A 72,089-nucleotide genomic window follows, 5' to 3' on the forward strand; every position below is an offset into this window, starting at 1 on the left:
TATTGGATTTCTGGAATTCGTCTTTGATATAGCTTTCATCCGTCTTTTGTTGTCTTCATCGCGTATTCGTCGTTAATCCATCGTATCTAACCTAGTTAATTGAATTAATTGGTTTGACTCATTAATATTTTTCACTTTTGTCATTAATCCGTCTTAGATTAATTCGTTTAATTCCGTCTCATTCATATTTTACTGTTTTTTATGACCTATTCATGTGTCAAATAACATATTAATCACTTTCATCCGAGTAAATAATTTAATTGATCATTAAAATCACCAATTGACATTAACGGCTTGCAATTACGGCTTCACAGCAAGAACTGAGCCAAGGAACAGACGCAGCGTCTGCTGCGCCTATTCCAAAGGACGCAGCTCTACTGCGCCTGTTCCTGGCTGAGTTCTGTCCCTGAACTCCGTTTCTGCCTTGACATAGTTTAATTAGTTTACGTATTAACTAACTACTATCCGTAATATCACCTTCTGATCTGTTCGTTAGTTTATTTTATTCTTTCTTTCATTCTTTTTCTCAAATTATCTGTTCTAAAGGTATTTTCGACATAAATCGCCTATTCCATTGTAATTATTGTAATTTTCATTAGGATCTTGATAACGAATGCCCCCGGGGCGGTGGATAATATCCATTTTAGCGTTATTACATACATTAAGCTGTAAGGATTTTAGCACTACTAAGATTATAGGTCTCTACCCCGTCCCAATCAACCCCGTCACCGTCCACCAATCCCAGCCACCACCACCACCACCCTCTAGGCCTCCATCCCAACCAGTACCCATCGCCACCAAAATATCACTTCCCTGACAGCCTGTTTCCGACGACAACCACCCCCCTTGCTCTACAACGATACTCATCCCTGGCCACCCAAAACCTCTGGCAAAACCCGAGCCCTACAACTCTTTTCACCCATAAAAAATTACCACAAACACAAATAAACAACCCATTAAATCAAATCGCCACCTTAATACCTGAAAATTTCCGATAAAAGGTTTAGGGTTCGATTTTCCGGCACCGCGTGTGGTGCCGGAAAATCGAACCTTAAACCCTTTTATGGATGACGCCGACGGCTTCGCCGCCGGATCCCGAACAAAAGACACCCTAGGAGGGAAATGGTGAACCCTTTTCGAAAATGGGTTTAAAGAGGAATATGGATGTGGTATAATATTCATTCAAAAAAATGATGGATCAAGATCACAATATAATGAATACTCATAATTAATGCATTACGATTTTGATGGAAGAAACTCAAAATGAAGCAATTTACAATGTTGGGAATATGAAGAGAAAGATTGAAGATAGAAACAAAGTAAGTGGTTAGAGAGAAAAGGGGAACAATAAGTGTATGGAGATAGGATTCTAGAATAAATCTAGGGGCACAATTGGTAAATAATAAAATCAGTTTGTCAGAGATTTTGGTGCTAAACAAACGCCCCCGGGGTGGTTTTTAACTTTTGCCTTTTCATTATTGTAATTTATAATTATTGTATTTCTTTTATTGCTTGTATGTTTTCACATGTAAATGAGCATTAAATCTCTACTTCGACCCAATTGTATGCTAATTACGTGTTTACCGACTTAGTATTAATTCTCACATGCTAGGATTAAAACTTGGATGTTGCATTGCATGCATATAGCCGACGATATATCAAGTACGAATAACTTCCCTAATCATTAGTAGAGGCCGCTATCGAGGCGGGCGGGATTAGGTGTTCGATCAAAAGAGCTTCCTAATACGTACCCTCACCCCTTACTCCAGATCTCCGTGAACACCCGTGTTCATTGGCATCCACGAGAGTCATTCTAGACATAGAATGCTAAGGGTAACGATTGCCTAGTGTTCATGTCTTTACTTTGTGTCTTGACATGACACGAGGTACTCGAACGGTTCCAATTTCCCATAAAAATTGGTGGCGACTCCATACAAAAATGCAAACGCTTGTTTCATTTCACCAAGCGCCCCCGTGGGCGGCCCGCTGTCCACAGTTTGGTGACTCCGCTGGGGATAATACACTTACGTGTAGCCAAGGGTGAAACTTGAACAAGGTTAGGGAATAGTTTGTGCAAGACAATTGTCGGTTTTCATAACTCGGTCTTCCTAGACCGTTTAATTCGGCCTTCCTAGGCCCAACCCAACCCATTCGACCAATCGTCCCGTCTAAACGGTCCTAATTCTTATTTGGGCCTAAGGATGGATAGCGATTGACGTCATCCATACCATGATGCTTACTCTTGTTTGTATCAAGGGCCTTCACTACTTGAGGAAATGGACTAGGAATCGGCCTTACTCTTGTTTGGCACGAGCCTCTCCACAGACTTCGGGTTTGATGGTTCGGTATGGCAACCGACCCTTTAAACCAAAACCCTTCTAAATGCACTCAGCATCCCGTTATAATGCTTGTATAAATGTGTAAACCTTACGTGATCACCATTTCTAAACAAAACCATGACGAATTTTCAAAAATCAAAACCCTTTTTTCAAACAAAATTTCGAAAAATGCTTCCAATTAGCGCAAAATCCGGTCAAAACTCTGTCCGTTTGTCGCGTCAAAATTCGGGCCACAAGCCCATTTAAAAACCTCACTTCGAGTCCACTCCTACAACTACACTACAGTTGGCTAGGACACACATTTTCAAAACTTGTCTTTCTTCAAAGCTCACTCAACACAAGTGGCACACACCCACTTCACGAGTCAAAACTTTTCCTCTTTTAGCAAGTGTGATAGAATGGTCGATCGTGTTTTGATTCGTCGCCGATCTCTTATCCAGTTTCCAAGATGCCCGGATCAAGTGATGAAGCAAACTTCAACCAACTCTAGAATAGTAATGATCGAATCCTAGCCGCGCTAGCCCAAATGCAATATACTCAAGAACAAACCTATGACCGCCTTGAGCTCATCGAAGGCCGTATCTATGCCGTAGAGGGAAGGTTGCCCCCTCTTGAGAGTGAAGTACTATGTAACTCCGATGATGAATCTAGGGATGAGAATCCTCTCATGGGGACGACTGCAGCTGAGAAAACACTCCAATACCTAGAGGAGCAATTGATGTACCTTAAGGGGGATGACATTTATAGGGAGAACAATCGCAAGTATGAAGCCGTCAATTCCAAATTGCCAACTAACTTTAACATGACGGATATCCCTAAGTTCAAGGGACACGAGAACCCTTTGAACCACATCCACGCCTTCAAGGATTACATGTCTATCAAAGGCATCAAACCCGAGATGTTCTTAAGGATCTTTCCTTCATCTCTTGACACCGTCCCGAAGCAATGGTTCTACACTTTAGATCACAAGAAGGTCGCTACTTGGGAAGATGCCGCAATCGAGTTCTCTAAACAATATGCGGATAATGCCAAGATCCAAGTCAACATGCGTACTCTAGAGGTTCTTACCCAAAATGACAAAGAAGGATTCACCGACTTCCTAAGTAGGTGGAGGAAGACTAGCACTCAAATAGTTGAACGCCCGGATGAGGCTACTCTTGTGGAAAAGTTTATGAATAATCTCAAACCCATCTATGCCAATCATTTAAGATATCAAAACATCAAGACTTTCAAGGACTTAACCGTATTAGGGACACGAATTGAAGATGACATCCGTAAAGGACTCTTGTCCAAAACGGTAGGTCGAGGATATCAAGGGTCCACAAGTCGTTCATACGGCTCTACTAGCAAGACCGATGAAGTTAACCTTCTCGAGCCATCCAAGAAAACTACCCCACCAAGGAAATTCACAAACCTTGGGGACACTTACTCCAACGCTCTAAAAAGGTTAATGAAGCAAGGTAAACTCCAACCCATTGAACCTACTACCGAACCCGAGAGGAAGTCCATGTTTTGGGACGAAAATTCATACTGTGAATACCATAGAGGTAAGGGGCACGACACAGAAAAATGCTACAAGTTGAAAAACGTGCTACAAGACATGATTGAAGACGGTCGACTCCCAATACCGCCGGGAGGTAAGCCCAACAACACTCAGAATCCTCTTGGAGTTCTAGTGATCACAAGTGATGAATCTACCTTAGATTGCTCACACCTCATTTCTCCCACCGAAAATGAAATTCATGCAATCGAGAATGAAGGGCTCTACTCTACTATCTCCCCTACCATTTCCGACTTCATCACATGGGCAAGGAGTGTAGATAGACAAGTTTGGGAACTAGAAAGCATGGTAACAACCTTACGCAATCCCAACACAATACCCGAAGAACGTGTACCATTGATCTTCTCTCAAAATGCCACTATGCAAGAAATAATCACCGTGGTTGATAAACTAGTCAACCAAATCATACGACTAGAAGATGATATCATGAGAATGAGGGAACTAGCTGCAGTCAATGGGGTTTGGGCCGATGATGATGAGGATGAATATCTCATTGAAAACTCTTTAGTCAAGGATATAGTCCAAAATGGTGAAGACCAAGATGTGGGTCACCTAACTCGTTCGGGTCGCCCATATCAAAGCACTACTCAAAACGGTCCAACCAACGTCATCACACCAAATGACAACGAAGATGACCCCACTGATCATTTGCTCAAGCAATTACAGAAGACCAAGGCTGATCTTTCAGTCTGGTAATTAATAGCAAGCTCATTTCCACATCGCCAAGCTTTACTGCAAGCTTTGGCCAAGCTAAACGTAGCACATAACTCCACTCTTGAAGATGTAGTCAACTTGGTCTTCCAAGAATCACCTAAGCTAAGTAATCCTATTACTTTCTCAGAAGAAGATTTGCCACCTTTCGGCGCTAGTCACAACCTTGCTCTATACATCACTGTCATTTGTCTAAAGAAGAATGTGCCAATGACCTTGGTGGATGATGGCTCCGCGGTCAACGTCATACCCCTCAAAACGGCATACAAGCTAGGCATGAAAGAGTCGGATTGGACTCCTACCAATCAAGGTGTACGTGCATATGACGGTACACGACGAAAAGTGGTAGGACTTGCTAACCTAACCATAGCCACGGGACCAATCGAACGAAAGGTTAACTTCCAAATAGTAGACATTGAAGCTTCATTCAACATACTTCTGGGAAGGCCTTGGATTCATGCTTCCAAAGCGGTAACATCCACCCTTCACCAAAAGATCAAGATCCCACTAAACGGCAAAGTAGTGACGATCACTTCATCACCCATCAAGGCAATAATCGAAAAACAATCGAACAATCAAGTCCTTGCGGATCCTGTATACGAACTTGGGGGCTTCCAAAGTGTAAGCGTTATAGAAAGTGAGTTGGCACCCTTATACTATAACCCCTATTCCAACTTGGTGGTCAACCACATACTCAAATCCCAGGGATACTTCCCTGGAATGCCTTTGAACCCTATTCGGAAGAATACCTTCTCGCCCTACAAGGAAGGCAACTCAACGATGATACCACTTGGACTAGGATACAAACCTACAAAAGAGGAAGTTCTCGAAATGCTTGCCCAAATCCAAAACCGCAAGCACGTGGGAATCCAAATGAGGCCATATCTCCCTACTTTAAATGGGTACTTTGTTCAAGAAGGAAGTTCAAAGCTCTTTCATGGATTTCCCGAACCTTGGCATTATCTCGAGAGGAAGTTAGCTGGAATCGAGATCTTTCACGATTGCTACTTCATCCCTCCAGAAACGGTTCCTACCGTCAAAACCCGTCAAGCACCTTGCTTAGACGAACAAGTTGTTAGCCTACTGTTTGGAGAAGATCGATTCGTTAGGGCCGCGCAGGATGAGATCATTACTATGATACTTCAAGACGATCGCTTCAACCCCACCGCGTTGATCACGAAACCGACGCGGAAGCGAAGCGGAAAGGATGGAGAAAATCGATCAAATGGACCAACAACCAAGGAAGACTCTTCAAGCTCACCACTGGAGAAGGAGAGATGTTCAAAGGAGAACCAGAAGACGATGAATTCGAGTCGGAGTCGGAGTCAGAGTCGGAGTCTAGAGAAGTCATTAGAGAGTCCACTCCTGTCGTCATCCCCACTCCCTTCGTTACTCCTAGCTTAGTCTCGAGTAGTCACAGTAGTTCGGGAAATGCCCCAACCATCGTCCCTTTACCGCCACCGACCATGGATCGGTGGCTTCTTTGTTTCAACTTTACTCAAATCTTAATATGAATAAATCAGGTTCTGCTTACTCTTTGTGTTATCTTGAGTGCAATTCTGTTTACGATGATACTGAGGATGACCAAGACCCAGACTCAATCGAAATACCTCCCTACGTAGCCAAAGAAATACTACAGGAAGGGGAAGGGGGACCAGTAATAGAGGACACCGAACCCATCAATGTAGGAACCGAACTAGAACCCAAAGAACTTAGGATAGGGACTACCTTGAGCTCTACCGAAAGGGCCGATTTCATATACCTCCTAAATGAATTCAAAGACGTTTTCGCTTGGTCCTACAAAGACATGCCAGGAATCGACAGGGATATTGCCGAATATAGGATTCTGATTAAGCCAGGTTTCAAACCTGTGAAACAGAAACTTCGACGAATGAGAACAGAATGGGCTCTAAAGATTAAGGAAGAAGTGGACAAGCAATTTAAAGCCGGGTTCATCAAAGTTTCCGAGTATTCTGACTGGGTAGCTAACATAGTACCCGTACCCAAAAAGGATGGGAGAATCCGTGTTTGCGTCGACTTTAGGGACTTGAACAAAGCAAGTCCAAAAGATGACTTTCCTCTACCTCACATTGACATATTGGTGGACAATACGGCCGACCACGCATTACTATCCTTCATGGATGGATATGCGGGTTATAACCAGATCAAGATGGCCATGGAGGATATGCATAAGACCGCATTTGTCACCCAATGGGGAACCTATTGCTATACAGTAATGCCGTTCGGATTGATCAACGCCGGAGCTACGTACCAACGCACCGCAACTACACTCCTACATGACATGATGCACAAAGAAGTTGAGGTATACGTAGATGACATGATCGTCAAATCCAAGGAAAGAGAGGGACATATTGCGAACCTTCGCAAGTTCTTCGCAAGGCTACGAAAGTACAACATGAGACTCAATCCTCAGAAATGCACATTTGGGGTAACATCTGGCAAACTCCTAGGATACGTTGTTAGCCAACGGGGTATAGAAATAGATCCTTCCAAAATCAAAGCTCTGATCGAAATGCCACAACCTCAAACAGAAAAAGAAGTCAGAGGATTCCTGGGAAAAGTACAGTACATAAGTCGATTCATATCGAAACTTACGATGATTTGTGAGCCTATCTTCAAGAAACTCAAGAAAACAGACCACACCATGTGGGATGATGATTGTCAAAAGACGTTTGACCGAATCAAAGAAATATTGGCTAAACCACCAGTGCTCATGCCGCCGCAACGAGATCAACCTCTTGGTTTATATCTCACAGTAACTGAAACCGCCATGGGTGCCATGCTAGCTCAAACCGTAGGAAGTGAAGAAAGAGCTATCTAGTATCTTAGCAAGAAGTTCTTGGAGTACGAGTGCAAATACTCACAACTCGAAAAGATATGCCTCGCTCTTGTGTGGGCAACGAAGAAGCTACGCCATTACATGCTTAGCTACTCCGTCAAGATATACTCCAAAATGGATCTAGTCAAATACCTCTTCGAGAAACCCGTCCTCAACGGACGTCTGGCAAGATGGACTCTGATGCTCTCAGAATTCGACCTTAAATACGTACCACTGAAAGTTATAAAAGGTCGCGCCGTCGCCGAATTCTTCGCAGAAAATCCTATCAATGACGCACAAACCATAGATACTTGGTCATTTCCCGACGAGGATATACTCCAAACTGATGTAGACTCTTGGGACCTGTATTTTGATGGAGCATCAAACCTAAGAGGATTCGGAATTGAAGTGTTGTTCATTTCTCCTGAAGGCGAGCATACACCAATTGCTGTCAAACTCGACTTCGAGGTGACAAACAATGCTGCAGAATATGAACCTTGTCTCATTGGACTACAAGCGGCTGTAAGCTTAGGCATTAAAAACCTCCGAGTACATGGGGATTCATCACTGATAATTAACCAAGTTACAGGATCTTGGAAAATCCGAAGCGAAAGCCTCGCACCCTATCAGGCTAGGATAGACCAAGTCGCTCAATTCTTTGTCCACGTAACCTACCTACACCTACCTCGGGAGGAAAATCAATTTGCAAACGCTCTTGCGAAACTTGCATCATTGATTAATATGCCAGATCACATGATGGAAATGCCTTTGTGCATCGAACGACGGTCAGAGCCGGCTTATGTCCACCAAATCACCGATGAAGAGGAAATCACACAGGAGCCCTGGTTCAAGGCAATCCTGAATTTTAAGCTTAATGGTACCTATCCACCGGATATGGACAAGAGGGGACATCGTGCTATACGCCTACTAGCTTCCCAATACATTCTCATGCAAGGAGAATTATACAAAAGAACACCTCTTGGTGTAGTCCTACGTTGCCTTGATCATTCACAGGCACGAAAGGTGATGGAAGAAGTCCACGACGGAGAATGCGGTCCTCACATGAGTGGGCCTATGATGGCAAAGAAAATCACACGTCTGGGATATTATTGGACCACAATGGAATCCGATTGCATCAAATACGTAAGACATTGCCACAATTGTCAAATCTTCGGGAATGTACAACATGTCCCTCCTTCACTGCTCTACACAATGACATCTCCTTGGCCATTTTCTGCATGGGGAATTGACATAATCGGAAAGATAACCCCAGCCGGAACAGGAGGTCACTGTTTCATTCTAGTGGCAATCGACTATTTTACCAAATGGGTAGAAGCGGCTTCCTACACTGGTCTTACGGCTAAAAATGTGGCAAAGTTCATACAAAACAACATCATATGTCGATATGGTTGCCCACATGAGATCATTAGCGATAACGGGTCACACTTCCAAGCTGAAACCGAGCAATTGCTAGCCAAATACAAGATTAAGCATCACCACTCTTCGCCCTATAGACCACAGACTAACGGCGCGGTAGAGGCGGCAAACAAGAATGTTGTCACGATTCTCAAGAAAATGATCGACAACTATAGAGATTGGACAAGCAAGATACCCTTTGCCTTATGGGGGTATTGTACATCTGTCAGGACGCCCACTGGGGCTACTCCTTTCTATTTGACCTACGGCATGGAAGCCGTACAACCAGTCGAGCTAGAAATACCATCCCTGCGTATTCTACTAGAAAGTCAAATCCCGGAGGCCGATTGGAAAAAGGATAGATATGAAGAACTCATCCTCCTGGATGAACGTAGGCTACGCGCCTTACATAATGTCCAAACATATCAAGCACGTATCAAACGAGCTTTTAACAAAAGGGTTAGGCCAAGAAACATCAAAGAAGGAGACTTAGTACTCAAATCGGTTAGAGCTCTTTTACCTGTCGACCCAAGGGGAAAATTCAAACCTAATTGGGCCGGACCATTTCTAGTCAAATCCATACTCCCAGGGGGTGCGGTTAGGATCACAGACCTAGATGGGAATGAGTTTTCAAACCCCACAAACCTTGACCAACTGAAACGGTACTATGCCTAGAATAGGAACAAAAGACGCGCCTCACTTAAACCCACGTGTCGCTTTTGTGGCACTAAATAAACGGCCCCTGGCCCAGCTGAAATATGCTAATGTCACTGTGCTCTTGCATTTTGACAAGTTTGTCATCCTCATATCATCAAATAAACTAAATTCGCACCTCCAAAGTAAGCAAAAGCTCATGCTTATTTTCTATGTTCATTACAAGCTCTTGCTTCGAACAATTATTCTTTTACATTTACTCGAACTACGCGCAAGGGTTTGATTTCGCTTTTCAAGCGAATACGTAGCCAATCCTTCACAGGATTCAACCCATTACATCTAAAATGTAAATAGAAGGACATTTGCATTGCATTTGAAATTCGACAAGAATAATAAGAAAATCTCAACGGTTTCATAACCATTTAACCTTTTTTATTTCATTCATTTCCTAAATAATAATAATACGTTACATAATAAAAATAGAATAGGCTAGAATTCTAAAAATCCATCCTTTTTATTACAACCACAATAATAAATAATAATCAAATAATAAATAAAGGCTCGGGCTATTCCTCCATCTTCCCCTTGCCCTTGTCATTCTTGTCATATTTCTTGTCACGACCTCGAGCCGGACGCTCTTGCACCACTTCAGACCTAATCACCAACGGTCTTTCTCGAGGCCTGGCTCTTCCATTCTTGCCAACCACCATTTCTGCGACAGGAGTAGTCTTTGATTTCTTCGAAGGATGAACAACTTGAAACCCGGCTTCTTCTTCTCCCTCTGTCAGATGCTTCTCCTTCTCTTTCTCTCCCTCGCGCACCTTGTAATCAACAGGCTCGCGTTTCCTCAGTCTCTCGCGCTCTTCCGGAGTAGTAGCCTTTCTCCACCTCAGATAAGAATCCGACACCCACAAAGCATTGGCGGAGAAGCTCAAGAACAACATGTTTCCTTGGGCCCATTTAATAGACCACTCCCTTCGGCTCTCGGTAGTAAGCGCCATAGCGATCAAGGGACGGTGTCAAGCCTCGGGATGGTCTCGCCAACCCAACTTGTCTCATCGGCCTTTCCGAAAGATGCATACCATAAACTCCATCGGAATGCGCACCGACCTAGTGGGATCCAAAGAAGACACTCCAAAGGTGGACTTGAGGTGCCACCACGGTACAACCCACCTAATCAACGGACCATCATCATTCTTCAGCTTGTTCTTCCAATAATCGCAGACCCGGGTAAAGTCCACCATGTACAGCCGCGTCCTCATCGCAATCGAACGAGCATGAACTGGGGGCTCGATCAATCGGAGTCGTTCCATAAGCCAAACCTACCAAAAAGCAGGTATTAGAAAAAAAAAAAAAAATAAAAAAAACGAAAAACGAAAAGAAACAAAAAATGTCTTTACCTGCAAAATGACGGGACTCCCCAAGAACGGCAGATCGCGGTTGGATTTCCTATTATCCAAACCCAAAATAATCTCTCCTAAGCATAAGCAAGCTGGGCTCCTGCGCAGCTCCATTTGCTCAATAAGGCCCAAAAGACGGGGACCACCTCTCAAGTCTTCATCAACATGCCCTTGGAAGACATACACATGCAACAAACAAAAGCCAAATGCCCTCCTCCTAGCAACATGAGAAACAGTAGGGTCGGCCATGTTGATGAATCGGTCTACAAAATCAAACATTCTCACACCTTTTGAGGTAACTAGACGGTCCACCTCAAGCCTAGTCAATCCGAGCAAGTCTCTAAATTTGCTCTTATACCCTTGCGAAGTGGAAGGAATGGCAGGTAAATGTTCGGGGTCCCACCCACCAATAGCAGCAATTTCTTCAGGAAATGGGCAAATGTCGCCTCCTGGGAGCGCGAAAACATGATAATTCGGTTCCCAATAGTCAAGGCAAGCATCCAAGAACGGTTTTACAACCTTGATGAGTTTCAAACTCAACAAAGACCCAAGGTTATAAGTACCCATGTCATGCTTCTCCATATTCGAAAATTCGTTGGTCCATTCCTTCATGCGGATCTCCAAAGTATTCATAATGACAACTTTCTTTTGAAGATTTATTTTGAGATTTTTATGTGAATAGACGAAGAGAAGACGGAAGATTTATGTGCATTAAAGCTCCATCGACGCTTCTATTTATACTATTCTCTGTTTCCAAAAATCCGTCAGAACGGACCAGCTTGGGAACAGGCGCAAAGACACTCTGCGCGCTCTTCAAAGGGACGCAGCTCATGCTGCGCCTCTTCCCCAGTCTCACTTCTGTGATTTCCGCGTTGGATCTTTCCTAATTCTATAACGAATGATTTCCTATTCCTACGGAGTTTTATTTTGGTAAATACGGGAAGATTACCATGTTCCAGGTTTCCTAAATTCGCGGGCACGCATTTCGAGGCGACGTCGACACCTTCGCCATTTCATCACACTTAATTCATTTTCTTTTTTTAGGAAATAACTTTCATCTTAATTCATTTTCTCTTTTAGGAAGTACTTTTCATTTTAATTCATTTTCTTTTTTTGGGAAATAATTTTCATTTGTTTCCATTATTAACAAATTTCAGCATTTTTTATTCACTTCAGTTTCTTAATTTCATTTCTACATTCTCTAACTTATAGATTTATTTTTTCTTTTTTTTTAGGGGGTAACCCTCCCCACCGTCCGGTCATTTCCGGCAAAATTTTTTTTTTTTTTGTGTGTTCTTTTGAGTCTCATTTTGCGCTAATTAAGGCCATATGTATATAAAAATGTATGTTTTGCGTGATTTCTATGTAAATTTCGGCAGCATGACTACGCAAACCGTTATCTACCAAACCTGTTCAGAACTAACCTGCAGATACAAGCAACACAACCCAGCAGCAAAGGCACTCAGGCCATCGTATATACGCCAAACAAAGCAAATGTACAAGCAAACTGGGGGCTTGCGCCCCAAACAGAGTCCAAAAATGTTCAAAATCAAAATGTCCAAATGTACAAGTCTACAAAACTTCACAGAACTACTGCTGGGCGCCCTCCAACTCTGCAACTCTCGCCGCCAGAACGGCGATCTCGGCGTCCCGAACCTCGAGCTCCCTCAACAAGCGAGCTGTCTCCTCCCGAGACTGGGTCAACTCTCGCTCCAGCCCGCGGTCACCCTGTAAACAACAATAAATTGGCTCATGTCAATCGATTCAAGCAAAATTGAAAATAGAAAAATCAAAAATCAAAAAGAGAAATAGGTGTAAGGTTCATACCTGACGACCTCGACCACCGACGAGTGCCTCGACGGCAGTAGCTCGCAGCCGGTTGGCCACCCTCCATAATGCCACGAACCGGGAAGGCGCGACCTGCATTTTCAAAGGAAATTCTCAGCAAATTGAACAAACTCAATCAAATGTGTTCCTACACGAAAGTTATACAAGTTAGAGACTCACCCTCCGAATCGATCTTGCGCCGTCGTCTAGGCCAAGATCCGTCACGCTACGTCAAAGTCACGCAGCTCGGAGATCGTCGTCCTCCCGGTCGCGTCAGTGTACTCGAGGGTCTCAGGGTACTCTGGGGGCTCGATGCCCGCCGCCTCAACCTCCTGCAAAGACAAATAGCTCTCATTAATCGATGATCTTTCGTCGAAATTCTCAAAATCAAATCAAGAAAAAGTAAAAGATACTCACCACTACCGGCCAGTACGCCAACCTCCCGTAGAGGAATGCTGAGTAGTCCTCGCCAAGCAGAAGAAGGTCGTCGCCACTGGCACCAGCCAAGTCCGCCTCCCTCTCAGCCTCAGAAGGTTCCCTAAACATCGTCCTGGGAGGATCGACGGGAACCGTCAACGCGTCCCGAGAGCACTGACGAGCCAAACGCTCGCCCAAGTACCACACAGGACCCATCGACGTCCTCAACAGCAGTCGGTTCGAGCTCCTAGGTCGAAGGACCTCAGCCACGAAAGGAGGCGCTCCAGCGTACTCCGCCCAAGGTCTGGGCACCCACTATGACAAGATAAGGCAAAGATCATTCCTATGATCAATTAAAGGCAAAGTATAAGAAGTATAAATGAATAAAAATGGGATACTCACGCTGCTCAGCTGAAGAGCGTTCACGTCCCGCAGGTAGACGTTGTGAGAAGAATGCTTGCTCTTCGTCCGGCACATCACCCAATCCCTCACCACAGGATAGGCCCTCTCCAGCGGCTCCGTCCTCTTGCGCGCGAGACTCGGGAAGTAAGAGTACACCCACGCCTGTAAAGCAGAATAATCAATGACGATCTTTCGTGATTTGATAAAGAAAGGAATTTACTTTGGTCTAAAGGAAGGTTCATACCTCCAGCAGTAGTCCAGGTCCGACATCACCTGGAGAAGTCCCCTTCTCCATCAACTCCGGACGAACCATGGCCCTCATGAAGCGGGTGAGGACCGCAAAACCAAGATGACCCGGTCCCGGCGTCCTAGGGAACTCGGTCGAAAGGAAGGGAAGAAGCTTCGTCGACGACCTCTCGCCCTTGTCTTCGAGGTAAATCGAAGACAGGAACCACCAAAGCCACGGACGAGCCCTCTGCTCACCAGACAGGGGAGGAGGAGCCGTCTCCCTCCCGTCAATCGTCACCCGGCCACGGGGTCTTCCCCGCAAAGTAGTCTCGAACGTAAGAACTGGTACCAAACCCGAAGATCGCAACAGACCTTCGGCGACAAGTTCCACTCGATCAACCTCCTCGCCTCGGCCGAGTCCGCCCTCATGGCAGTCTCCGGCCACACCACCTCCTCGGTCCCGCACGGCAGACCAGAAATCATGCCGTAATCCTCCAAAGTGACTCCCACCTCACCGAAAGGCAGGTGAAACGTGGAAGTCGTATCCCAGAATCGGTCCAAGAAAGCGCGGACCAGGCTAAGATTAGCCCGCAACTTCCTCTTCACGATATCCCTCCAGACCTGTACCAAAGGACCGAACGCTCCACGCTCGATCATGGCCCTCTCCTCCGCCGACAGCCGCTCGTAGTGCTCCATCGCTGTCGTGTAACCCGAGAACGACCTGATGTTCCCGGCCTCCTATTATGATAAAGCTATCTTTAGTTTTGAATGAAATTTGAAAGAAATTTGGACAAAAGGATGAATAGGGGATGAGTAGTGAGTAGTGAATTCCTATTTACCAAACTCTTCACCGTCTTGTAGGACAGGTGACCCTCTGCAGCCCATACGAGGTGCCTACTCTCCCAGGTCTCAGCCCACGCAGGAGCTCCCCTCAGCTGACGACCTCCTCGCCCGACGTTGGCCCGTCTCGGGATCTCCTCCTCCTCGACGGCCTCCTCCTCGTGAAACTCAGCTGCCATCACCGCAGCGGTGAAGGCCTGCTCTAAAGCCTCCTCAACAGTAGCGGCGTCTATCTCCATGGGAGCTCTCCCAGAAGTAGAAGCCTCATCACCTGCAACGTTAAAGCAAATTCAGGCCGCGTCATATGACGACGAGCCTTTGTTAAGGAGTTTTCGAGCCTTCAAAGCCCTGAAATCGCCCTTTCCTTGCCATCCTTGGCCATATTCCCATCAACCCGATCACTCATGTGATAAATTGGGTCAAGTCAAGTCCAATTCGAAGCCTAGTTCCGGGTTCAAGTCGAAATTTCGGCAGCATTTCGCTATAACGACAATTATGCCCTAGAAAGGTGTCCTGAAAAAGTTGTCACAAACCAAAATTCCGAGATGGTAGAAAGTTTGTCCATCGCCCAGGGATCCCAAATATTAAATTTCTTCGCAAATGGGCAATCCTAAAGCTATTTTCGAAGCAATTTAGGGTTTAGTTGTTAAACCGTCTCAAAATTTCACTCAAAGGCTCAAAACTCGACAAAATTTCGAAACAAATACATGGTTATGTTCCTAACATTACCTACTATCCATTTCTAATGTCAATTCGACAAGGCAAATGTGTTTGGGGGAAAAGCCCCAAATTTTCGATCAAAAGGGTCGAAAACCCTAGATTTTGCGGCTCAAAATTCAAATAATGTTGAGGATTAATGCAAGATTGAGATACATACCTCGATTAGTCATGTTTAATGCAAGCTTTTGAATCAAACCATGGCGGAAATGGTGAAGATTTGAGAGAAAAATGAGTGATTTGTGTTTCGAATAAGAATGAATACAATCCCTCTGATTTTCGCGTTTTTACACAGGAAAGCCAAATTGGGGAATAGACGCAGCAGGCGCTGCGCCTCTTCTAAGAGACGCAGCTCTTGCTGCGCCTCTTCCTTTAGTTCCCTCCATACAGATTTTCAAAAATTCGTTATAAGTTCGTTATTTGTGGGCCCATCTTTGGTGCGCCTTTTCCCCGATGCTATTTTTCTCTTTTGGTCCGTTCGACGATTTTCTTTCATTCCGGCTCGCATTTCCAAGCCAGCAGCAGACTGTTTATTCCTTCCAAGACCCGTTTTTGCTTGTCGCAACGAGCATTTACTTATTCACAAGAATTCGACACACATTCATTATGTCTCAAGCGAGAGTAAGCGGATATACTTAACCTCCATGACAAGAAGAATAATTCCCCATGATGTCTCCAGCGAGAGTAAGCGGACGTACTGTCTCTCTCAAGACGTGAGGATTAACATCTACCCAAGCAGATCTTTCCCTCCAGCAGTTCCCAGCCGTGTCCTGCTACTTGCAATATTTTCCCAAATATTATCCAAACAGTTTTCCCTCCAGCAGTTCCCATCTGTGTCCTGCTACTCGCAATGTTTCGTGTTTCCCGCGGAGTTCGACGAAGGTGTCGTTCTCCAGAAGTATCCAAACCTTAGCTATCCTTAGCCGAACTTACCTTAGGCCTCCTTCCCGTCAATGCTTTCCTTTAGGGCCCCGTACCCTAGCACAATCCTTATATATCTTTTAGGTCTTACCCTTAGCTCCCATGCTCAACCTTAGCTCCTATGCACCTCCGGAAGCATCTCGAGGAAGAAGTCTCAGGTATGGTCTCTTCTTATGGCTGGCGAGCTTCCTTACGTAGTCTAATGGACTTTAAACGACCCTCCCCGATATTCGACAGACTCTAAAATGTTCCCGACGACAGGTCCTTAGTTCAGACTCCTTGAGCCGCCTCGCGTCGCCATAGTCGTCAGGTTGTAATCTTCGATTGACCTGATGGCTATACTTTGACTTTCGCCTTGTCCAAGCCTCAGTCAAAGTGGGGGCTCTGTAGATACCTCATTTCTACACCTCCCTCAAACCACCCGGTGATGATTGGGCTGCATGTTTGATACGCGGAACGATTTGTGACAATTCGTAAGATTATCGTCAAGTGATTGCTCAAATATTAATGTCTACCTCATGGTTGTCATCTGCGTCCCGATACGGTCGTTTTGGCAGTAATTAGAGTACATTCGGAGTCCGGGCCTAAAACCGTCTCCATTTTCTGATAACCGTTAAATCCCGAGTCGGAATGTTCTGGAATGTTCCAGATATTTCTATTCCATATTTCACAAATTTTATCTTTTGGCAAATAAAATCTCGTAATATTCATATAAAATATTAAGGAAGATCGAATTATTTCCGTCCTACCATAACTCAAACGCGGAAATCTTTCTTCGGCAGGAGGAAACCTCCTGGGAATAGACGCAGCAGTCTTTGCGCCTCTTCCCAAGAGACGCAGTGGCTGCTGCGCCTCTTCCCAGGCCCTTTTCTGCGTGTTTTTCGTATCTTTTTCATATCTTTCCGAGATTCACTTCCAAAGAGTCTCCGAAACCCTAATTCCATCGTGTGATTAGTATAAATAGGAGCCTTCGCTCCTCATATTTTTCACGCGAGTGTCCGCCCTTCTCTTCTCCCTTTGCATTCTAGACTTTGTTCTTACCTATTGGCGCCTACGTGCTTGAACTTTCGACCACGTAAGCTCGGATCTTTCCGGGTACCAGCCTCTCTGTTGCATGACCGACCAATTTGACCAACTACACCAATAATCAACTTAATTATTAATCAATCGTTTTCCTCTTTCGAGGGCACTTTCTTTGCATTCGCGTCGAGCATCACTAATTGATATCTTAGTCCTTCTCGTTTCGTCAACATGTAAGTCTGAGGGTGTATAATCTCTCTTTTATTTATTGTATTTATTTATTGTATAATCAAATGTAAGGTTTATGTCGAAAATACCATTAAAACCGATTTCTAAAACCCTTTGTTAAAACCTGTTTTTGCGGATTTCCAGTAGATAACCGTCGAGAAAGGACGCAAAGAATCGCTGCGCGCCTCTTCAAAGGAGCGCAGCCTCTGCCGCACCTCTTCGTGAGGCTGCCGCGGTTCCTGCTTCCTTTCTTCTTCGTTCGTCCTCTGTTATTCGTCCCAAATTCTTTTGTTTGTTTCGTTTTGTCTGTTAATTCTTCATCATCATATCATAATAATTCCACATGTGTTATAATCATCATCATTAGCATGTTTTAATCATCATCATCCGACTTAAATCCCGAATAATCCAATATTTGCGGGTTTTCGTCATTGAAATCAAATCCGGGTTGTAGAAATTCAATTTCATCAATATTGGGTTTCTGGAATTCGTCTTTGATATAGCTTTCATCCGTCTTTTGTTGTGTTCATCGCGTATTCGTCGTTAATCCATCGTATCTAACCTAGTTAATTGAATTAATTGGTTTGACTCATTAATATTTTTCACTTCTGTCATTAATCCGTCTTAGATTAATTCGTTTAATTCCGTCTCATTCATATTTTACTATTTTTTATGACCTATTCATGTGTCAAATAACATATTAATCACTTTCATCCGAGTAAATAATTTAATTGATCATTAAAATCACCAATTGACATTAACGGCTTGCAATTACGGCTTCACAGCAAGAACTGAGCCAAGGAACAGACGCAGCGTCTGCTGCGCCTATTCCAAAGGACGCAGCTCTGCTGCGCCTGTTCCTGGCTGAGTTCTGTCCCTGAACTCCGTTTCTGCCTTGACATAGTTTAATTAGTTTACGTATTAACTAACTACTATCCGTAATATCACCTTCTGATCTGTTCGTTAGTTTATTTTATTCTTTCTTTCATTCTTTTTCTCAAATTATCTGTTCTAAAGGTATTTTCGACATAAATCGTCTATTCCATTGTAATTATTGTAATTTTTATTATTGTAATTTATAATTATTGTATTTCTTTTATTGATTGTATGTTTTCACATGTAAATGAGCATTAAATCTCTACTTCGACCCAATTGTATGCTAATTACGTGTTTACCGACTTAGTATTAATTCTCACATGCTAGGATTAAAACATGGATGTTGCATTGCATGCATATAGCCGACGATATATCAAGTACGAATAACTTCCCTAATCATTAGTAGAGGCCGCTATCGAGGCGGGCGGGATTAGGTGTTCGATCAAAAGAGCTTCCTAATACGTACCCTCACCCCTTACTCCAGATCTCCGTGAACACCCGTGTTCATTGGCATCCACGAGAGTCATTATAGACATAGAATGCTAAGGGTAACGATTGCCTAGTGTTCATGTCTTTACTTTGTGTCTTGACATGACACAAGGTACTCGAACGGTTCCAATTTCCCATAAAAATTGGTGGTGACTCCATACAAAAATGCAAACGCTTGTTTCGTTTTCACCAAGCGCCCTCGTGGGCGGCCCGCTGTCCACAAGTGTGTGATCAAACTGACCCTCTGGTAAGAAGTTGGCATAATACTCAGGGAATTGAATAGACCATTCATGATTAACAAACATTCTGTCCAATCTACTATATACTCTTGTCTCAGGGGGTTGTTTGTTGTTCCAAGTATAAAAGGCTCCTGTAGCAGGCATATCACTCAGATTACAATCCTCTATACACTGTTGAAAAGGCTCTGCTTCAGAGGTACTAACATTGCCTCCCAATATCTCTTGAGCTTGAGACACACAGTTAAAGTCACGCCCAACAATCCATGGGCCTCTAACCTGCCTAACAATCCTTATAAGGCTACTCCACAAAACTTCCCTTTCCTTATCCCCATTAAAAGCATACACTAAAGTATGATGGAAAGTCTTATGAGTATTCTTATCAGTTGCCAAAAAATGTATATATTGGGCATTATATTCTAAGACCAAGATATCCACCATTGTGGGATTCCACAATAACCAGATTCTTCCTCCCTTATGATAATTAGAATTGGTGGTCACACACCAATCCCTAAACACATTATTAACAATTTTATTGTATTTTTGAGGGTTTATTTTAGTTTTTAGGAGACCAAAAAAAACCCAAATTATTTCTATGAAGGAAACTATTTACAAACCTCTGCTTCTCTTCCCTATTCATCCCCCTCACGTTCCAAAAGCCTGACTTTATCATGGGGACAGGTGAAGAGTACCAATACCATTTTTTCCAAGGCCTTCCTTAGGTGAATTTTTACCACTCATCACCTCCTTATAAGTAGGAGACAACTGTTGATCACTATTGATAATTCCTTGCCTTGTTGCCCTTGCTGGTCTGATAGGAGACTTTGCCTCCCCATCCAGACTCTGATTATTTGTAATAGGAGTATGAATTTCAGAATTGCATTGTTCAGTGTGATTTAATTTTTGTGCTGTTGCTTGACCAGGTGTCTTCTCAAGTTGCATAACGATGCTGGCAGTGTTCATATCCTGGTCTGGTTGGGCTCTTTGGACTGGTTTCCAAACTTTCTGGACTTTCTGAGTAGTTGGCTTTGTCTAAACAGGTTTGCTCCTCCTGCACTATTCTTTTTCATCCCCAAGGAGTTTACACCTGGTGCAAACACTAGGTTTCCACTCATACTCATTGTCCAAAGTTAAAAGTTGTTGCTTCTCATCCATAAACTGAATTTTGTTTGGAAACTTTTGACCCAATTTCAACTCCACCATAACTCGTGCAAAACCTAATTTAGTCTTCTGGTCTGTGGCCTTATCACTCTTCACGTATTGGCCCACTAGGTTAGCAATCTTACTCAGACTTTTACCCCCGAATTTTAAGGGTAGCTTATGGATTCTCACCCAAGCTGGCACACTTTTAACTTCTTCCTTAATCAATTCTACATCTGCTGACCAAGATTTAAGAACAATGGGTTTATTATGAATAAAAAAATGTCCACTCCCCAACACTTCTTGCTTCATTTCCTCAGATTGAAAACGAACCAAGAAAATACCATTGGGCATAAAATATATTTTACTAATTGTATACTTACTCATAATTTTTTCAGGAATGCCTCTATAGCTTGCCAAGGAGGGTTTGCACCTACAATGAAACCGTACACTGCATTCTGCCAGTATGCCTTCATCTTAGACGTCCTCCTCAATCAATTGTAACAGATCAGCAGGCTTATCATCTATTAATTGCAATATTTTCCTCCCATGTTTCTGGAACCACACTTCATCATTAGGGCCGTCATCCTCTTCCTCTTCTGTCTCCACCACCACTTCTACATCATTTTCTACCATTAAATCATCATCTTGTAATATTGGAACTCTAGTGATGTCACTGATACTGCTCTGTTTGTGTCCCTCTTCCACATTTGGTCCATGTATTTTGTTGAGTTTTTGAGAACGTATTGCTTGAGAAGTTGTAGAGTGCGATGGATGATGTTGTAAAGTAGATTTCTTGGACGAATCAACAACCATGTTCATCAAATCAGAATCAAAATTTTGCCCTAATCAGACGGCATGATCCCTTTCTCTTTCTATCTCTAGGGTTTTTTTAATAAGATTTTTCATTTTAAAAATAATTTTTATGTGTAGAGATAATATGTGAGACATATGCATGAGAATTATTGTGCAAGAATAAAAATGAGAACTACATTTCATGATGTAGGGTGGGTACCGGTTTTTCCCATGCAATTGGGAAGAACAATTGTATTTTTCAATTACTTTTGTTCTTTCCCATAAAAGGCTAGGTGTAGGTCTAGTTTAGGTGCAATTATATTTTCTAAAGCATCTTATGCTAAGATTAAATAAGACCCTAAACTAACCTTAGCCCAATCGGCCCCTACATAAAATTGGACCTCCATTTTAACTTTGTAATTTGTCAATTGTAATTTGGTAGGTCATGTTACATATAACATATTATTTGATATGTTAATGAACATTTAACTAATTAAATGTCATTTTATATCAAATAAATTACTTTTAACAAAATGACTAGTAATTCATAATTAAATGTAAATAAAATGGGTCACATTAAGTCTAGTTAATATAATCAACAATATTTTGTAATTATAATTAACTAATTATTCTTATCTCAAATTTTTCATAAACATTAATCAATTTTAGTAATTTAACATTTTAATTACTAAAATAAATCTTATTTAATCACATTACAATAAAATATAAAATTCTCTCTTTTTAATAAAATTTGTTCAATTTAAAGAATTAAATAATCTGTATCGATATACAATTAATTAATTTTCTTGTTTAGGAATCGTCCTATGGGTGTGACCTAAAGGGATCAACTGATTACCGCCGTCAAACGACAGTAATGTCAAACTCTAGTTAGCCAATAATTACCAATTAATGTTGATCACTTGACTATATAATGAATCATCCCTTACGTATTTTTATTATGAGATTTAATAATGTGATCGCACTATTGTTGAGGACACTTACTCCAACAATCTCCCACTTGTCTGAGACAAGTGTGCGTCACCAATTCTCTTGTCCTATTACAATCTCCCACTCAATTCAAGGTGTCTTGCAGGTCGTACTTGCATTGATCATATCCAGAGTGGTTTCCTCGATCTGCAGAGTAACTATCTAACCGGAATTATCTACCGTAGATACCTTCCGAGCGTGGCCACGCATTTTTAGTTCACTACTCCACGAGTGGCCTTGAGATTTAATGATAACCTGACAAGGGGTGGACAATTCCTATCGTACTGTTTCCTTCGACTAGCCCAACTCATCATGACCCAAAAGATGCCCATTTGACCTCAGTTAAGAAAGTTGTAGAGCATAAATCAAAGTCACTCATAAACTGTGCCACCTTGGGCGAACAGTCTCTAGTCAAAGAATTGACTCAAAAGAATACTATAGCATCTCTTGCCACGACCAGGCATTATGAATTACACGAACGCTATAAGCGGTCACTGCCCAACAGAGTGTCCCATACAGTCTGCCTATGTGATCGACTAGTCATCCCTTATGACTCTATGGCACTTGAACTTGACATCAATCGACTCACACTCTAGTCACTTCGAGACGTCATATTTGGAAAAACAAAGTATTAAAGAAAATAGTTTTGTATAAAACTCAAACGATGAATGTATTATCACATATATAAAATTGATAAAATATCAATTACTACATAATCTATAATTCATTTTTAATCTTGTATATAGTTGATCATCTCAATTCAATTGAAATGGCATGACTTATCATGCTAAGCCTATAAGAAGGCTTTGGTTAGTAAGTCTTAGCAACACTTTGCACTTTTCTAACCTTACTATATACTTTTTCCCTTTGTTATATTCAATCTTTATTATAAAACTTTTGAGTACATGTCTAGATCCAATCTAGACATAGGCTCTCTTGCCTTATAATAGCTCCCAATGTCCTCACAGTGAGTAGGCATAGGACCTTCGGTTATTGGAACGAACTACCATAGTTCCTCCAATTCATAAAACCGAATCCTAATATCATCCCTTCCTTCTTGCATATCTCATTATTGCAAGGGTACTCAATTTTCGTTGTGTATATCTCATTGATCAACTACCTAGGACGTTTCTAGCTGATATCCTCCTTAAATAATATAGCCAAGATGGTTCTCTAACGATCCTTATGTGTTTAGATTATGGTTTTTGTGTAACTCATTGCACATAAATCCATCTCATTTCTAAATGCGTAGCTTCATATCTTTAGTACTTCCTGAGTACTAACTAATGAACTATGTGGCTATACAGAGTATTCTCTCAAAGATTCGATTTGTAACATCTCGTCATACTCCCAAGTATACGAGGTTTAAGAATTTTAATACATCTTAGCGTAATGAATTAATCCCGTAGCGAAAGCAAATGGATTCAATTTCTTCATGTTCAATACTTTTGAACTTGTCAAGATTCTTATTAACATAAGAATATTAACTTTTTGCTAATATCCATCGAACTTGATATCTTAAAGATGTATTATTCTTCTCCTAATTCTTTCATCATTCAAAATGATCAACATGTCCCTTACATATAAGACTAGTTACACCACATTACTCCCACTAAACTCCATGTATGAACAGAACTACTCGACAATTCGAGAAAAGTTTATCACATGGTCAAAACATACAATTCAACTCCTTTACTTCTACTTAAGACTTGTTCTTATGTTTTGATCCTACCTTAGGATAGTTGCGATTTTCAAAACTCATGCAAGATTATTTTTAAATCCAACTATAAAATCCGAATTTTAATGAAGCTTTGTTATTGCGTGCAAAACCCTTTGCCACCAATCAACCAAGCTAAATAAACATTTTCATGTTTATTCTCATTTCGGACTCTTGTGGAGTTGAGACTAGATAAAGCATCTTAATAAGTTACAGGATTATTACTGACTTACACCAAGATGGAATATTTTCCTACGTCTTATGCTGTCAGTTTGTGGCTCTTTGAACATTTTCTCCCACTCTACCTTTTAGAAATAATCCTCTTTTCTCAAAAGACAGCATCATAAGCCACAAACCCGTTGTTCTCGTGATAGTTGGGTTAGAAAGCCACATGCTTTCTTTCGAAACAAGCTACAACTTAGGTATTTTGCCTAACCATATCTCATATGAATTGTACTTGACTGCTTTAGCTATGTTTTGTTTTTAGTGGAAAAAATTAAATGCTAGACATATTGTGATAGAAACTACCTCCAACTTTATAGTAAAGATTCAATCATATCGCATAGGATTATTTGTAACTTTCTAACACACCTTATCTTGATAGGGTGTGATTATGAAAGTGATCTTGTGATACCATATCACACTCTATATGGTGTAAATTAAAGTCACTACTTTATAGTTCCCAACCTTAACAAAGTACTAATACTTTGATTATATAATCTCTAGGTTTCGATACTTCTTGTAAAGAATTCATTGAACTTATTCAAAGAATTTCTCTTCTTACCTCATTAAGTGGATATCAAGTATCTACCTAATTCGTTGGTAAAAGAGATGAAGAAGTAATAACCTTCTCTGAATGAAATTGTATTCGACCATACACTTGAAAGTGTAAATAGGGCGAATATCTTGCTTTATTTATAATCCTTTTCCAGAAAAAGTCATGAATTAACTTGCTTTGAATACAAGATTCGCACACACCAAAAGATTCCCAATCAAATGGTTTGGGAGACTAGTCAAAACTAGTTTCTAAATGTGATTTTCAATCGAGAATTAGAAATGATTGGGGATACCAACTTGAGTCTTGTATATATGACATTTTATTTCTAGTTTGAATATAATTACCTTGATTTAAATGGTCTCACCATAAACTTAATCGTGGTATGTTAGGGCAGAACGCTTGTTTTAATTGCATAATAGAGAAACCCTTTGCGTTTTATACAAAAACTTGAATTATATTCTTATTTAGACATATTGTACATCATAACAATTATTGAGGTACATTTCTAAACTAAAATGAGTACACTACAACATTCTTGCTAGTCGTCACACGATAATGCCAAATATTATGATGAAATCCACAAATTTGCATCAAATACTCATGATGTGGTATTTGGCAAGAATGCAATGTCAATGTCATAGATTTTCAAGAAGGAATATGTTGGAGTCACACAACCAACTTCCTTGATTTTTACTTATTGGGGTTTGTATCTATTTTAGTGTCTAACACCTTCTCTTTCGAGCCTAGTTCTATCTTTAAGAATTAAGATAGGTACTTACTTGTTATTGCTCCCACTGACTTCAAGAATTTCAACTTGATGAAGACTTATCTTCATATAAATTCCTAGTTAATCATTCACAAGGGTTAACTCTATTGTGGTATTTGGTTAATCAAAATTTCTAACAAATTAATTTAACAATTTAAGATTGTCATGTTCTTAATAACTTAAGTGCTTAATGACAAGTGTTTAGTTTGAGCAATAAGACTTTTGAACCGTGGATGCATAGAAGATATTATCAAAACATATTTTGACTAATCATTACTTCTATTCACACATCTTCACAAGAAATCATACATAGGCATGTTAGGAATTTAAGATGCTAATCTTATATGACATAGGACAACTCCTATAGAGTTCTATGGAATATAACGATTCCTATGGAACTAGTCCCTGCCCTATTTAAACGGTTCATTTGAGGATTTAGAAAGAGATTCTATTTGTCGTTAGTAATAGTGGTTTAGCGGAGACTCGTGTTACATTCGAATTGATATCGTATATTAATAGGAGAAATGAAAAAGAACAACATAAAACAACGAAATAGTGGGAAAAGAAAAATTCGTCGTTAATATATGAAAACATTTTAGCATGTTTTAGCATTTATATAATGACCTCCACCCAATTATCTAAATGATTCCGAGATCCAAATCCATATTAACTCGGGCACGGGAAACCTATACATCCCTCACTAATATAACTTGGTGGGTTAACTCTTTAAATTATTCTACAATTAGAACTCTCGGTCGATGAAATTACGTTAAGTTCATCTCTAGCCCCGGAACATAAGACTAGTCTTCATGTCCCGTTGAGTCCAACCAAATTTCGCGTGTAATAACGTTTTATTACCCCACTTACCCAATCAAAAATGAAAGCACCCCGGGAAAACCGAACCTGTCCCAAATGTCATGGGGATTCATGGGTCCTACTATTTGGTAAGGCTTAATTTCAATTTTTTAATATTAGTGAGGTCGAGTCAATTTATTATATATTAAATTTTAAGTGGACTAAATTGTTGAACTAACGATAATTATAATTGACACGGTCAAATACTCGATATAATATGGATGTTTAGTTTATGGCGATTTGGCAATGCAAGCAAACATATAAAGTAAAAATGCAAAGCAATATATAAATTTCCTAGTATGGCCTTCCTAAAATAGAAAATTTAATATTCTATTTAAAAATTCGGAAACCAACTCCATTGGTCCCTTGAACTTCAAGTGGTACGCTTCCCAAGGACTCCGTCTTAATCGCAACGCCTCTCCGATTGGCACCGTCTTGAAGAACTCCGGAATTACAAATAATAATAAAATTACATAGCATTTATATTATTCATTTGTAAAAATGAATCTAGTAAAAATAAAAGTGATACGAGATCACATTAAAATTACAACCGAATCGGTATTCCCTTTTTTTTTTGTTTTTTTTTTTTGTGTAATGTAAGATTTTATTAATGAATGACAAAGCATAATCAGTGAATACAACGTCTCAACTACAAGCTTTTAGCACTACTTAGCTACTTAAACAAAACTTACATACGAATGCCCAAATTTAGTATCCATCTACGATCTCTATTAGGTATAATAGGTTTAATCTTGTGCAATATACGAGCCCTGATCATGTTCTTCAAATCATTGACAATCTTAGCAGGTAGAGTAAGAGATAAACTCAACCTGCAAGAATTTCTTTCCTGCCAAATGTAATACCAGCAAGCAACATAAGCCATTCTGCAGATTAATTTATGAAGTTTAGAGCAACCAGAGTGAGCTCCTTGTAATCTCAAATGTAGCAAGTGTTCACTGCCATTGATAATCTGAGAACTGTAGGTGCATGACATAAACAGTTGTGTATGAGATTCCACATCCTACTCACATAATACACACTTATCCTGATCACAAACACCCAGATGCATTCATTTCTCTTTGGTATTCAACCCCTTCTACATAACTAACCAACCATTAAAGAAATGTTTAGGCACATTCCATGTATCCCACACAATTTTGTACCACTAGACAAGGGGGTGTGGTCCCTGCAACCAGTGATAACCAGCCCTTATAGAATACCCTTTAGAATCAGGCATTCACTGTCCATTCACATAATCACCACTCAAAGTATCCCTAACTCTGAAAATATTCCTCCAGTTCCAGTTGGAATCAGGAGGAGGTTGATAAGAATTCCAATTTGTACCTTTTAGATACACATGATCAATCCAAAGAACCCAGAGCCTATCAGCTTTAGTATAAATCCAATTGACCAACTTTCCAACAGTTGCAGTGTTCCACACCTGAGCTTCCTTTATATTCAAACCTCCCTCCTTACTACAACAAACTTTTTCCTAAGACACTAAAGGAATTCTGTGATACACAGTATCACCACTCCATAAGCAGTTCCTGCAAATAGTTTCTATCCTTTTGATAACACCTTTAGGGATTAAAAAAATAGAGGCCCAATAATAATGTAGAGTATTAAACACATAAGTAATAAGCACAAGTCTGCCTGCATAGCTAAGCTTCCTTGCACCTATACCTCTCACTCTAGTCACTATTCTTTCCAATAGGATATTACAGTCTTACCTAGTCAATCTCCCTGGCTGAATTGGAATTCCCATGTATTTAAAAGGCAATAATCCCTCCTGGAAGCCAGAAACTTGAATAATATCCTATTTCAGTTCATTAGAGACTCCATTGAATACCACCTCAGATTTAGAGGAATTAACCTTCAAACCTGAAGCAGCAGAGAAGGTAGACAGAGCTCTTAAGACCAACATAATGGATCTAGTATCACCTTTACAAAACATGAGGAGGTCATCAGCAAACAACAGATGGGTCAACTTCAAACTTTTACACAAGGAGTGATATCTGAAAAACCACTTATCAATAGAAAACTCCATTATCCTTGACAAATACTTCATGCAGATACAGAAAATGAGTGGTGAAATAGGATCACCCTGCCTCAATCCTCTCTTCCCCTTAAAGAAACCAAACTGAGCTCTATTCAAGTTAAGAGTATTAGTAGTAGAAGTGACACAAACCATAATCAGGTGCCTAAATTTCTCAGCGAAATTTAGAGCCATCAACATGTGGTTCACAAAAGACCATTCTATAAAATCATAGGCCTTCTACAGGTCTAATTTAAACATACACCTAGGGGATGACATCCCCCTATTATAGAGCCTAATTAGATCCTGACAGATTAGAATATTCTCAAGTATACACCTGCCCTTCACAAATGCCCCATGATTTCTACTGATGATATCTGGTAAAACCAAAGCCAACGTAGTGCACATGATCTTAGATATAGCTTTGTAGAGAACATTACAATATGAGATAGGTCTAAAATGCTTCACACTAGTTGTTCTGTCCACTTTTGGGATCAAAGTAATAATTGTAGCATTTATCTGAGTCAATAGTTTACCAGTATCAAAAAAATTAACCACAGCCCCACATATTTCATCACCTATAGTATCCCAAGCATCCCTGTTGAACTGACTGGTGTATCCATCAGGTCCAGGTGACTTCCCCTTTGGAATACTGAAGATGCTCTTTTTAACCTCATCAACTGTAACAGGCTGAGACAAGATCTCCCAATGAGCTTTAGTACAACAAGGACCTCTACCAACTACATGATTTTGCACTGCAATAACCTTAGTGCGAGTTCCCAGGAGACCCTGATAATACCTTAGAAAGGCATTTTGAATAGCATCTCCTTCAGTACATAATTCTCCATCCTGATCATCAATCTGGAACACCTTATTAAGCATCAATTTCTTCTTAATAGCATGATGAAAATAAGAAGTATTTAAGTCCCCTTCAATAGGCCACCACACTTTAGGCTTCTGTGACAAAAAACTATCTCGGACAGTAATAAGTTCCTTCAGATTTTTAGCCAAATCCATTTCCTGTTGGATAGCTCTATATTCCCAGGGTTACCCATCAATTCTTGCTGAATATGTTCTAAAGCAATACTAGCAATGTTAGTATTATTTTCTATATCAGAGAAGTAATGTTTATTTAGAGCCTTAAGAACAGGTTTAAGAGCTTTCATCTTTTTAACCACTCTAAACATCCTAGTGCCATGATGGACTTCATTCTAAACACTCTCAACACAATCCTTGAAACTATCAGCTGTCCCCCCACATATTAAAATACTTAAAACTCTTTTTACCACCAATTTCAAGCCTTCTATCCACCAGAGTACAGGGACAGTGATCAAACAACCCCTCAGGGTGAAAATGAGCAATGTAATCCACAAATATTTCCATCCATTCCAAGTTCCCCATAGGTTTATCAAGTCTGCTATAGACCCTATCAGTTGCCTCTTGTTTGTTAGACCAAGTAAATAAGGCACCAGTAGCTGTAATATCTTCCATACAACATAAAGATACACACTCTTGAAAATGTTTCATCTCAGCTTCAGTTGTATGTCCTCCAAGTCTTTCCACAGGAGATAAAATAGTATTAAAATCCCTAAGCCAAAGCCAAGGATCAGAACAGTGATTTGCCACCTCCTTCATAAAATTCCATAACTCAACTATTTCATGGAGACCATTAAATTCATATATCATAGTTAAATAAAATCTCTACCCATCAGTTTTAGAATGAACCAGCATATGAATAAATTGAGCACCATATGCTAAAAATTGAACATCATAACATTGAGTTCTCCAAAAAATCCAAATTCTACCTCCTTTATGCCAACTGTAGTTAGTGGTCACACTCCAACCATCACAAATAGAAGTCTCTCTCTTGAGCAAAGTACTAGGTTTTAGTTTTGTTTCTAGTAACCCAAAAAGACCAACTTCATGATTGTGCATAAACCATTTAACCATCTTCTACTTATTCAGGTCATTAAGACCCCTAACATTCCAAAAACGAAAGATATGCATTGACACGGGTATCAGGAGGATCTTTCCCACTCTTCACTACTCCTCCTCCAGGAGTAGCTGTGTTCTTTAATGCATCCACAAAGGTATACTGACTAAATCTTCCAGACAATCTGACTCCCACCATTCCACCTTGTCTATTCAATTTCATGATGTGCTTATCAGGTGTAGATTTAACTACTGGAGTAGTTCTAACCTTGTCAAGAGGGGGAAATAGATCAGGTGTAAAAATAGAAGGAGATAGTTCAACTGAAGGCTGGGTTTTTTTTAACAGGTTTCTAAACTTGTTTGGGTTTAGGTTGAGATTTTACCAATTGGCTTTGTCTGTTACCCCTAGCAAGTTTAGGCTTAGGTTTCCTGCATTGAGAGGCCTCATGTCCTATACCATTACAGCTAGTACAAAAAATGGGTCACCATTCGTATTTCACAATCACAGTAATCTTCATACCCTTCTCATCCAAGAACTGTACCTTGTCTGGTAGTTTTTGGTCCATTTGAAGATCCACCAATACTTTAGCATTACTCAGCCTGACCTTATCAGCTGTTGCCCCATCCATTAGGACATACTCGCCAACATGGTCAGCAATTCTAGGTAAACAATTACCCCATAATTTAAGAGGTATATCAGCCAATCTAACCCAGACTGGTACCACAACAACCTTTTCCTTCACCAAATCCATATCAACATGCCATGGTTTAATAATAACCGGTTTTTTATCAAACAAATAGTACCCAGATTTCAAAAGTGCGTCTCTATCCGCAGACTTAGTAAATCTTACAATGAATATGCCATTATCGAGAAAAGAAACTCTATCAATACCATACACATCCCAAACACGATAGACATAACTCTCAATAACATCCCAAGTTGGGTTTGCACCCAAGATATAACAGAAAAAAGAGTTATTCCAAAAGGCTACCTCTAGTTTGATATCCTCAGGAGTAAACTGGAGAAGGTCTATCGGCTTCTCATCCTCATCGATGGTATCCATCAATGGTATGTTCTTTCCACCATGCCTCAGTGTCCAACCTCCACCAGGAAGTACATCCTCTACTTCTTCTACAAGGTCGAGAACTAGTATACCATTCAAGTCATGAAGGGATCTCGTCCTCCTCGAATCCTCCTCTGTAGGACCTATAAAGTTTGTAACTATAGCTCCAGATGTTGAGCTAGAAGCTTTATCTGAAGCATTAATGGAGTTTTTAGCTGCTTTTGTTGTATTTTTTTGTGAAGAAAACAGGGGAGAAAAACGGTTATGGCTGGCCTTTACTGCTGTCATTATTAGTTTTCTGAAATTCAGAGCTTTTCTCTCTCTAGTTTATCTCTTCTCATTTTCTCAATTTTGCTTTTTAGTCTACTTTATCGGTATCCCCTTACATTACGGGTAATATCGATTAAAACTAAGGTCATACTAAGATAAATTTACATAATTCAAAATTACATAAATAAAATATGACATTTATAAATAAAATAGGCAGCATAAATATATGTGTCTAACATGCCAAATTAATGTGCCAAATCGCCCTACTTAAACCTTATATCTTATATAATCCGGTTTTATGGAAATGCGTGATAATAACTTATTAAAATCACAAATCAATACTTAAATCCAATTTAAGCCCAAGTTAATTATCCTAACCTTCTTAGGACTCAAAAATTAGTCTTCACTAAACATTTGACAATGATTCAACTTGGTTTTGTATTATTTCTTATTTAAACTTCTTTTAATCACAATAATTAGGAAATAATTCCCAATAAATCATAAAAATTTGAAATAAATTCGAAATCACTTTTTTGCATATACTGGAATATTACCAAGATTCCAAAAACTCAATAAAATTTGCCCACAAAATATTTATAATTAACTTCATTAATAAATCGTATAAATCATAACTTTTACCATTTAATTCAAATTAAACTTAAAAATTATGAAAAAAAATCAAAATCAAAATTTTGAACATTCTTAAATAATTTCTAGAACCTAAAAATGGCTAAATTTCAACCAAAAATTTCGAATTAATTTTTATGACTAATAAAGTTGCCCTTTTATCGATTTTATCATATAAAAATCAATAAATATATTAAATCAATCAAAATTAATCATGCAACTTTAGATCTGTTGTCCATTTCATATATACAATATTAGAGAAAAATTTCATGCCATAAAATTCATTTTAGCTTTTTGCTAAAAATAGTCACTATTTATATGATTTTAACCATTAAAATTATAAATCACGCACAATAAATTATATTTATCTCAAACTTTACATACAATCTGTAAAATATGCATGTGAAATAATATTAAAATTTCATGGCCTGTTTCAAAGTTTAACTATTTTTAGTCATTTAACCTCCATTTATAGCATTTTTATCATATAAAAATCATAAATCATGCAATATTAATCACATTAATACGAAATTTTGCACACAATAAGTAAAATATGCATGTGAGGTCATTCTAAAATTTCATGGTCAGTTTCAAAGTTTAACTATTTTTAGTAAATAAAAGTTCATTTTACTCATTAAAATGTAATTATTTCTCTAAAAATCATTAAATTAAGCAATAATCATCCATAAATCATCAAAATGACCTAAAAATATTTTAGAACCAGAACTTATAACATGCATGTAAATTTGGTGGCCTATCTTATATGTCACAAATTTCTAGTTTTTATTTTGTTATCAAACAACTCATAAAAAACCATAAAATGATATGCATGCAACCCCAAAGCTCTTGATGCCAATTGTTAGGATCATATACCTATTATTAGACTCTTCTAATATAGATCTATTTAACTTGTTAATAATAAATCTCATGGATCTAGTTGCATGCATGATAAAATAACAAAAATAAGGAGAAAATCAATTTCCTTACATTGTATAGACCGAAATTTTGGGCACTAAGTTAGGAGTCCTTCCTAACTTGGATCTTGAGCTTAATATGTTAGGATGATTTTCCAAAAATATTCAAGTTCCAAGTGTAGGAACATTGCAATCGGTTGCACCCAAGACATTCTCATAACACTAATTCATATACTAACTAGGTATTATGAATTAGTAACCTTAAATTTGGATTTAATATAATTTTATTACTACTATAATAACTTTTTGGTCTTATTAGATCTAGAACAAATATTATGCATAAAACAATTTTTATGTGTAGAGAGAATATGTAAGACATATGCATGAGAATTAGTGTACAAGAATAAAAATGAGAACTACATCTCATGATGTAGGGTGGGTGCCGATTTTTCCCATTCCCATGCAATTGAGCAGAACAATTGTATTTTTCAATTGCTTTTGTTCTTTCCCATAAAAAGGCTAGGTATAGGTCTAGTTTAGGTGCAATTATATTTTCTAAAGCATCTTATGCTAAGATTAAATAAGACCCTAAACTAACCTTAGCCCAACCGGCCCCTACATAAAATTGGACCTCCATTTTAACTTTGTAATTTGTCAATTGTAATTTGGTAGGTCATGTTACATACAACATATTATTTGATATGTTAATGCACATTTAACTAATTAAATGTCATTTTATATCAAATAAATTACTTTTAACAAAATGACTAGTAATTCATAATTACATGTAAATAAAATGGGTCACATTAAGTCTAGTTAATATAATCTACAACATTTTGTAATTATAATTAACTAATTATTCTTATCTCAAATGTTTCATAAACATTAATCAATTTTAGTAATTTAACATTTTAATTACTAAAATAAATCTTATTTAATCACATTACAATAAGATATAAAATTCTCTCTTTTAAATAAAATTTGTTCATTTTAAAGAATTAAATAATCTGTATCGGTATACAATTAATTAACTTTCTTGTTTGGGAATCGTCCAATAGGTGTGACCTAAAGGGATCAACTTATCACCACCGTTAAACGACAGTAATGTCAAACTCTAGTTAACCAATCATTACCGATTAATTTTGATCAGTTGACTATATAATGAATCATCCCTTATGTATTCTTATTATGAGATTTAATAATGTGATCGCACTATTGTTGAGAACACTTACTCCAACACTCGTCAACCAGATCCGTCCTGTATTCGGGTTAACCGAAGTCGGGGTCGTCCTAGACGAGTGTTGAAAAGGAAACAGGAGCAGCATCAGGCAGCCTATTAAGGCGCGAGCTATGAGGCGATGCAAGGGAGCCTGTCCTGCTTTAAGATGAAGAAAGCAGGAGCTGCCTTGGGGCGGGAGCCGTTTGGCGACGTATGGGGCCTCTCCTGGTTGTTTAAAAGATGTTTATGAAATCATTTGTAAAAGGGTGTCAAAACCCGTTTTGTTGAAATGGTCGTTAAGACTGCTTTTGTGCTAATATGAGGAACGGGACTCGGAATAACTATCATTATGTTGATAATATTCGATGTTGGGTTCGGTTTTGCAAGCTTGACATGGATAGTTTTGTAAAAATCACTGTAAAAAATGTTTGTTATGAACTAATTATGTTAAGTTCATTGCGTTGTAAATAAAGGGTAAGTAGATGCTTCATATGAACTAATTATATTATGTTCATTGCTTTGTAATTAGTCAAAGTTCATCATCGTACTCGGATTAAAGCGACATGGTATCTAGAACAAAGGATGACTATTTTTGTATGATTAATATGGCTTTTGCAAATGTAAATAAATGAATAAAAGGCTTTAAAATACCCTTTAAAATGTAATTAACCAAATATTATCACCGGGTCACGGATTAAACCGTCATGGTGTTAGAATACACTAATTCCATTACTTAACATATTCATATATGTGACATTTTAATTTAATCATAAAATTAAAACTAGATCTTATGCATGCAAACTAAATAACAAGAGATGAGAAAATCGTTTTCTCACCATCAAAAATTCGGCCAAATGGGCACAAATGAAGGTCTCCTACCTTCATTTGTTCTTGAGCTAGAAAATACATTAGGATGATCATCCAAGTATTCAAAGTAGAATACCTCCAACAAGTAGCACCCAAGACTATCCCATAATACCGATATAATTATTAACTAGATAATTATATAAGTTACCTTAAAATAATCTAATATTTAAGACTATTACTACACTAGTAATATGTAATATTTATTAGATTTTAAGAACAAATTTTATATATAAACATCTTTATATTTTAGAGAAAAAATGAAACTTATTTTTACTTGAAAAATAAGTGAGTTATGGAATGAGAATAATAGAGAAAATCTCATCTCCTTTTTCCTCCCAAAAACCGGTGGGAATAAGGGAGTGTAATATTATTATTATTTTTTTTTGCTTTTTGTCTTCACAAGACAATTTTGCTTTTTGCTTTTTGTCTTCACAAGACAAATTGTGTAAGCCTTTTTCCATAGTCATGTCACTATCAAGCATTTTAGACAAATGAATAAGACAAAGACTTCTCACACTACCCTCAATATTTTGGTCAAGATGTATAACATGGAGTCTATTTTAACTTTGTAATTTTGTCAATTGTATAACATGTGACAAGTGACATGTGACATCTCATATGTCATATGTAATTTAAATGCACATTTAACTAATTAAATGTCATTTTTATAATGGCTAAATCACATTTAACAAATTGACTAGTAATTCTAAATTACTTTTACATAAAATGGTCATTTTAATATAACTAACTTATCATTCTCATCTCGCGTGTTTCGCAAACACCGATATATTTTAGTAATATAACTTCTTGAATTACTAAATAAAATCTTATTTAATCATATTTTATTAAGATGTCAGTTTCTCACTTGTTCAATTTTAAGGAATTAATTAATTTGTATTGACATACAATTAATTAACCTTTTTCAATTAAGGGAATCGTCCTTTAGGTGTGACCTCAAGGGATCACCTGACCACCACCGTCAAACGACAGTAATGTCAAACCCTAGCTAGCCAATCATTACCGATTAATGTTGGTCAGTTGACTATATAATTGAATCATCTCTTACGTATTCTTAAAATGAGATTTAAACATGTGATCATCATGATCGACAATTGTGATCGCATTATTGCCGGGGACACTCCAACAATCTCCCACTTGTCCTCGACAAGTGTGCATCACCAATTCTCTTGTCCTATTACTATCTCCCACTCAATGCAAGGTGTCTTTCAGGTCGTACTTGCAAGTGATCACATCGAGAGTGGTTTCCTCGATATGGAGAATAACTGATTGACCGGAATTATCTACCATAGATACCTTCCGAGCGTGGCCAGGCATTTCCAGTTCATTACTCCTCGAGTGGCCCTGAGATATTGTTTTAACCCTGACAAGGGGGTGGACAATTCCTATCGCACTATTCCCTTTGACTAGCCACAACCATCATAACCAAAAATATGCCCATTTGACCCCATTTACGAAGGTCGTAGTAACATAAATGAAAGCTAATCTGAAACTGTGCCATCTTAGGCGAACAGTCTTTAGTCAAAAGAATCGACTCATTAGAATATTATAGTAGCTCTCGCCACGACCAGGCAATAAAAATTTGCCAGAACTCTATAAGTGGTCACTGCCCGACAAAGTGTTCCTAACAGTCTGCCTATGTGATCGACTAGTCATCTCATATGACTGTATGGCACTGAACTTGCCATCAATCGCATCACACTCTAGTCAATTCGAGATGTCACCTCATAGAAGTGACTATGGGCGAATACTTTGTTAATCCGGGTTCACTTTAACGGGGTTCAATATCGTTATACAACCCGTTCGGATATAACAACGTATAATAAAAGAGTTTTAAAGTAAAACTCGAACGACAAATGCGATTATCACATATAAATAGTCAATGCCTGATTATTATTTCATAATAATCTAATTTAATCTTGTATGTAGTTGTTCATCTCAATCCAATTGAAATGACATGACTCATCATGTTAAGCCTATGAATAGGCATTGTCAGTAGGTCTTAGCAACTCCCTGCTCAACCTTGCTACATACTTGTTTTCCTTTCGTAATGTATACATTTGCATTAAAAAAATTTCTGAGTACGTGTCTAGATCCAATCTAGACATAGGCTTTCTTTCCTTAAAATAGCTCCCACTGTTTTCACAGTGTGCGGGACTCATCCCTCTTGCACATCCCATGATTGCAAGTATACTCAATTTCCATTGTAAATATTTTTTTTTTGGTAGAATGTGAGCTTTTGTTTTATAATAATAAAACGATTACATCATAATCATTCTACAAGAAACCAACCTCCATCTATGCTAAGTACAAAATGGACATCTAATATTAATTGTACTTAGCCAACTACACTCACTAGGCATAGTACAATTCCTTAGTTTCTCCACTAGTCTCCCATGCACTTGATTTTGAACCTGTTGAATCAATTTTTCAGGCCTGCAAATAGACAACTCCAGGCGAGCAGAGTTCCTCTCCATCCAGATAGCATACAAAACAGCCATCTTGACAACCCTGCAAACTCTTTTTTGCAACTTGGAATAAGAAGCAGATTGGTCATTGAGCTTCAGCTGCAACCAGTTTTCTAATCCTGCAATAATTTTTGAGGCGTAGGCACAATCCCAGAATAGGTGATCATGTGTCTCCTCCCCCATCTCACAAACGACACAATTAGCAGTAGAACTCAGGCCTAGCTTACACAGCTTTGATCTTGTATTTGGAGCATTCCTATGAATAAGCCAACCAATAAAAGCTTGCTTGGGGAGAACCCAAGTATACCATACGTCATGATACAACGGGACAGGTGGGTGTAGAGCCTGTAGACAATGGTATCCAGCACTAATAGAGTAACCACCAGTAGATGCAACCCAACAGTTACCCTGATAACCTCCAGCTAAACAATCCTTGACCTTGCAAATGTTCCTCCAATTCCAGTTAGAATCAGGAGGAGGATGATATGTTTCCCAATCAGCACCTTTCATATAGACATGATCAATCCAAAGAACCCATAATCTGTCAGCCTTTGTATAGATCCAGTTCACTAGTTTACCCACACTAGCTATATTCCACACCCCAGCTTCTTTTATACCCAGGCCACCTTCCTTTTTACTGCAACACACATTCTGCCATGCCACCAAAGGTGCCCTGTTATAGTTTGATCCCCCACACCATAGAAAATTTCTGCAAATACTCTTAAGTCTCTTGATAACTCCCTTAGGAATTAAAAAGATGGAAGCCCAGTAATTATGTAACGTATTCAGAACTGAGTTTATAAGGACTAGTCTACCAGCATAGCTCAGTTTTCTAGCCCCTATACCTCTAATCCTTGAAATAATATTCTCGAGAAGAATATTACAGTCAGCTCTAGTTAATCTGCCATGTTGAATTGGAATACCAAGGTATTTAAAAGGAAGCTTACCCTCTTGAAATCCAGAAACCTGAGCTATATCATGCTTTAAAGAATCAGAAACCCAATTGTAAACCACTTCTGAATTAGAAGCATTGACCTTGAGTCCAGAGGAACCAGAAAAGGTAGCCAGCACCCTGAGGATAAGCATGATAGACTTAACATCCCCTTTGCTGAACATGAGGAGGTCATCAGCAAAGAGTAAAATGAGTAAGTTTCAAGCTCTTACACATAGGATGATATCTGAAATACCACTTCCTAGTAGCATACTCCATAATTCTTGACAAATATTCCATGCAAATGCAAAAGATAAGAAGAGAGATAGGATCTCCTTGCCTAAGCCCTCTCCTACCATGAAAATAACCAAATTGAGCACCATTAAGATTAAGTGTGTAGGTAGGAGTAGTTATACAAAGCATAATCATCCTTCTAAACTTTTCAGGTAAATGAAGGGCCTCTAACATCTGGTCAACAAAAGCCCACTCAATTGAATCATAAGCTTTTTGGAGATCAAGCTTAAAGAGACAACGAGGGGAAGCTTTCCCTCTGCTATACTGCCTAATAAGATCTTGGCAAATCAAAATATTTTCCAGAATGCTTCTCCCTTTAACAAAAGCACCCTGTGTCTTGCTAATCAAATCAGGAAGAACAAGAGCCATCCTAGAGCAAAGTAACATGGAAATAACTTTGTAAAGCACATTACAGCAAGATATAGGTCTATAATGCTTCACACTAGCAGGTCTGTCAATTTTAGGGATCAAAGTGATAACAGTGGCATTTATTTGTGTTAATAACTTGCCAGTGTCAAAAAAGTTAATAACTGCCTCACAAATTTCAGTCCCCACAATGTCCCAAGCATCCCTATAAAATTGACTAGAATAACCATGAGGCCCAGGGGATTTACTAGCAGGAATATTGAACAGACACTTCTTGACCTCCTCAGCTGTGACAGGACTACTCATTAGGAGCCAATGTGCCTCATTATAGCATTGCCCTTGCTTGACAACATTTATATTAACAGCATCAGTTGTATTGTGAGTTCCCAGGAGTTCCTGGTAGTAAACCAAAAAAGCATTCTGTATTGCATCCCCATCAGTACACAGGATACCATCTTTATCTTCTATTTGGAAGACCTTCTTCATCATCACCCTTTTTTTGATAGAATGATGAAAGTAAGAAGTATTTAGATCTCCCTCCAGTGACCATTGCACCTTTACCTTTTGAATCAGAAAACTGTCTCTGGCAGTAATGAGATCCTTAAGGTCATGGGCCAGATCCAGTTCCTGCTGCAGGAGAGTGGCATCACTAGGATTCTCAATAAGAGCTTTCTATATAGTCTCCATAGCTAGACTAGCTATGTTAGTATTGTTTTCAATATCAGAGAAACACTCCTTATTGAGAGCTTTCAGAATAGGCTTCAGAGCTTTAAGCTTTTTTATAATTCCAAACATCTTAGTACCCTGATAGGACTTGGACCAACTAGCAGACACAATAGATTTAAAAGTTGGTGCAGCCCCCTACATGTTAAAATACTTGAAACGTTTCCTATCATTAATCTCAGAATTCCTGTCCATAATTGTACAAGGACAGTGATAAAAAGGCCCTCAGGATGGAAATGAGCTACACTATCTCCAAAATGTTCAAACCATTCCTGATTACCCATAGCACGATCAAGTCTACTATATACCCTATCCACAGGAGCCTGCTTATTTGACCATGTAAAAAGAGCAACAGTAGCAGCAATATCCTCCATACAACAAATAGATACACAGTCCTGAAAATGTTCCATCTCAGCATCAGAGGTGCTCCCACCCAATCTCTCAACTGGACTGAGGACAGTATTGAAATCACCTAGCCAAAGCCAGGGTGCATTGCACTCCTCAGAAAACTTCTTCAAAAAATGCCAAAGTTCAATTCTTCCATTAAGATCATTGTAAGAATAAATAAAAGTGAGATAGAACCTCTTATCATCAATTTGGGAATGAACCAACATATGTATATGTTGTGCACTATATGATAAGAATTGAATATCAAACAAACTAGGCTTCCATAACACCCATATCCTACCACCCTTATGCCAACTGCAGTTAGTGGAGACACTCCAACCATCACAAATAGAGGTATTTTTCTTCAAAAGGTTACCAGGTTTCAACTTTGTCTCAAGCAAACCAAATAAGCCCACCCCATTATTGTGCATAAACCATTTCACCACTTTCTGCTTATTCAGGTCATTAAGACCCCTTACATTCCAAAACCCCAGACTATGCATTGATATCAGGGTCAGGGGGATCCTTTCCACTCTCTACCACTCCCCCCTGAGTAGCAGAGTTACTCTTCAAAGCATCCATGAAAGTATATGGACTGAATTTCCTAGATAATCTTACTCCAACAATCCTATTCTGCCTAATCATACGCATTATATGCTTAGCTGGAGTGGACTTGATTGCAGGAGTAGCTCTAACAGTAGCCAAATTGTGGGATTTATCTGTATGCATCCTTTTAATTTAAGGATTATAACGAATCATAAAGTGATGAATACTAGTCATAAAATTAAATTGCATAAACAAAAACATAAAGGATTAAGAAATAACCTTCGGTCCTAGAAAAAACGGTCTAAGAATAATACCAAAGTTGATATTCGCCTATCAGTTGCACCCAAGACGATATGATAAATGCCCTTTGATTATGCTAGAATCGATCCAAAAATTAACTGATTAATTTTTAGGTTTTTTTTTTGTGTTTTTCGTAGAGATGAGAGGCAAGAGTGAGATCGAAAAATTAGGTTAAAAAATTTACTCCTATCTCTCCTTTAACCTTGTATGAGAGAGAGAGATTAGGGTAGAATTTTTTTACTAATTACTCGGCCCATAATCCGAAATTAGGAGAGTTATTTCTCTTATTTTCGATTATTCCAAAAATGTGTAAATTGTCATCTAGTGAGGATCGAACCCATGACCTCTTGGTTTGAGTACCCTCACTATTACCACTATGACACATTCATCTTGTTGATATTAAATATAACCGATTACATTTAATTACGAATTAACATATTAATTCGTCCAAGCTAACATTACATACATTTAATTAAATATAACTTATTATATTCAATTTACGAATTTACAGTTAATTCGTCTCAACTAATATTATTTAATTTTCATTAAATAATTGTCTCATCAACACATTGACTAACTGTTTAGTCATATAAGGCATCAATGTGATTATATTTCTATAACCACATCTCTCAAACACATCCTATAGGTGTGACCTTTAGGGACCAGTTGATCACCGCCATCTGTATGATAATAACGTCAAACTTTCTAGCAAACCAACCGTTATTAGGTAATCGTTAATCAACTGATTAAAATACGAAGTATACCCTTGTGAACCTGTAAGAGAATTACAAATGTTATCACACTAATTTGTGGAGGACACAAGCTCCATCATAAAGGAGGGAAGTTTGCAGGTAAAAGGGAGGGAGGGGTTACAATATCTTCTGGTTCTTTTTGTGTCTTTTGCAAAGGTCTCCACACTTTCTGCTGTTTTGGAGGAACCTTTACAGAAGGAGCCTTAGGCTTCCTCTTATCTGGCTTCCTGCATTGAGCAGAGTTATGCCCAATTCCATTACAACTTGAGCAGGAGATAGGTCTCCATTCATGTTCAACTTTAACAGTCACCAAGTTACCAGACTCATCTAAAAATTTAACCCTTTCAGTCAACTCTTGATCCATAGGTAGTTCAACCATAACCCTAGCATAGCTAAGTCGAACTTTATCATGAGTATCAACATCCATTTTAACCAATTTTCCAACAAGACCAGCAATTTTAGGTAAACAACTGCCCCATAATTTTAAAGGAATACCATATAACTTGATCCAAATAGGGACAACTGCAACCTTTTCCTTAACTAACTCCATATCCGGTACCCATGGCTTAACAATTACAGGTTTATTATCAAACATATAATAACCAGAACAAAGTAAAGCTTCTTCCCTGATTTCTTAGTCAATCTTACAATGAAAACACCATTGTCAAGGAACGAAACCCTATCTATGCCAAACTGCTCCCAGACATTATAAACATAATTCTCAACGATATCCCAAGGCGGGTTAGCACCTAGAATGTAACATATGACAGAATGGTTCCAGAATTCTACCTCATGTTTGATATCCTCTGTTGTAAATTGAAGCAGTTCAAACGTGTCCTCTTCTTCTAGTATCGGTTCTATAATTGGGATGTCCTTTCCACCATGCCTAACATACCAGCTATCAGTTAGAACTGTCTCTCCTTCAGACAAATTCAGGACAGGAACATCCTGACCGTCATTCATTGCTCTTGTTCTACCAGTATCTGATGGTGAAGGTCGAGGAAAGGTACCACCTTTAGGACCGCCATTAGTTGGAGATTGCACTACTGAAGCTTTAGCTGAAATTAAGGAAGATTTAGTGATTGAATTTAAAGGAGTAAAACGATTTTGTGAATTTTTGAGCGCCGACATTGTTGTTGCAGATAGAAGTAATACTAGGTCATGAATTTTAGAGTTTTTCTCTCTCAAGTTTTCTCTCTCATTTGTTTTTACCCGTCTTCAAACAACAAGAAATAACATTTCTCATTGTTCTTTATTGCCTAGAACGATTCTTGAAAATCTATTTCTTAAATAACATAGCCACAATGGTATCTTAACCATCCTAATGTGTTTTGATTATGGTTTTGTCGGAAACCATGCGCAACCTTAATTGTCAATTGTCATTTGTGTAACACCCTTACACAAAATTGCATCAAAAACACTTTGCTTTACATCCTTAATGCTTCTGCAAGCACTTAAGGGTAATCTTTATAGCTTACTTGGTAACTATTACTTAAATTCGATTTGAAACAATTCATTATACTCAAAGTATATGAAGTGTTATACATCATTTCTTATTTAATTGATTCGGCAGCAGAAGCAAATGGAATCAATCAAATATGTTCAACTCGATTGAACTAGTCATGAATCTTATCAACATAAGACTCCTTATTTGACATTAATATCATGTAGATTTATCTCCATAAATCCGGATATTAAAGATGTACTATATTTCTCCAAAGTCTTAAATCATTCGCAATGATCAATATGTCATCCACATATAAGACTACTAAAATTTCCGTAAGTCCCACTAAACTTCATGTATAAACACAACTTCTCGACTTATCGGAAAATTTTTTATACCATGATCAAATCATTGATTCCAACTCATTGATGTCCTACTCAAGACCATCTCTTAAGTTGCATATTATCTTAGGATTGCAAAAAACTCATAACATGTATCAAATACATTTCTTCTTTGAAGAAGTGGGTTTTTGGATTCACTTGCTATATATCTCATAATGAAACACAATCCCTAAGAAGATCCAAATAAACTTAAGCATTTCAACTAGTGCAAAACCCTTTGCTACCAATCAAGCTTTGATATCTAACAATTCACTTGGAATTTATTTCGGATTTTCATGGCTCTAAGCCTTGTATTGAGTTGTAACTTAAACACTCTCATGTAAGTCATATGTTCATTACTTTCCAGAAGTAATCAACTTGAATCAAACAATTTCTTTGTAAGTTGCAAGCTCTTTACTTTCTAAAAGTAACACTAATTCATCATCTTCAACAAGTGATGACTTTAACCTCCTAAGTTTTGAAGAAACAACGTCTTACACAAAACGTCTCATGTAACCAAGAAAGACCAGTTTCTTGCGACATAAAATTCTTTGTGGCTCTTGAATAATTTCTCCACTCTGTCTTCTAGAAATAAACTTATATTCTAGAAAGACAGCTTCACAAGCCACAAACCCGTTGTACTCGTGATTATAGTAAGAAAAAATGAGCATTTGTTTCTTTTGAAAACTTACAAACATGGTACCCTACCATTTCATATCTCATATGATTCATTTTAGATTTAGTGGAAAAATAGTTTAGACAAAATGATAAAATCCCCAAAAGGATCAAGTAACTCAAAGTAACTTGATTGAAGTCCAAACCATATCGAATAGCGTTTGATTTCTTTATCCAACCACACATTATCCCATAATGCGTGCTAAGAGAGATTAATTTGTGATACTATATCACATTTCCTTTGGCTTATATCAAAGTCTTCAATTTGATAATCCCATCACGACTAAATCGTGATTCTTTGAACTCTTTGAACTTCTTCAAAGATTTCTCTTTTTACCTTATTAAGTTAACACATTAGCGTCAACTTAAATTGTTGGTGAAAGAAAATGATCAACCTATTTTGGATCAATGATTTACAACCTCGATCTCCTTTTCAACCAAAAGGCACGAGACATCTTGCTTTGAATACAAGATACGCATATACCATAAGATTTATTGGTTTCAAGAGTACTCGATAACTCTTTGCGTTCATCATTCCAGAATCTAAGGTTTAATCTTGGGTTACCAATTTGAGTCTTGCATCATCTTCATGAAATATCATTCTAGTTTGGTTTAGAATATAATCACCTTGATAATGGGCTAGCCATACATCAAATCATGGTGTATAGGGTCACAAAAGTGAAACCTCTTTTGTATCTTAACAAGTTTATACTCTTATTTAGAGTTTATGCACTTAATAGTCACAATTAAGTACAACTCTAAACCCAAAAATAGATTGAGTACACAATGACTCTATCTCTCAACATCATTGTTGCTAGTCGTCATATTCTAATCATCCTATGTATCAAATACAATGATGAAAACCACCACCGGTTTCTAATATTGACGAAGTAGTACTAGCAAAATTTATGTCAATCAAATAAACATTTAAAGAAGAAGGTCCCATTAGATGTCCCACAACTAACTTGTTGATTCTTCAATAATTTGAGGTAGTTTCCTTTCTAGCGTCCAACAATTAAGACAATGGAAACTTTATCGGTCGGAATTGATAACTTTAGTATCGTTATTCTCAATAACTTTACTTTTAAAATTACCTTGTATCAATTCCATTCTAATTTTACTTCTTTGAACTTCGTCCTTTTCTTAACGATTTAAGAGAATGCTCCCACTCATTTCAATGAGTCTTTGCTTAGAGAAGCAAAATTGAATTTCATGAAGACTACTCTTCAATTCATTTGTTTAGTCTTAAAACTTTCATTGAAGTGGTTGCGGTATTTTGGTCAATTTTGATTTCAAACAAATCTAGTTACCAAAATGATGTAACGTTTCAAAGTACTTAACTCAATTAAGCATATGAGAAACAATTCATTGTAAGTAAATATCTTAGTCAAGAATAAAAAACCCTTTTGATCACGAATAACTTTTATCTATACTCTTCACAAGAGATCCTTACAATGGATAATACGAGGTTTTTAGAAGAAAAATTCAAATTTTGTCTTTAGTTACGATGTTTTGATGGAGATTTGAATCAAAAATCGAAATGATATCGTATATGAATTGTGGTAAAGAAATAGAACAATATGATAACGGAATAGTGGAAAATTTATCATTTATCGTTTTATTAATACTTGTAAATAACAAGTAAGGCATTTACATAGTGACCTCTACCCAACTATGATAAATGATTCCAAGATCCAAATTCATATTAACTTGGTGCACGGTGTACCGAAATACCCTTTATTAACATGACTCGGTGGATTAACTCTTTAATCGATTCTACTTTTAGAACTCTTGGTCGATAAAATTACATTAATATTTATCTCTAGCCCGAAACACATCCGGAAATGGTCGTGAATACTTTCGTTGAGTTCAATCCAAATTTTGAATAAATGTGTCCATGATCCAAATTCGTATTAACTTAGGACACGGTGTGCCGAAATACCCTTTATTAACATAAATTCGGTGGATAGACATTTATCACCCACTTCCCCTACGTAACAAGGTTTGTACCCCGGTAGAGCCGAGTGCACTCCCTCATGAAATAGGTTTTCATGGTTTCTACTTTTTGGTAAGGCTAAGTCTCAATTGTTTATTTTAGCGAGAGGTCATGTCAATTTATTATCTATAACGTTTTAAGTGAACTAAAGCGGTGAACTACGATAATTGTAATTGACACGGTCGATAAACTCGATTTAAAATGCATGTTTAGTTATGGCGATTTAGCGATGCATGCAACATATAAATAAAATGCAAAGCATAAATTAAATCCTAGTATGGCCTTCCTAAAATAGTAAATCTAATAAACTATTACAAATTCGGAAATCAACTCCTTTGGTCCCTTGAACTTCGGTCTTGGCACGCATTTCAAGGCAACACTTTCTTTGATGGATCGCCTTCTCGAGTGGCACCGTCTTCAAGGTACTCCGGAATAAATAAATTACAAAATGAATTACATAATTTCGTATTATACATTTGTAATTAAAATAAAAATAAATCTATTAAATTACAAAACGGTGATACGAGATCACAAAAATTACAACCGAATCGATATTCCCATACATTTCGGGTAATATCAATTAAAACTAAGGCCATACTAAGTAAAATTACATAATTCAAAAATTACATAAAATTAAAATATGACAATCATAAATAAAATGCAGCATTATAATATGTATGTGCATGCCAAATTTTATGCTAAATCGCCTTTAAGAGCCAATATCGTATATGAATCGGTTTTTATGGATTTGCGTGATTTAACCTTTTAAAATCACAATAATTACATAAATTCATATTTATGTACAAGTTAATTACCCTAAACAACTTAGGACTCAAAATTAGTCTACACTAACATTTTGACAATAATTAACCTAGATTTCTTAATATTGTTCATAAATGGACCTAAAAATTACAAAATTGCTATAAACTTCAAATTAAATCATAAAAATTTCAAATAATTTCAAAATTTGAAATACCATGACACTTATAATGTTCAAAACATAGGTTAAAAATTTCGAAAATTTATCGAGAAAAACAATGTTGCGGTTTATCGGTTTTAACAATTATGACCATAAAAATATGAGAAAAATTATATTCATCAACTTTTCACTTTTAGATCTGAAATATATGATTAAATGCAACATGTGACGTTTTTCCTTTAGTCCTGAAGTATGTTTTAGCATTATTACTAATTATAGTCACTATTTATGTGATTTTTCATCAAAAATTCATAAATCATGCATAAAGACTTCATTATAGCCAAATATTTTACACACATCTTGAAAAATTTCATGTGACAATATACTAAATTTCTATGACAAGATTCGAAATGTAACTCATATTAACCTATTTACCCATTTAAATACGATTTTAAATTGAAAAATCCATATTTCGAGCAACATAACTCATTTTATCATGAAAATTTACAGGCCAACAGTAGATAATATATGTGAAAACATATCCAAAAACCACTGAAAAATTCGAAGTTTAGCTATTTTTCGTCCAAAAATGACATTTTTATCACAAAAATCACATTTTAATGCCAATAATATATAAAATGAACAATAAAATCCATAAATAAACCAAAATATCCTAAAAATCACTTAGGACCAGAAACCTTTAACATGCAAGGTTATTTTTAGGTTTATCTTCATAAAACCAAATTAATTAGTTTTGTATGTTAATCATATAACTCGGAAAAACTATAAACCGATTTGCATTCAAACAACCTAAGGCTCTGTTACCACTTGTTAGAATACACTATTCCATTACTTAAATTATTCATATATGTGACATTTTAATTTAGTCATAAAATTAAAACTAGATCTTATGCATGCAAACTAAATAACAAGAGATGAGAAAATAGTTTTCTCACCATCAAAAATTCGGCCAAATGGGCACAAGTGAAGGTCTCCTACCTTCATTTGTTCTTGAGCTAGAAAATATATTAGGATGATCCTCCAAGTATTCAAAGTAGAATACCTCCAATAAGTAGCACCCAAAACTATCCCATAATACCCATATAATTATTAATAGATAATTATATAAGTTACCTTAAAATAATCTAATATGTAAGATTATTACTACACTAGTAATATGTAATTTTTATTAGATTTTAAGAACAAATTTTATATATAAACATCTTTATATTTTAGGGAGAAAATGGAACTTATTCTTACTTGAAGAATAAGTGAGTTATGGAATGAGAATAATAGAGAAAATCTCATCTCCTTTTTCCTCCCAAAAACCGGTGGGAATAAGGGAGTGTAATATAACTTTTTTTTTTTTTTGCTTTTGGTCTTCACAAGACAATTTTGCTTTTTGCTTTTTGTCTTCACAAGACAAATTGTGTAAGCCTTTTTCCATAGTCATGTCACTATCAAGCATTTTAGACAAATGAATAAGACAAAGACTTCTCACACTACCCTCAATATTTTGGTCAAGATGTATAACATGGAGTCCATTTTAACTTTGTAATTTTTGGAAATTGTATAACATGTGACATGTGACATCTCATATCTCATATGTAATTTAAATGCACATTTAACTAATTAAATTTCATTTTTATAATGGCTAAATCACATTTAACAAATTGACTAGTAATTCTAAATTACTTTTACATAAAATGGTCATTTTAATATAATTCACAACATCTTGTAATTATAACTAACTTATCATTCTCATCTCGCGTGTTTCGCAAACACCGATTTATTTTAGTAATATAACTTCTTGAATTACTAAATAAAATCTTATTTAATGATATTTTAATAAGATGTCATTTTCTCACTTGTTCAATTTTAAGGAATTAATTAATCTGTATTGACATACAATTAATTAACCTTTTTCAATTAAGGGAATCGTCCTTTAGGTGTGACCTCAAGGGATCAACTGACCAACACCGTCAAACGACAATAATGTCAAACCCTTGTTAGCCAATCATTACCGATTAATGTTGATCAGTTGACTATATAATTGAATCATCCCTTACGTATTCTTAAAATGAGATTTAAACATGTGATCATCATGATCGACCATTGTGATCGCATTATTGTCGGGGACACTCCAACACATGGCATGAAGAGCTAAGGGTGAGTACAATTTATGGTTAAAAATGCTTGTTGTAAAAAAAGGATTTGAAATATTTGAAATGGTAAAAACCGATTACAAATAAAGAATGAAAATGAAGGAAAGATGAACTCAAACACATTTGAGTTCTGACCTGGTATGTCATAAGAGGCGCAAGCCACCTAGTTGTGACTAGGAGCTTTTGCTTAAGGTCAAAACTTTTAGGTTCATATACCTATTATTAGACTTTTCTAATGATGAACTAATTAACATTTTAATATGGGTTCTAAGGATCTAGTGCATGCATAACTAAATAAGATATAAAATAAGTAAACAATGGTTCTTACATTGTTTTGTTTCGAAAATTGGGCACAAATAAGGACACCTTCCTTATTTGTTCTTGAGCTTAAATGTAATGGATGATCCTCCAAAATCCCAAATATTGAGATCCTCCTTTTGTTGCACCCAAAACAAATCCCTTAAAACTAATTTATGAATTAAGTAGATTTATATATTAGTATCCTTAAATGATTCTAACAATATGTATTACTACACTAGGAACAATATTTAAGATAATATTAGAATATTTGATGAACAATTTTGGAGTTTCTAACACTATTTTTATAGAGATAAAAGTGAGAAGGTGAATTGAATATATTGTCAATGAAAAATAGAGAACAAATTCTCTATATGAGGAAAGGGGAACCGGTTATGGGGTGGTGGAAGGCCAATGCATGGCCTTCACCCTTTTGCTTTTGCTCTTATCTAAAATATAGATGTGCATAGCTAGTTAGAGTAGGAATGATGATGTCTATATAATCATCTTAAAATAAATCATCCACTAACTCCTTCCACCCTCTAATTTTCGGCCACTTTAGATAAAATGGACTTCCATTTTATTTTGTTAATTTGTCATTTGTCACACAATATGTCACATGTACTATATAACATGTTATTAATTAATTTAATGCATATTTATCAAATAAATATCATTATATATATTAATTAAATTACATATAACAAATTGTCTAATAATTCACAATTACATGGTATAAAATGGGCCATGTTAATATAATTCACTGTATTTTGTAATTACTATTAACCATTCATTCATATCTCAATTGTTTCATAAACAATAATGAATTTTAGTAATAAAATCTTTTAATTACTAAAATAAATTTTATTTAATCAAATTACAATAAGATATAAATATTCTCACTCACTAATGAATTGTTCAAATTTAAGGAATTTATTAACTTGTATCGATATACAATTAATCAACTATTCTATTAAGGGAATTGTCCTATAGGTGTGACCTTAAGGGATCAACTGATCACCACCCTCAAACGACAGTAATGTCAAACTCTAGTTAGCCAATCATTACTGATTAATGTTGATCAGTTGACTATATAAATGAATCATCCCTTACGTACTCTTAATTTGAGATTTAAACATGTGATCGCACTATTGTTGAGGACACGTACTCCAACAATCTCCCACTTTCCGAGATAAGTGTGCGTCACCAATTCTCTTGTCCTATTACAATCTCCCACTCAATGCAAGGTGTCTTGCAGGTCGTACTTGCATTTGATCATATCTTGAGTGGTTTCCTCGATCTGGAGAGTCACTGTCTGACCGGAATTATCTACTGTAGATACCTTCCGAGGGTGGCCACGCATTTTCAGTTCACTACTTCTCGAGTGGCCCTGAGATTTCAAATAACCCTTACAAGGGGGTGGACAATTCATATCGCACTATTCCCTTCGTATAGCCACAGTTCATCATGACCCAAAATATACTCATTTGACTTCAGTTACGACAGTCGTAGAGTATAAATCAAAGCCAATCAGAAACTTGTGCCAACTTGGGCGAATAGTCTCTAGTCAAAAGAATTGACTCATAAGAATACTATAGTAGCTTTTGCCACGACCAGGCTTTATGAATTTCTAGAACTCTATAAGCGGCCACTGCCCGACAGAGTGTCTCATACAGTCTGTCTATGTGATCGACTAGTCATCCCATATGACACTGTAATACTCCGTATTTATAAGTCTTGGGGTACTCTATCGAGTAGGCCTTACTCTGTCGAGTAAGGGTAAGTTGCGTTTTAGAAAAGTTTCTGACCTGTAGGGTACTCTATCAAGTAGCCTTAGATACTCGATAGAGTAAGGGGGTACTCTATCAAGTAGCCTTGGGTACTCGATCGAGTAAGGGGGTACTCGATCGAGTACCTTGGGTACTCGATCGAGTGTCCGGTTTTACGGGGAGTTTTCTCGGGTTTTGTTAATTATGCGATTAAGGTATTTAAACATAGCCGGCATTGTTTTAAATCACTTTTACAAAACTTAAAACCCTGTTTAAGAGAGAAAGCAACAAGTCCATCTTCTTAATCGCATTCTTAGCAATTCCCGGAGTTCAGACGGTCAGTTCTTGTCGTTGTTCGTACCGTTGAGTTCCTTGCGTCGAGGGTAAGATCTATGTACCCTTTTTATTGTATTTCCTTTGATTTGGTTAAACCCTAATTTAGGGATTTGGGGGTTTTTGTGTAGATTGTGATTCGGTAGTGTTTGTATGTTTGTATGATAGGAGGAGGTTTTGTAGAAGAGCCTTTTTGATACAGCTGTAGATACCGTCTCGCTTGTTGTGCTTTCCGGTAGGATTTCCTACTCGCATTAGTCCCATAATGGGATATTGGTGATGTCTTTGTAGTTAGTTGTTTGATATGATGATTGTGATTGTGATTGTGATTGATTGTCTATGGCTCTCGAGATGCGTTCTCGGTACGAGTGGGGTCACTTACGGGAGTGACTTCACGCCCTAGTTTCGCCCTTCGTGGAACCCGCCACGGAAGGGGATGTGCACATTAATGGGACAGGGTTATCGCTCGGTATGATGAGCGGGGCTTAGGTGGGAACGGCATGGTCCCCCATCGGCGGGCTGGTGGTCCAATGGACAATCGGTATTGAGATGATGGGGATTGGTTGGTGGTGTGTGTGTGTGTGTGTGTGACGATTCAAATTGTCTGTTTGTCTTATTATTGATATATATATATATATAAGTTGTGTGATTAGTATCTCGACCCGTTTAAATGTTTTAAAAACTGTGGTGATCCATTCGGGGTGGTGAGCGATTGCTTAGCGGTATATCTTGGATACGCGTGGGATCTAGTCGGGATGGAGTCATCACATATCATAGTCTTTAGTCTTCCGCTGTGTTTATTAGAACAGTTCCTTTCAGTTGGTTTATAGTTTGAGAACAGTTGTATTTTGCTTACAGTTGGTTTTGTAATGTAATCACTTAAACTTATTTAATAAAGTATGTTTCTTCATTGTCATATGATTATCATGCCTCGGGTAACCGAGATGGTAGCATCCTTATACCCGAGTGGTCCTGGTAAGGCACTTGGAGTATGGGGGTGTTACAAATGGTATCGAGCGACGATCCCGAAACCTCGTAACCAATGAATCCAAAGAATATAGGGAGTCAATTAAAATGAACCCGGGGTAAAGGTTGTAGGAGCTAATGCAAAGACTTGGGAGACGTCCTAAAGTCGCGAACTCGCCCTACAATTTTGAACCGGTCACCATGGGATATGTGTCGGGATCGTTATGTGCTTATTGTGTCTTTGTGTGTATTTATGTAGTAGTATGTTGTATGAATTGATGGATGAAAGATGATAATGACGTGAATTGTATGTTGGTTGATTGTAAAGCATGAAAGTATAATTATTGATACATGTAATTTGACATGTTATAATTACGTAAGGAAAAGTGTTTTGTCTATATATATATATAAAGCGATGTGTAAGTATACATGTTGTTGTTGGCGTGTTGAGTAAAAGTACAGAAGGTTAGGAGTATGAATAGAACATGTGCTGGGTGAATATGTTGAACGTATATGGTGGGTAAATATGTGGTATGATGGATGAATTAGTGGAAAAAGATGAATCATCGTGGTATGATAACATGGTTCCGGATTAAGCAGGTTATATAATGGAAGTTATTTTATAGTGTTGTTATGTTAGTAACATGGAATAGGATTTGTAATGTATGAGTATGATTTGTCTTACGAAAGGCTATAGAATAAAAGCATGTGGGTAGTGCATGATGAATGTTGTTGCGTTGTTTTCGAAAATAATAATATGTGATTGGGGCTACTGGTTTCATGAGTATTGGGTTGTTTTCGTTTAACTTGGTTGTTGTTTAAGTTGTTTGGAAGTAAAAATCAAATAGTTATGTCGTCGATTCTGAGCAAAGTTGTCTTTAAACTGTTATAACTTGAGATGCATAAATGATTTTAATGTGATTCCAATTGGAGGTGATAGCTTGTTCTTTTACGATTCTAACGATAGGTCACACAACCAAAACGACCAAGAAATGAGTGAGTTATGGCTGTTTTACTGAAAACTGGACAAAGTCTTGAGAATTGGGGTACTCGATCGAGTATCCTTGGTACTCGATCGAGTAATGGGGCACTCGATCGAGTACCTTAGCTACTCGATCGAGTAGCCCTGGTGATTTGTTTTACGTGCTTCTGATCTTCACCTACTCGATCGAGTAAGTCCCTTACTCGATCGAGTGGCCTGTACTCGATCTAGTGACCCCTATTTTGGGTCATATGTTTATCTTTTGACTTCGTTTCATATTATGTTTAATTCAAAGGCGTTATTTTGCTTCTTTATGCATTGTTTTACATGTATGTTGGTCTTGACGCGTAAGTTACCCAATTTTGTGGTGTAAAGAGTGGCACCTATGATGAGTATGAGTTCGGTGGGGAGGACATGATTTATATGTGTTGGGATTAGTAAGACTTAATTGAGGCATAGAGCATGTTGTGTGAGACGAGATGAGTGACATGATTGTATGTTGAGTAATGAAAATGTAAGTGAATGTGGGCAAGGCATGATGTAAGTTTAAGGAACGTGAGAATGAAAAGATTGAAAGAAAGGATGTGGATAGTAGCAACCTGAGATGTATAATAAATTATGGAGGGAGATGGTTAGAAATAGTGTTGAGTAAGAACATATGTAATGAAAGGTCGTTTGGAAATAGTGGTATATAGCGAACTTAATGGGACATGTCGTGACGTGGATTTGCAGGTAGTGACTGAGTTTGGAAATTTGTGTTATCGAGAGACGAAACTACTGTGTGATTTCCTTGGGTAATTAACGGTATTAAATGAATTATGATTTCTAGAGATGTAAAAAGGGAGATGCAATTGTTTGAACATTAAACGTTGATTCTATGGATAGATTAGTGGCAAGTGTGAGTGATAGCATAATAAGAGAAGATCCATGGTAAGAAAGAGTGGGATGATGTCGGTAGAAAATAATGGAATTTGAGTTTTGGAGCAACGAAAGGGTAATTGGATTTCTAAAGAGTTAGCTAGAAATAATAAGGAGTTGAACTATTAATTGGTATTATTGAGTGTAAAGAGAAAAGAAGGATAAAAGTAAGCTGAGGAAAATATTCACCGGAGTTATGTGATATAAAGGTAAGGAATCATCGAAATGTGTGATATTATCATGAGGATGTTAGTTAATGGTTATATGGGAGCTTCAGGACAACATGTTTAATAATGAGTTTCGAGAAATTAAGGAAAGTAAGAAGTTAGTAGAATATCTGCATGATATGAGATTTTGGTGGAAAAATGGATGATGATTCAATTAAGGAAAATATTGGGAAGAATGTTGAGGTGATTTTGTTCATGGATTCGATGTTCGTTGTTTGGGATGTTAACCAAAGATAGAAAAGAAATCATGATGTTTAGAGATGAGTGAAGAGGTTTGATGTCCTGGACAAAGTGGTAGTGTTATGGTCTTTGACTAGTGGTTAAGGTTAAAGGTATATTAGAAAAGTGGCAATTCTAAAGAGGCTGATTTTGTAAAGACTGAATTGATAAAAGTATGGTTGTCAGGAAGTATAAGACATAGTCTTAGGAGGTGGTTTCTCATAATGAGTGTTAGTTGTATGGTTATGTATGGCGGAAAGGTCTTTGGTGATGCGAATGGAAGAATGTGATGAGGGGCATGCGAGTTAAGCTCGGACAACAGGTAACCTTTGTTGAGTGGTAACTTACGTGGTCGGGATTGACTAGTTGGTTGTGATTACGGGTCTATGATATGTGTAAATGTTTGTGTGAGGTTCCGACCTCACAAGAAGTGGTATGGTGTGATAATTATAAAGTTGTTTTTATGAATGTTCTGTAATATATATGTTGGACACGGTAGTTTAATTGAATGATATCCAAAAAGGTAATAATTTGATTAATTTGACATGGCTAGTTATAATTTTATGTGTATTAATAACACATGTGTATTCCGTGAAATGGTAGAGATGATGTTCATGAGATGCTTATCTGTTTATTCATATAATATGTTGTGATTGATTGAGTAAAGTGGATTTGAGTAAGTTTTCTTGTCCGAAAGGTTATTTCCGAGTCAGTATTTATGGAATTGTATGTAGTTGTGATGTCTATCGATGTGGTTGGGGTGCCTCGGGTGGTGATCCGGGCTCGATATTTAGTGTTGTGATGCGGGTATTTTCGCACTACGGTGTGGCTGTTGGTGGCGGTGTTGTGATGCCGTCACCGGTTGTGGTGGAGTAGGCGGGATGATTATGATACGAGTTTTCGAAAGTGCATACCAGTTATACATAGATTGTTGTTTTGTTTGTTGTTGTTCTTTGTGAGTTTTGGTTGAACATGTAGACAGTTGTCTTGCTTATTGATGTTTTCTTTACCAGGTTAAGTTAAAAATGAGGTAGAGTATGATATGAAATAGAGTTGAATATGTTTTCGTTGTTGTCATGGTATAGTGATGTTCTATTGATGGGACACGGTTGTGAGAGGTTGTTACAGTAATTTTGATCTTGTTCTAGATAAGGCTTTAGTAGACATGGTAATGGAAAATGATTCGTGGAACATGTGTTGTAATGATCTGAAAGCGGCAGGTAGTTCATAATCTTTTGTTGGGACAGTGAGTGTAGGGTGTTGGGGGAATTAGTGTCATATTAAGTTATGTATGAGTTTTGCGGTAATGAAGGAAAGAACTTGAGGATCTAGTGTGAGTATAAGTAACGAGTGTGGATCGAGAGTTATGCTTCTGGAAAATAAGTGCTTTACATAGCGAGGTATGCTGGTTTGCGGTGATAATGGAGAGTTAGTATGGTGATTTTGCTACGAGCCTTATGGTATAGGTTAGGGGTGTGCGATTGATTTGAAGTATGAGAACTGTTGAAGTAAGAGAGCCTTGAGAAATAGGAGTGATTATGGAAATGAAGTTATAGGCGATTATCTTTGACATATGGTGGTGATGAGGATAATGAGATAATATAGCTAAGGGTTTAGTATTAGTGAGTTACGAGGACGTAACATTTGTCTTAAGAGGAGTAGGATGCAATAAAAGAGAGTTTCATGGTGGTGCATGCGGTAATATAATTGGAAGTAGAGTGTTAGTGTAGCGTAAAGGAGGGATTTGTTTTGTGGACAATACTTATAAAAGGCCATGGCCGTGCTTGTAGTAGTGTGATGCTTCAGAGTGTGGGAATATTTTATATAATGTTGACAGTTGGAGGATGATGTTATGAGTCTGAGTAAACTTCGAGGACGAAGTTCCTTTTAAGGGTGGTAGAATGTAACATTCCGTTTGATGTCTAGGAGTGTCTTGATTTTGGATTTGATAGTGGATGATATTATGGAGCTAGCAGTGTTAGTGGATGGTGGTTGGTTATGTATGAAGTTGGTGTCGTGAGAGATATACATGTGGTGGATACGATATCGTGAGTCATGTTAAGGAAGTAAACATAGTTGGTGTAGTGGGTGTTAAGAGTTCATGTTTTATGTTTGGTCGAGTTGTTGAGTTCTTAGTTATGTTGTTGTGTCTGGGTCGAGTTAGTATGGTTGTTTTTAGAGTATGGGTTGAACTTCGGGGACGAAGTTATTTTTAAGGAGGGAAGACCGTAATACTCCGTATTTATAAGTCTTGGGGTACTCTATCGAGTAGGCCTTACTCGTCGAGTAAGGGTAAGTTGCGTTTTAGAAAAGTTTCGACTGAGGGGTACTCTATCAAGTAGCCTTAGGTACTCGATAGAGTAAGGGGTACTCTATCAAGTAGCCTTAGGTACTCGATAGAGTAAGGGGGTACTCTATCAAGTAGCCTTGGGTACTCGATCGAGTAAGGGGTACTCGATCGAGTACCTTGGGTACTCGATCGAGTGTCCTATTTAACGGGGAGTTTTCTCGGGTTTTGTTAATTATGCGATTAAGGTATTTAAACATAGCCGTCATTGTTTTAAATCACTTTTACAAAACCTAAAACCCTGTTTAAGAGAGAAAGCAACAAGTCCATCTTCTTAATCGCATTCTTAGCAATTCCGAGTTCAAAGCGGTCGGTTCTTGTCGTTGTTCGTACCGTTGAGTTCCTTGCGTCGAGGGTAAGATCTATGTACCCTTTTTATTGTATTTCCTTTGATTTGGTTAAACCCTAATTTAGGGATTTGGGGGTTTTGTGTAGATTGTGATTCGGTAGTGTTTGTATGTTTGTATGATAGGAGGAGGTTTTGTAGAAGAGCCTTTTTGATACAAAATGTAGATACTTTCTCGCTTGTTGTGCTTTCCAGGTAGGATTTCCTACTCGGTATTAGTCCCATAATGGGATATTGGTGATGTCTTTGTAGTTAGTTGTTTGATATGATGATTGTGATTGTGATTGTGATTGTGATTGATTGTCTATGGCTCTCGAGATGCGTTCTCGGCTGAGTGGGGTCACTTGCGGGAGTGACTTCACGCCCTAGTTTCGCCCTTCGTGGAACCCGCCACGGAAGGGGATGTGCACATTAATGGGACAGGGTTATCGCTCGGTATGATGAGCGGGGCTTAGGTGGGAACGCTCGGCCCCCACTCGGGGTCGGGTCCAAAGGACGGTCGATATTGAGATGATGGGGATTGGTTGGTGGTGTGTGTGTGTGTGTGTGTGACAGTTCAGCTGTCTGTTTGTCTTATTATTGATATATATATATAAGTTGTGTGATTAGTACTGACCCCGTTTAAATGTTTTAAAAACTGTGGTGATCCATTCGGGGGTGGTGAGCAGTTGCTTGGCAGGTATATCTTGGATACGCGTCGGATCTAGCTGGGGATGGAGTCATCACATATCAGAGTCTTTAGTCTTCCGCTGTGTTTATTAGAACAGTTCCTTTCAGTTGGTTTATAGTTTGAGAACAGTTGTATTTTGCTTACAGTTGGTTTTGTAATGTAATCACTTAAACTTATTTAATAAAGTATGTTTCTTCATTGTCATATGATTATCATGCCTCGGGTAACCGAGATGGTAGCATCCTTATACCTGAGTGGTCCTGGTAAGGCACTTGGAGTATGGGGGTGTTACACCTATGACACTTGAACTTGCCATCAATCGCAGCACACTCTAGTCACTTCGAGACGTCACCTCCTATAAGAAACCTAGGGCGCATACTATGTCAATCCAGTTGACTTCAATGGGGTTCAATATTGTCTCAACAACCCATTTGGATATAACAAAGTAATGGATGAGTTTAAAGAAACTCAAACAATAAATGGGATTATCATATATGAATAGTCAATACCTTATTGCTACTTCATATCTTATAATCTATAGTGTCCATTTTACACTAGTTAAATTTCAATAAAAGCTTGGTAAGTGGATATACCATGTATCCATACATTCCAACTTTATGAATTGTTATTTCCTTCTATTCAATGTTACTTCTAATGACATGAATTTATCTAAGCAGATGTCTAGTCTTCTTACAAGACTTGAGCTCTTATACTTGGAAGATGCTCCCACTAATATCATATAACTTGTGATAAAGTCTATGGTAGAGGGATCTACTCTTTGTCCCTTTGTTAACCATCTTATCACAATGTACTCAGATTCTTATTGTAGAACTTGCAATGGTTGAAACTAAAACATTTCTCTAGTCTCTTACTCCTAAATCAATAAATTCAGCCTAAGATTTCGATAAATCCTTATAGGTTTGGAAACTAGAGTTTGTGTAACCCTTCAACACACAACTTAGAATATCATCCAAACATAAGAACGAATCCCCAATTCTCCTCAAGAATCTTAAAGGATGTTCTTTAAGGCTTTCAAAATAAAATTATTCGAATTAACTTATTATTGACTTATTATGCTCCAAGCATATGATTCATCACGGCATGTGCATATAATGGCATACATGATCGTTCTCATGACGGAAACATTAGCAATCGATTTCATGTGATCAACAACTTATTAGGTTCAGTGAATGACTATGACTCTATCATAGTAATTCCACTTTCATCAATATGAATAACCTATTCAACCTTGTTGATGTCAAATAGATAAATAATCTTATCAATATAGGATACTTATCTAAGTGCCAATCTAAAATTCCCTATGTCATAATAGATTTGGATTTTTTGGAAGGCAATATGTCATCTTTCATGGAGAGTTGAAAACCAAAATACTCCCTTATCATTGGAAGGCTTAGCGTGATATTCTCAATGAGTTAATATGACATCAATATGGAAGACAATTTCTCCCACTGAATTTCATGTCTAAACATGGCAATTTTGACTCCCACTGAAATCCATGCAGACACATGGTTTCTCGACAACTCGAGTAAAACCATTTTATTTTCACATGATTGAAAAGATCATTGCTATCTTAAGTGTTAATTAAAACCTTGTGCTAATGTCACACACACACACCCCTTTCTAAATACCTATTTAGAAATTGGTTTTAACATCTATCTTGATCATACACACTATGAGGTGTAGCAATGATAACATGGATCTTCACATAGTTACATGTCAACTTAGCTTTGTAGACATCTCTTATGTCTATCTATGCAACTCTAAACAAATTTATCCTTTTGCACAGATTTTACTTTGGTTCATACGACTCTTATGTAAAATAGAATTGAATTTACTTGATAAAACCACTTCATAATCTTATTATCTAAAGAACATTTTCTTTTGGTCTCCTCACTAGTCTGAAGATTTACCTAAGAAAGCTTTCTTTTGGTCACCTCACATGACATGAGTTTCACTTAAGAACGCTTTCTTTTGGTCTCCTCACTAGTTCCTAACCAGTTCTATGTTTGTTGCTATTTTTCTCCCACTCTATCTTTTGAAAAATACATCTATTTTTCTTGAAGATAGCCTTATAAGCAACAAACAATTTCAGAGTTATGATTGTGAAGGAATAAAATATCGTATATTATGACCTTAATGATTATTCTTTTGTAAAGACATTATAATCTAGCTTCAAAATGGATTAACCCTTATAAGGTTTAGAATTGGACTCATATCCATGTCATATACAATCTTAAGGTCTTAAACCCTCTCATAGCTCGTATGGAGTCTTATAAGTGGTCTCAAGTCTTAGTTATAAGTGGTGTTGCCAATTGATTTATACCACTCTTTTTGACTTTACAATCATTCTTTCTTATTTAAAATAAGATGTGATATGAAGTCACAAAAGCATAAGTGAGAATCAAATTCATGGCTTATGAACTAATTACAATAATCCAATCGTTGTAATTCTTTTATGATTGATTTAAGCCAACATAATTTATGTGTTGATATAAAAGGTGTATAATGACAAGTTTTAGAACGAAAAATTTCCATAAGCCGAGTGACTTGGGTTGAAAACCAAGCCACTAAAATTCAAATACAACTTCTTGTTCTTGAAAATAAAAGGAAATAAACTAATTTCCATGTCCAACTAGGAAATTAAAAGGGTTTTAAAACAACAACTTCAAAATATAACAATAAAATGAAGACTATCAAAATAAAGGCCAAGCTTCCATAGGTCTTCTACTATGGGCGGCTACTCTAGCTTCCCTTGAAGAGTCTCCTTAGGCTTGCTTGTCTTTGCCTTTGTCTTTGCTCGGATGCCTTTTAGCAACAAATTAAAAAGGTTAAGAATCACAACTTGTATCCAAATACCAAATTTGAGATTGAAATTCAAAACATAAATGATAAGGAGAATTTTATCTATTACCTACTGGAACAATCTTTCCAGCTTTGATATCTCCAAGATACTTCGGGCGATTCCTTTTCCAATGCCCTATGCCATTACAAAAATGGCATTTGTCTTTGGAAGTAGCACCCTTTTTAGAAGAGCTTTTCTCAATTGCTTTTCCTTTTCGCTTGAAGGGAGTGGGTTTCTTGCTCTTACTAGCACTCCTCCTAAATTTCCCTTTGCTCTTGTTGTTAATTGCGAGCACATGCTTGGTTGAGCTAACATTAAGACCCATATCTCTTTCGGCTTGCACAAGCAATTTGTGCAATTCATGGAGAGAAGTCTTCATGTTTTGCATATTATAGTTTACCCTAAACTGCACATATGCTTTGACTTTGTTCAAGGAATGTAAAACTCGGTCTATAACGAGTTGTCCGGGAATGTCAATCCCTTGGATCTTAAGAGTCTCAACAAGCTTAACCAATTTGCGCACATGAGGGCTAACCTTTTGGCCCACTTTGATGTTGATTTCGAAAAATGCGGAGGCCGCCTCATATTGGATTATCCTAGGAGCTTGCGAAAACATGGTCACAAGCTTGGTGTAGATCTCATAGGCCGTGCTCATCTTAATAGAACTCCTTTGGAGATCGGGCTCCATTAAGAAAATCAAGACGTTCTTGATAGCGGCCGACTCTTTTAGGTAGGACTCATAGGCTTCCCTTACGGCGGCGGTTGACCTAGTAGTAGGTGTGGTGGGAGTGGCTTCGGTAAGGTAACGAAGCTTGTCGTCACCTTCCGCGGCCAAACGGAGTTGCGCATCCCAATCGGCGAAGTTAGAACCATTCTTTTCAAGTTTACCTCAATCCATAAAGGATCGGAGCCAAGAAGCATTAGGGAGTGGTGGAGCGTTTGCGCTAGTTGATGCGGATGAAATTGGAGTTGTCATTGCAAACTTATCAAATTGACTACAAAATAGAAAATGAAGGAATTATAAACCTTTATCGTTTTAACAAAACTTGTAAATATTTTAAAACAAGTTTAACATTTATATAGTGACCTCTACCAAACTATAATAAATGATTCCGAGATCCATCTTTATGCAAATATGGGCACGGGGAAACCGATACATTCCATACTTATACAAATTTGGTGAATTAACTCTTTAATTGATTCTAACTTAGAACTCTCGGTCGATGTATTTCATAAAACCCATCTCAAGCCCCGGAACATAAGACTAGTCATAATATCCCGTTGAGACCAATCAAATTTCGCGTGTAATAACGTTTTATTACCCCACTTACCCAATGAGAAATGAAGGCACCTCGGGAAAACCGAACCTACCACAAATGTTACGGGGATTCATGGGTCCTACTATTTGGTAAGGCTAATCTCAATTTTAAAATCAGTGAGAGGTCATGTCAATTTATTATTTATCAATTTTAAGTGAGCTAAAAGGTCAAATTATCGATAATTTTAATTGACACGGTCGAAAACTCGATATGATATGCATGTGTTGTTGTGGCGATTTTGCAATGCATGCAACATATTAAAAGAAATGCAAAGCAAATAATAAATTCCTAGTATGGCAATCCTAAAATAGAAAATCAAATAATCTAATACAAATTAAGAAACCAACTCCTTTGGTCCCTTGAATCTTCAAGTGGCACGCCTCCCTAGAACACCAGCTTCGTCGGAACGCCTTTTCGAATGGCACCGTCTTGAAGGAACTTCGAAATTACAAATAATAATAAAATACATAGCTATTCCTATTATTCATTTGTAATATGAAAAACTAGTAAAAATAAAAGTGATGCGAGATCACATTAAATTACAACCGAATCAATATCCCCTTACATTACGGGTAATATCGATTAAAAACTAGGGCCATACTAAGATAAAATTACATAATTCAAAATTACATCAATAAAATATGACATTCAACAATGAAATATGCAGCATTATAATATGTGTCTATCATGCCAAATTATGTGCCAAATCGCCCTATTTAACTTATATCGATCATATAACCTGGTTTCATGGAAATTCACGACTTTTAACTTACTAAAATCGTAAATTAATACTAAAATCTAATTTTAGTCCAAGTCAATTATCCTAACATTCTTAGGTCTCAAAAATTAGTCATTACTCAATTTTTGACAATAATTCAACTTGACATAATTTTATGCTCATTTTGACCCTAAAATCATAATATTTATGAAATAAATCCAAATTAAATTGCAATAATTTCAAAATTTGAATTTTAAATTTTTGAACATTATGGAATATGTCCATGACACTCATAATGTCAAAAATCATGGTTAAAATTTTCGAATTTTTGCGATTTATCGGTTTTATCAAATAAAACATCTAAAGTATACAAAAATAATATAACCAATTTTAAAACTTTAGATATGATAAGTGGAATATAAATGCAACCTAAAATAATTTTCTCATGCCATGTAATTTGATTGAGCTATTTATGCGAAAATAGTCACTATTTATGTCATTTTTAATCTAAAAATTCATAAATCATGCAAAATGATTCAAGTTCATCTTAAATTTTACACACAGTGACTAAAATGTGCATGTGACAACATATTAAAATTTCATGGCCTATTTCGAAGCTTAACTATATTTAACCATTTTACCTCCATTTAATTCATTTTTATCTCATAAAAATCATAAATCATGCAAAATAAATCAAATGTATTCGAAACTTTACATACAATAAGTAAAATATGCATGTGAAGTCATATAATAAATTCAAGGTCAGAGACTATGTTTATCTATTTTTAGCATTTTAAATACCATTTTAATCATAAAAATGTAATAAAACTACTAAAAATCAATCAATTGAGCAATAAAATGCCATAAATCATAAAAATGACCTAAATACATTTTAGAACCAGAATATACAACATGCATTAAGATTTCATGGCTTTATCTAATAAATCACAAATTTTTAGTTTTAATTAAGTTACTAATAACTCGAAAAAACTATAAATCGATTATGCATGCAACATCCTATGCTCTGATACCAATTGTTAGGTTCGAATTCCTATTATTAAACTTTTTTAATGATGAACTAATTAACATTTTAATATGAGTTCTAAGGATCTAGTGCATGCATAACTAAATAAGATATAAAATAAGTAAACAATGGTTCTTACATTGTTTTGGTTCAAAAATTAGGTCACAAATAAGGACACCTTCCTTATTTGTTCTTGAGCTTAAATGTAATGGATGATCCTCCAAAATCCCAAATATTGAGATCCTCCTTTTGTTGCACCCAAAACAAATCCCTTAAAACTAATATATGAATTAACTAGATTTATATATTAGTATCCTTTAATGATTGTAACAATATGTATTACTACACTAGTAATAATATTTATGATAATATTAGAATATTTGATGAACAATTTTGGAGTTTCTAAAACTATTTTTAAAGAGATCAAAGTGAGAAGGTGAATTGAATATATTGTCAATGAAAAATAGAGAACAAATTCTCTATATGAGGAAGGGGGAGCCGATTGTGGGGCGATGGAAGGCCAATGCATGGCCTTCACCCTTTTGCTTTTGCTCTTATCTAAAATATAGATGTGCATAGCTAGTTAGAGTAGGAATGATGATGTCTATATAATTATCTTAAAATAAATCATCCACTAACTCCTTCCACCCTCCAATTTTCGGCCACTTTAGATAAAATAGACTTCCATTTTATTTTGTCAATTTGTCATTTGTCACACAATATATCACATGTAGTATGTAACATGTTATTAATTAATTTAATGCATATTTATCAATTTATATCATTATATATATTAATTAAATTACATATGATAAATTGTCTAGTAATTCACAATTACATGGTATAAAATGGGTCATGTTAATATAATTCACAACATTTTGTAATTACTATTAACCATTCATTCATATCTCAATTGTTTCATAAACAATAATGAATTTTAGTAATAAAATCTTTTAATTACTAAAATAAATTTTATTTAATCAAATTACAATAAGATATAAATATTCTCACTCACTAATGAATTGTTCAAATTTAAGGAATCTATTAACTTGTATCGATATACAATTAATCAACTATTCTATTAAGGAATTGTCCTATAGGTGTGACCTTAAGGGATCAACTGATGACCACCCTCAAACGACAGTAATGTAAAACTCTAGTTAGTCAATCATTACTGATTAATGTTGATCAGTTGACTATATAAATGAATCATCTCTTACGTATTCTTAATTTGAGATTTAAACATGTGATCGCACTATTGTTCAGGACACATACTCCAATAAAAACTCGATTTTGGCTCAATCAATCCCTATTTTGGACCAATTTATGCATGTTTTAGCATGTTAAGGTCATAAAAGAGATAAAAAGAACATGAAAGAAGAGGATCAATTACACCTTCATACTTAGATGCTAGGTTGCTTGACGAGAAGATGACAATGTGTAAAAACTCGATTTAAAACCGTTTTTGTAAAGTATGGAGTCTTGCTTTGCTTTAGTGATGGTGTAGTGTAGATACCTCATTTCTGCACCTCCCGCAAACCACCCGGTGATGATTGGGCCGCATGTTTGGTACGCGGAACGATTTGTGATAGTTCGTAAGTTTATCGTCAAGTGATTGCTCAAACATTGATGTCTACCTCTTAGTTATCATCTACGCGCCGATACGGTCGTTTTGACAGTAATTAGAGTACATTTGGAGTCCGGGCCTAAAACCGCCTTCATTTTCTCATAACCGCTAAATCTCGAGTCACAATGTTCTGGAATGTTCCGGATATTTCTATTCCATATTTTATAAATCTTTCACAATCTTTTAATCTTTGGTAAAGAATTTCCCGTAATATTCATACAAAATATTAAGGGAAATAAGATTATTCTGTTATCCATAAACCAAACACGGAAATCTTTCTTTCGCAGGAGAAAACCACCTGGGAACAGACGCAACAGGTGCTGCGCCTCTTCCAAGAGACGCAGTGACTGCTGCGCCTCTTCGGGAATCGCCAAGCTTTACTGCAAGCTTTGGCCAAGATAAATGTAGCACATAACTCCACACCCGACGATGTAGTCAACTTGGTCTTCCAAGAATCAGCGAAGCTAAGTAATCCTATTACTTTCTCAGACGAAGATTTGCCACCCTTTGGCGCTAGTCACAACTTGGCTCTTTACATCACTGTCATTTGCTTAAAGAAGAATGTGCCAATGACCTTGGTAGATGATGGCTCCGTTGTCAACGTTATACCCCTCAAAACGGCATACAAACTAGGCATGAAAGAGTCCGATTGGACCCTTACCAATCAAGGTGTTAGTGCATATGATGGTACACGACGAAAGGACGTAGGACTCGTTAACCTAACCATAGCCACATGGCCAATTGAGCGAAAGGTTAACTTCCAAATAGTGAACATTAAAGCTTCCTTCAACATACTTCTGAGAAGACCTTGGATTCACACTTCTAAAGCGGTAACATCCACCCTTCACCAAAAGATCAAAATTCCAATAAACGGCAAAGTGGTGACGATCACTTCGTCGCCCATCAAGGCTATAATCGAAAAGAAGTCAAATAATCAAGTCCTTGGGGGCTTTCAAAGCGTAAGTGTCATAGAAAGCGAGTTGGCACCCCTATACTACGATCCCTACTCCAACTTAGTGGTCAACCACATACTCAAATCCCAGAGATACTTTCCTAGAATTCCTTTAAACCCTGTTCGAAGAAACACCTTCGCACCCTACAAGGAGGGCAACTCAAAAAGGATACCACTTGGCCTAGGATACAAACCCACTAAAGAGGAAGTTCTCGAGATGCTCGCTCAAGTTCAAAACCGTAAGCACGTACAAATGCGACCCTATCTCCCTACCCTAAATGGATACTTCGTTAGGGAAGGAAGTCAAGAACTCTTTCACGGATTTTCCGAACCTTGGCACTATCTCGAAAGGAAGCTAGCCGGAATCGAGATCTTTCACGATTGCTACTTCATTCCTCCAGAAACGGTTCCTACCGTCAAAGCCCGTTAAGCACCTTGCTTAGACGAACAAGCTGTTAGTCTACTGTTCGGAGAAGATCGATTTGTTAGAGCCGCGCAGGATGAGATCATTACCATGATACTTCAAGATAACCACTTCAACCCTACCAAGTTAATCACAGAAACAAACGCGAACCAGCAAAAAGGATGGAAAAAATCAATCAAGTGGACCAACAATCAAGGAAGACTCTTCAAGCTCACCACTGGAGAAGGAGAGATGTTCAAAGGAGAACCAAAAGACGATGAATTCGAGTCAGAGTCAGAGTCGGAGTCAGAGTCAGAGTCTAGAGAAGTCGCTAAGGAGTATCCTCCTGTCGTCATCCCGATTCCCTTTGTTTCTCCTAGCTTAGCCTCAAATAGTAACAGTAGTTCGGGAAATGCCCCAACAACTGTCCGTTTACCGCCGCCGACCAGAGATCAGATGGCTTCTTTGTTTCAACTTTTCTCAAACTTTAATATGAATAAATCAGGTTCTGCTTACTCTTTGTGTTATCTTGAATGCAATTCTGTTTATGATGATACTGAGGATGACCCAGACCCAGACTCAAATGAGATACCTCCCTACATAGCCAAGGAAATACTACAAGAGGGGGATGGGGGACCAGTAATAGAGAACACTGAACCCATCAATGTAGGAACCGAACTAGAACCCCAAGAACTTAGGATAGGGACAACCTTGAGCCCCACCGAAAGGGCCAGTTTCATAGACCTCCTACACGAGTTCAAAAACGTCTTCGCTTGGTCCTACAAAGACATGCCAGGGATCGACAGGGATATCGCCGAACATAGAATCCCAATTAAGCCAGGTTTCAAGCCCGTGAAACAGAAGCTTCGTCGAATGAGAACAGAGTGGGCTCTGTAGATTAAGGAAGAAGTCGATAAGCAATTCAAAGTCCGGTTCATCAAAGTTTCCGAGTACTCTGACTGGGTAGCCAACATAGTACCCGTACCCAAAAAGGATGGGAGAATCCGTGTTTGTGTTTATTTTAGAGACTTAAACAAAGCAAGTCCTAAAGATTACTTTCCTCCACCATATATCGACATATTGGTGGACAATACCGCAGATCACGCGCTACTATCCTTCATGGATGGGTACACGGGTTATAACCAAATCAAAATGGCCATAGAAGACATGCACAAGACCGCGTTTGTCACTCAATGGGGAACCTATTGCTATATGGTTATGCCGTTTGGGTTAATCAACGCTGGGGCTACATATCAACGCACCACAACTACACTCCTACATGACATGATGCACAAAGAAGTTGAGGTATACGTAGACGACATGATTGTCAAATCCAAGGATAGAGAATGGCATATTGCGAACCTTCGCAAATTCTTCTTAAGGCTACGAAAGTACAACATGAGGCTCAATCCTCAGAAATGCACATTCGGAGTAACATCTGGCAAACTCCTGGGATACGTCGTTAGCCAACGAGGTATAGAAATAGACCCTTCCAAAATCAAAGCTCTGATCGAAATGCCACAACCTCAAATAGAAAAAGAAGTCAGAGGATTCCTGGGAAAAGTGAAGTACATAAGTCAATTCATATCGAAACTCACCATGATCTGTGAACCTATCTTCAAGAAGCTAAAGAAAACAGATCACACCATGTGGGATGATGACTGTCAGAAGGCGTTCGACCAAATCAAGGAATATTAGCTAAACCACCCATGCTCATGCCACCTCAACGAGATCAACCTCTTGGTTTATATCTCACAGTGACTGAAACAGCCATGGGCGCCATCCTAGCTCAAACCGTAGGAAAAGAAGAAAGGGCTATCTACTACCTTAGTAAGAAGTTCTTGGAGTACGAGTGTAAATACTCACAACTCGAAAAGACATGCCTCGCTCTTGTGTGCAATGAAGAAGCTACGCCATTACATGCTTAGCTACTCCGTCAAAATATACTCCAAAATGGATCCAGTCAAATACCTCTTCGAGAAACCCGTCCTCAACGGACGATTAGCAAGATGGACTTTGATGCTCTCATAGTCCGATCTCAAGTACGTGCCCCTGAAAGTTATAAAAGGGCGCGCCGTTGCCAAATTCTTTGCAGAAAATCCCATCAATAATGCACAAACAATAGATACTTGGTCATTTCCAGACGAGGATATACTCCCAAACTGATGTAGACTCCTGGGATAGGAGTGTTGCTCATTTATCCTGAAGGCGAGTATACACCGATCTCTGTCAAACTCGACTTCGAGGTGACAAACAATGCTGCAGAATACGAAGCTTGTCTCATTGGACTACAGGCGGCAGTGAGCTTAGGCATTAAAAACCTCTGAGTGCATGGGGATTCGTCCCTGATCATCAATCAAGTTACGGGATCTTGGAAAATCCGAAGCGAAAGCTTAACACCTTATCAAGCCAGAATAGACCAAGTCGCCCAATTCTTTGATCACGTGACCTATCTACACCTACCTCGGGAAGAAAATCAATTTGCGGATGCTCTTGCAAAACTCGCATCTTTGATTAATATGCCAGATGACATGGTGGAAATGCCTTTGTGTATCGAACGACGATCAGAGCCAGCTTATGTACACCAAATCACCGACGAAGAGGAAGTCACAGAGGAGCCTTGGTTCCAAGAAATCCTAAATTTTAAACTCAACGGTACCTATCCACCGGATATGGACAAAAGGGGACAACGCGCAATACGCCTACTAGCTTTCTAATACGTTCTCATGCTAGAAGAGTTATACAAAAGAACACCTCTTGGTGTAATCCTACGTTGCCTCGATCATTCACAGGCGCGAAAAGTAATGGAAGAAGTCCATGATGGAGAATGCGGTCCTCACATGAGCGGGCCCATGATGGCAAAGAAAATCACACGTTTGGGGTATTATTGGACCACAATGGAATCCGATTGCATCAAATACGTAAGACATTGTCACAACTGCCAAATCTTCGGGAATGTACAACATGTCCCTCCTTCATTGCTCTATACAATGACATCTCCTTGGCCATTTTCTGCCTGGGGAATTGATATAATCGGGAAGATAACTCCGGCCGGAACAGGAGGTCACTGTTTCATCCTCGTGGCAATTGACTATTTCACCAAATGGGTAGAAGCGGCTTTCTACACTAGTCTCACGGCTAAAAACGTGGTAAAGTTTATACAAAACAACATGACATGTCGATACGGTTGCCCACATGAGATCATTAGTGATAATGGATCGCATTTCCAAGCCGAGACTGAGCAATTGCTAACCGAGTAAAAAATTAGGCATCATCACTCTTCGCCTTATAGACCACAGACTAATGGCGCGGTAGAGGCGGCAAACAAGAACGTTGTCACAATTCTCAAGAAAATGATTGATAACTATCGAGATTGGCCAAGCAAAATACCCTTTGCTTTGTGGGGATATCGGACATATGTAAGGAAGCTCACTGGGGCCACCCCTTTCTATTTGACCTATGGCATGGAAGCTATACAGCCAATGGAGTTAGAAATACCATCATTGCGTATCTTACTCGAAATTCAAATCCCGAAAGCCGGTTGGAAGAGAGATAGATACGAAGAACTCATCCTCTTGGATGAACGTAGGCTACGCGCATTACATAATGTCCAGTCATATCAAGCACCTATAAAAACGAGCCTTCAACAAAAGGGTCAAGCCAAGGAACATCAAGGAAGGAGACTTAGTACTCAAGTCAGTTAGAGCTCTTTTGCCTGTCGATCCACGGGGAAAATTCAAACCTAATTGGGCAGGGCCAATTCTAGTCAAGTCCATACTTCCAGGGGGTGCGGTTAGGATCACAGACCTAGATGGGAATGAATTCGCCAACCCGACAAACCTTGACCAACTAAAGCGGTATTATGCCTAGAATAGGAACAAAAACGCGCCTCGCGTAACCTCACGTGTCGCTCTTGTGGCACTAAATAAACGGCCCCCAGCCAAGCCGAAATAAGCTAATGTCACTCTGCTCTAGCATTTTCACAATTTGTCATCCTCATATCATCAAATAAACTAAATTGCACCTTAAGAGTAAGTAAAAAGCTCATGCTTATATTCTAAAGTTCATTACAAGCTCTTGCTTAGAACAATTATTCTTTTATATTTACTCGAACTACGCGCAAGGGTTTGATTTCATTTTTAAATGAATACGTAGGCAATCCTTCACAGGATACAACCCATTAACTTCAAATGTAAATAGAAGGACATCTGCAATTGCATTTGGAATTCGACAAGAATAATGAATAGAAAATCACAACGGTTTCATAACCATTTAACCTCTTTTATTTCATTCATTTCTAATAATAATAATAATAATACGTTACATAATAATAATAATAATGCAAAAAAAAAATTATAGGCTAGGATTCTAAAAACCCCACCTTCTTATTACATTAATAATAATAATAAATAATAATAAAGACATGGGCTATTCCTCCATCTTTCCTTAGCCCTTGTCATTTTTGTCATACTTCTTGTCATGACCTCGAGCCGGACCCTCTTGCGCCACTTCGGACCTAATCACCAACGGTCTTTCTCGAGGCCTAGCCTTCCCATTCTCGTCAATCACTTTGTCCACGACAGGAGAGGTCTTCGGGTTCTTCGAAGGATGAACAACTCCAAATCCTGCTTCTTCCTCTCCCTCAGTCAGATGCTTCT

At 37.7% G+C, this 72,089-nt stretch overlaps 1 protein-coding gene across 1 annotated transcript; it reads right to left on the minus strand.

The window, feature by feature from the left end:
- Positions 1-37,408: 37,408 nt before the first annotated feature.
- LOC141641086 (uncharacterized) lies at positions 37,409-41,003 on the minus strand. The gene is made up of 4 exons (XM_074449763.1): positions 40,815-41,003; positions 39,968-40,723; positions 38,761-39,836; positions 37,409-38,681 (listed from the first exon to the last, which is right to left on the minus strand). The coding sequence occupies exons 1-4, from the start codon at positions 41,001-41,003 to the stop codon at positions 37,409-37,411; spliced, it is 3,294 nt and encodes a 1,097-aa protein (XP_074305864.1).
- Between the last annotated feature and the right edge of the window lie 31,086 nt (positions 41,004-72,089).

Source organism: Silene latifolia, chromosome 2 (assembly GCF_048544455.1).
Source record: "Silene latifolia isolate original U9 population chromosome 2, ASM4854445v1, whole genome shotgun sequence".
Lineage (NCBI taxonomy): Eukaryota > Viridiplantae > Streptophyta > Magnoliopsida > Caryophyllales > Caryophyllaceae > Silene > Silene latifolia.

Excerpts from the sequence above, each read along its gene's own strand:
- LOC141641086 (XM_074449763.1), bottom strand. The coding sequence starts at position 41,003 with ATGCATACAGATAAATCCCACAATTTGGCTACTGTTAGAGCTACTCCT. Across the intron at positions 40,724-40,814 it reads CTGCTACTCAGGGGGGAGTG|AAAGTGGTGAAATGGTTTAT; the intron begins GTAGAGAGTGGA and ends CTGAATAAGCAG. Across the intron at positions 39,837-39,967 it reads TTGGTCCAAGTCCTATCAGG|AAAGCTCTTATTGAGAATCC; the intron begins GTACTAAGATGT and ends GAGACTATATAG.